The sequence below is a fragment of the Peromyscus californicus genome, unplaced genomic scaffold (assembly GCF_007827085.1).
Source record: "Peromyscus californicus insignis strain IS unplaced genomic scaffold, ASM782708v3 Scaffold_11__1_contigs__length_118956290, whole genome shotgun sequence".
NCBI classification, from domain to species: Eukaryota; Metazoa; Chordata; class Mammalia; order Rodentia; family Cricetidae; genus Peromyscus; species Peromyscus californicus.
The window spans coordinates 94,329,739-94,401,827 of NW_026294402.1; positions in this window are offsets into that span (position 1 = coordinate 94,329,739).

Consider the following 72,089-nt stretch of genomic DNA (forward strand, 5'->3'; position numbering starts at 1 on the left):
ATGAAGAGCTGGATTCTCATCAAAAACAGTGACAAGAAGAAGACACTAGAATGACAGGTCAGAGAACAGGAAGTAAAAATCCTGTCAACCAACGACCACATCCACTGACACTGTCCTTTAAAACTGTAAGCAAAGAAAGGATGTTTTCTTATAAACAAATACTGAAAGAATTTCTTACCAGGAAGCCTATTGTATTAGAAACACAAAAGAATATTCTTCAGGATGGAGGCAGATGATAACAAATGAAAGCAATGAAGAAAAATATATGAGTAGATATAACTGCATTTGTTTATACACACACACACACACACACACACACACACATAGTCTCACACTATAAAATGTATAATAAAACTAGATGTTTTACCCATATGAAGTCTCCATATAGCTATATATATATATATATATATATATATATATATATATATATATATATATATAGCACAATATAGAGGTCTGTATTTAACTTTATATGTAATATTATATAGAGCATATCAAAATATGCAATTACGTAGAGCAAAAAATTATGTTTATAATGTTTATAGTTAAATAAGTTAAAAATGGGGATAAATGAAAAAAACTGTTGTATAGTTCCATACTATAAGAAGCGATTTGATGTTAGTTCTAAATATTTTGGGGTAATATATTTGTTACTTTTGCCTCACTGTGACTCTAATACCCCAAAGAAACAACTTAAGGGAAGAAAGATTCATTTTGGCTCAAGGTTTTGGAGGACTTTAGTCCACTGCTGTCTGGAAGGCATGGCAACTTGGTTCATAGAGTTCTTAGAAATGTGACATAGAGGCTGTCCATATCACAGTAGACCAAGAGGCTCAGGAGCCTCTCACAGTGGCCATGGATAAAGCATCCCCAATGAATTTTCCCGCAGTGACCCCTCTCATTTTAGGCCTCTCTTCCTCAGCCCTCCAGAACCTGTCAAAACAGCGCTATCACCCAGGGACTAAGCTCTCAAAACATGAGCATATGGGAGACATCTTAGTTTCATATTTAACAGAGTCAAACTGCATCATAGTTCAAATAGACTTTGATATCTGTAAAATATTACATCTAATAGCTACAGAAAACACACTTCTCATCAGCCTAAAGAACTTCCTACAAAACAGATTACATTTAGGATAGAAAGCATTTCTTAAATATTTTTAAAGATTGAAATAATTGCTCTCACTTTATTAGATCAGAATGAAATAAAACTATAAATTGATAATAAAAGAGACTACAAAGTGGCACAAATAAATGGAGAGTGACTAATATACTTTTGAATGTTCAATGGATCATAGAATAAATTAGTTGGGCCACTTAAAAAGTCCCTAAAATCAAAGAAAAATAAAATCACAATTCATCAGAACCTCTTAGATCAGTAATTTTTTTTTTTTTTTTTTTTTTTTTGGTTTTTCGAGACAGGGTTTCTCTGTGTAGCTTTGCGCCTTTTCCTGGAACTCACTTGGTAGCCCAGGCTGGCCTCGAACTCACAGAGATCCGCCTGGCTCTGCCTCCCGAGTGCTGGGACTAAAGGCGTGCGCCACCACCGCCCGGCAGATCAGTAATTCTTAACCTGTGGGTCGTGATCCCCTTAAGGGTAGACTAATCCTTTCATAGGAGTTGCCTAAGACCATTGGGAAACACAGATATTTTGTTACAATTTCATAACAGTAGCAAAGTTACAGTTATGAGATAGCAATGAAGATAATTTTATGGTTGGGGGTCACCACAACACAAGGAAGTATATTAAAGGGTTTCAGCATTATGAAGGTTGAAAACCACTGGTTTAGATACAGCAAAGGCTATTCTAAAAGAGCTCATAGTTATGAAGAACTGTACCAAAAATGAGATAGATCTCAAATTAAAAAAATATTGACGCAACCCAAAATCATAGAAGAAAAAAAACAAGTCAAACTCCAAATTAGTAAATGCAAAGAAATAATTAAAATTAGGGTAGAAATGAACAAATTGGAAACTAGAAGAACAATACAAAGTAATGGGAGCAGATGGAGAGACCCACACCCAAACATTAAGCAGAGCCTGGGAACCCACAGAAGAGGGAGAGGAAGGATTGTAGGAGCCAAAGGAGTTGAGGATACCATAGAACACAGACAACAGATTCAACTTAGCTGGACTCATGGGGGCTCACAGGGACCGAAGGGGCAACCACAGAGCCCGCATGGGACTGTGCTAAGTCCTCTGCATACATGCTATGGTTGTTTAGTTTGGGAATCCAAACAGTGGGAACAGAGGGTATCTCTGACTCTTGTGCCTGCTCTTAGAGCCCTCTTTCTCCTACTGGGTTGCCTTGTCTGGTCTTGATATTAGGGTTTGTACCTAGTCAAATATCATCTTGTTATGCTCTATTCAGTTAATATCTCTGGGAGGCCTACTCTCTTCTGAAGTTAAATGGAGGAACGGAATCTGGGGGAGATGGAAAGTTGGGGAGACTTGGAGGAGTAGAGGGAGGAGAAGCTGCAGTTGGGGTGTATTATATGAGAGAATAAAGAAAAAGAGAAAAAAGAGTGAGTGAAGAGTTGGCTCTTTGAAAAGACTGACAAACCCTTAGTCAAACTAACAGAAAGAGAGAAGATACAAATTAACAAAATTAGAGACAAAGAGGTGATGCTGCTACAGATAACAATGAAATCTGAATGATAACTAGGTAATATTTTAAAAACACACATTCAAATATAGTACAAAAATCTAGAAGAAAGGAATAAATCTAGACACAGAAAAATCTACCAAATTGAGCTAATGGGATATAATCAGCTTATCTAGCAAATGAGACTAAAATAGCAATAAAGAATTTTCTAACTAAAAGAATCCCTGGGCTTTGTGAATTCCCTGCTGAATTCTACTAGACCTTAAAGAAATATTGACACCAATGTTCTTTGTTTTTGTTTTTTGTTTGATTTATTTAAATTTTTTTTATTCATTTTACATACCAACCACATCATCCCTCCTCCCACTACCTTACTCCCACCTCCCCCCTTTCCCTCCTCCAAAAGGGTAAGTTCTCCCATGGGGGGACAGCTAAGCCTGGTACATTCAGTTGAGGCAGGACCAAGCCCCTCCACACTGCATCAAGGCTGTTCAAGATGTCCACCATAGGTAATGGGATCCAGAAAGCCAGCTCATACACCAGGGATAGATTTTGATCCAATTTCCAGGGGCCCCTCAAATAGACCAAGCTACACAACTGTCTCCCATATACAGAGGGCCTAGTCCAGTCCGATGTAGGTTCCACATCTGTTGGTCTAAAGTTCATGAGTTCCTTTGAGCTTGGTTCAGTTGTCTCTGTAGATTTCCTCATCATGGTCTTGACCTCCCTTGCTCATATTATCCTTCTTCCCTCACTTCACCTAGACTCCCGGAGCTTGGTTGTGGATCTCTGCATCTGCTTCCATCAGTTACTGGATGAAGGCTCTATGATGACAGTTAGGGTATTCACCAATCTGATTACCATGGTAGGCCAGTTCAGGCACCCTCTCCACTATTGCCAGTAGTCTATTCTGGAGTAGTCCTTGTGGATCCCTGGGAATTTCCCTAGCATCAGGTTTTTCCTTTACCCCATAATGTCTCCCTCTACCAAGATATCTCTTTCATCGCTCTCCCACTCCATCCCTCTCCCAGCTCAACTATCCTGTTCCCTCATGTTCTCATCCCCATCCTCTCCCCTCTACTGCCCCCCATCCCCAGTTTACTTACGTAGATCTCCTCTGTTTCCCTTTCCCAAGGTGATCCATGTTTCCCTCTTAGGGTCCTCTTTGTTTCGTAACTTCTCTGGAGCTGTGGGTTGTAGTCTGATTATCCTTGCTTTACCTCTAGTATCCACTTATGAGTGAGTACATACCATGTTTGTCTTTCTGAGTCTAGGTTACCTCACTCAGGATGATATTTTCTAGTTCCACCCATTTGCTTGCAAATTTTAAATTATTTTATAAAGTTGAAAGGGAAGAGATATTCCCAAACTCATTATCCAAAGCCACTACCCTACAGCAAAACTTTGGTTAAGATAAATGGAAAAATTCTGAACAAAATACTTGCAAAACCAATTCAACAACATATTTAAAAAATCATCCACCATGATCAAGTTGGTTTTATTCCTAAGGTGTAAGGATAGTTCAACATATGGAAATCAATAAACATAGTATGAAAGTTGAATCAAGAGAAAAACCACGTGATTAACTCAGTAGTTGCTCTATAGTTGTTTGATACAAATCAATCCCTTCATAACAAAAGCCCCAGAGAAACAAAAATAGAAGATTAATCATCAACATTATGATGACTGCATACAATGAATCTGTAGTTATCATTACAATGATAGGATGGTGGGTGAGAATTAAATCAATCTGTCTAGAATTAGGAATGAGACAAATATATTCACTCTTTGCACTGTTATTTAATGTGTCAAATTAATTGTCAGAAATACAAATGGAGAGAAAGGAAAAAAGGGTACACGAATAGGAAGGGAAGAAGTCAACTGACTCTGATTTGCTGATAATATAAAGGTATATTTAAAGACCTTCAAGACTTCACCAGATGTTTAGAACTGAATACGACTAATACAAAAACCAGGTTTTTTTCTTTGAAAGTTTATTTTCTATATACCAATATTGAACTTAGAAGAACAGCAGGAAACAATCCCATTTACAATAGTCTCAATAGAAATAAACATAGCTAAGGAGGTAAGAGACCTAGTCACTGAAAACTATAAAATATTGAAAAAGGAAATCTAAGAAGACCCTAGAAAAGGAAAGACCCATGTTCCTTGATTGGCAGAATTAATATTCTGAAAATGGCCACATTACTGAAAATTTGGTCATATATTAAAAATAGCCATGTCTGTTTCATGGTTCTATGTACTTGTAGTAGCTTTTTCGATATTTTAATCCTAAGGTGGTATCTGCTTTTTATGTTGGTGTGTTTCTTATAGGAAGCATAAAATTGGATCCTGTTTTCCTTTTTCAAAATATCATAATTTCTTTGAGAATTTAACACAAGGTATTTTGATCATATTCACTCGCACTCCTCCCCACAACTCCTCCTAGATTCAACCTATCTAACTCTGCAGCTTTGTGCCCTGTTTTAATAATCAAGTCCAATTTGTGCTGCTCACATGCTTCTGAGACTACCAGAGGTCACGCTCTTAAAGAAAACTAACTCTCTCTTCCTCATAAGCCACCAGATGTCCATAGTTCTTCTATTAGGAGTGGAAGCTCATGAACACCTCCTCCCATGGTGCTAGAATGTTGTCTGGTTTGATCTTATGCACATCTTTTACAGGCAATGATAGTTGCTGTGAATTCATAAATGCAGTGGTTTTGTCGCATCTAGAAGATACTGTTTCACTCCAGTCCTCCCTAACCTCTATACCTTGCAATCTTTCTGTCCCTTCTGTGATGGTCCCTGAGCCTTGTGTGTGGCTGAGCACTTAACTGACACTTATTATGTGTACTTTGACCAGCTATGAGTTTCTGAATTAACTATAGTCTACAACACAAAGAAATTTCTCTGGTGAGGCCTGAGAGGTGCATTAATCTGTGGGTAGAGAGATAGAAATTTAGAGACTAGTTTGATTCTCTGTCAATTTCACAGAATCATAGTAGTAGGTTCACCCCCAGGACCTGTTAGAAACCCAACCATGGGTTTTTGTCCAGATTTATAAAGTGTAGGGCAATTCTAATTGGTCTTAATAATAAAAACCCAGAGTCAGATATCAGGGTAAATGCTGAAAGATCAGAGAAGTAAAAGAGCATCCAAAGTCACCCCTTATCTCCACAACTCCTCAGATGGAAAAGGGCTGAGCTCCTGTCTCTGCCCACCTTATATTCCTCTCTCTGCCCAGCCATATTACTTCCTGTCTCCTATCTATACAGACCTCCAGACCTCTATGGTTAACAAATGGCTAGCTCCACCCTCTGATCTTCAGGCAAGTTTCATTTGCTAGAGCACAAACAAAATATCACCACATTTCCCCCTTTTTGTCTAAAACTAAAAAAGGTTATAACTAATATATGAAAAATTATATCCAATAAGAACAATAACTGTATACAATATATACAGTCAAGAACTATGTTGACAATGTCCAGTCCATTATCATTTGACAAATTCAGAGAAAATGCTCCATTATCTCTCCTACCTTGGTGAGTCCAAAAGGTTGTACCTAATTAAGTGTCTATTCTAACATGTATTACCAAAACTATCTTTTTATGTCTCTCAACCCTATACACTTTACATCTCTTTAGTGAATTTCTTTTCTGAATCTGGTAACAAGGAAAACTATAACTATAACTATAAAGTCTTCAACTCCATCAGAGGCCTGAGAAGGAAATAATATTACCTGAGTAAGCAATAAGTGCAAGCAAGCGAATTTGTGAGGAAAAATGTGAGAAATGACAGAAACAGCTGGCTGCCTGGACAGTCACCCAAGGTTTCTCTGCAACATTGGGGCATATCTTTGGCCTACAGGCCTAGAGTATCTAACAGACTTTTTTTGTGAAGCAGAATATTCTGAAGAGCTGCCCTACCTTGTATTGGCAAAGCTCAGCAATCACTCTCTTTTGTGTCCTGCTTGTCCAGTTTGGACAGCATACTGTCAGTAGTTGAGGCAAGAGCACTTTCTTGCCCAGTGGCTAACTTTTGCCACAAAGAAAGAAAGTCCATGTGGAGTTTCTTTGATGCCCATCATCTTCTCATATTTGTATCAATGTACAAAGATCCATATCAATGTTAAATATTTAAAACAAGTAGTTGCTTTTTAAAAGTAGATTCAATAATCTATCCTTTTATCCTATCATTTCTGTATCCCTGCTTTTTCTTTTTCTTTTTTTTTCAAAACAAGAACCTCAAATTTAATCTCCTTTGTTCAGCTGCTGTGCAGCATAAAGCCTGGGTATGGTCATCATATAGAGATTGTCTTTGTACATTAGCATAATCTCCCTCCACAAGAAGTTGGTCTTGGGAGATTTCTATACCTCTAGTCCTATTTCATTGTTCAATGGTCTTAGCTTCACCTTTTCACCAGGTCCTCTACTGTAACTGAGGACCAGGCTCCAACACTGCTGTAGCCAAGTCTCTCCAGTATTGAGGGACGATTCTATTACAAGTTGACCATGAGTTTAACATTTGCTTCACAAAAGATGAATGCATACCATTTGAGACTATCTCTCATAATTGTTTGAATCTATGCTTGCTATTACTTCAGCCTAGCTGGTTATAGACTAGTTAAGTGATACTTGGGATACGTTGTGGTGGCATTGAGTGCTGATGTCACCAGCTATGACCAGGTCTTGAGAGGGGAAGGAGTGTCGGTACAAAGAAATTAAATGTCCGACCACCAGATGAGTTTCACACAAGTGGCCGGCCCCAAATAGCTCCATCTTTATTTATACATCAAAAACAAGCATGCTTTTCCATACTAACAAACAAGTTTTTTCCATCCTCCAAACATTAACCTCTGGCAAAAACAAATATGTCAAATATGTTTTTCCCCCAACTTTTACATCAAAACATCTTTAAACCCAAATCAAAACAGTGTTTTGCTAGCTTGGCCAAGTACTGAGCCAAGTGCATCCTGTCTTTACAAAACTAAAAGTTGATTGACATAAGCACATATTTCCAAGAACAACAATCTCATTCAAAATATTTTTATAGAAATAGGGGTGATCTGCATCCAATCCTGTCAGCACTGAATCAGAACAGCTCCTGGGGTCCACAGTGAGAGCTGGCATCCCCAGACAAGAAACCTGAAAAACATCAGCTCTCAAAGAATTTTAGGGGAAAATATTCAAGTAGAAGTGGAGTTTCCAGGAATGATTGCAGCTGTCCCATGCATGATTGACAGAAGAACACTAAAACTGCCAAGAGAATCATTAATATTATGAGAGAAAAGAGAGCATGTAGGTCGCGTGATCCCAGCAGTATTCTGCGATGTCCTGAAGTTCACTGGTCCTTGCCAAGTGAGACTGTCCTCGTGGGCTTTTGTCTCATCTGGAGGCCCATTGGACAAGCACTCATATATTAGTCCAAAACTAGGCTGTACAGCTTCCAACACAGCTGATCCAGCTCAGCCAGGTGGTGCATGGTGTCTGACTTCATGAGCAGGTGGGGGTGTGGGGAAGAATGGACATCAACCCAGACATGGCCTCCAAAGTATGTTTGTAACTGTTAATTTTGTATGCTTGCTTATGGGTTCTCTATTTTATTTCATTGGCCTGCACAACTGTTCCAGTACTGTACTTTTTGTTGTTGTTGTTTTAACTATGGCTCTACATTATAATTTAAGATCAGGTTTTGCCCAGCATTGCTCTTTCTGCTAAAAATTGTTATTAGATGTTCAAGATCTTTTGTTTTTGTATACATTTTAAGACTGTTTTCTAATTCTGTGAAGGACAAACATCATTGAGATTGTGGGGACTACACTGAATCTGTGAATTGCTTTGGGTGGTATTGAAGTCCTGTGCTGGGAGGAACTGTCCAGACCCAGCACCCTGTAGGGGTAGGTTAGTGATACTGAGCTGTTTGCAGAAGAGCTGGTCCTGAGGTCAGTGTGTTACATTCTGAAGGAGATCAGATTAGTTGTCTGCATACCTGCTGTAGTTCTGTCTTCAAGGGAGACTTGAACAGCTCACCCTCATGCTAGTTTGTTTGTGCCTCCAGTTGCTTATTAACACATTCTCTCCTTCATACTCTTATCCTTTCTTACATATCTTTTATCTTTTTTGTTTTTATTTGTGGCATTCTACTTAATCTTTTTAGATCCATTTTCCCTTCATTTTCTTTTCAGCAGTTTCTGATTTTTTTCAAAACACACATCCAGTAAATTTTTATAGTATTAATGTGATCAAAATTTAAAATTTTATTTGATTCATTTATCAAATCATTTTTGTACTTTTTATTATTTGATCATAAAATGCCTGTCACCTTTTAAAGATATTCCTTATGGGGATATTTTATAACTATACATAAAATTTCAACAATTGAAGTACTTCATACATATGGGAAGAAATCTAAATTTGTGACTTATGCTGAATTTCCTTTGTGATGGCTTATTTTCTGGGGATGTTCTTAATTTTTTTTTTACTGTGATCTCATTGGCTCAGCTCAATCAGTGGGTTCAGAGAGATGGGGAGTCCCAAGGGATGGTGGGTCCTGAGGGATGATGAATCCTGTGAAATGGGGAGCCCTTAGGGGTAGAGAATCCTAAGGGATGGGAGGGTCCTAAGTGATGATGGGTCCTGAGGGATGGTGGGTCTTGAGGGATGAAAAATCCTAAGAAATGATGAATCTTTAGGTATGAAGGGTCCTGAGGTATAGGGGCTCTTGAGGGATGGTGAATCCCTAGGGATAGGGGGTCTTGAGGGATGAGAAGTTCTAAGGAGTGATGAATCTTCAAGGATTAGGGGTCCTGAGGGATGTAGGGATCCTAAGGGATGATGGGTCCTGAGAAATGGGGAGTCCTGATGATGGAGAGACCCTGTCTCAACAAACAAACAATTTGGAATTTATTTTTCTTACTACCTTCTTAAACATTATCCCTTTTTATAGAGAAGATAGATATCTTACTAATACACAAATTGTGGGAGACTTGTCAAGGGAAGCCTTAGCATATGAGAACCTCACCTTGTCAATAAGAGAAATCCTTAGCCTGAGGGTCTTATGTCTGTGACTCTAAGTTGCTTAACTTTATCTATGCTCTTCATAACTCGACCTTCTACGTGCAATCTGACATCGGACTGGTTTGGGAGCTACCTGAAGCTCTCTAGCCTACTTTCTACCTATACTGTTCTCCCCACTGCTAAGCTTTCCCTAATGGCCAGTGTACTTTAATGATGTCCTGACCACCTCTCCAGTTTCCCATGGAGTCATGGGGGCTGCACACTGTGTCTCCTGTTTAGGGTTACAAGGTCTTAAGAGTGGGGTATGGCAGTTGAAACCTCAGGAGTGAAAAATATCATCAATAGACAGTCTGGGGCAGACCCTGTGATGCTGGGTTGTAGAGCCAAAACACTCAAGCCGAGCCTAAGTCCTAAACTCTGAGTTTGGACCCCACACACTGGACTTTGGGTCTAGGCAGTCACAGAGGCAGCTGAACATGAGAGTGACACTTGAATCCTATGGTGATAGAACAGTGAACACAGCAGGGGCTTCCTTGATGTTGTGTGGCCTATGGTGGTATTAAGTTCAAGGTTTTCATCTTCTTCTTCTTCTCTCTAGTTTAAAGCAGTGGCCACACTGGCCACATACGTAAATTGACACGAAGGTGAAGATCATGCTCTCCAGCGACTCTGACCTCATTTTGTCCTTGACATCATCACAGAGTTAGGCTGAGACTCTACTCACTGAGCTACAGAAGAGGGGTCTTGATATAGTGATGGAGGGATCAGGGGCTTGGTTCTGCTGGCAAGGCTCAACACCAGCAAAAGTCAAAGAATAGACCATGTTTCACCCCCTCTGCATTTTCTGCTGTTTATAATAATCATATTCCTTCATGTAGCTTGTATGTCCGGGGGTAAGTGACACATGATCAGACTCATGTCTTTTTAAAATTTTTATTACATTTTTTATTTTACTTGTTTGTGTGTGTGTGTGTGTGTGTGTGTGTGTGTGTGTGTGTGTGTGTGTGTGTGTATGTCAGTCATAGCACACAAGTGGAGGTCAGAAGACAACTTATGAAAGTTATTCTTTCTATTCAACATGTGGGCCCAAGGGACAAACTCAGGTCATCCAAGTTGGTAGCAAGCACCAGTATCTACAGAACCACCTCACTGCCTCCCACTCCATTATCAGTCTTCTTCTTCAATAGGAGGAATGTTATTTTCTTTGTCTTATAATACTGGGTGCCACAAGTATCTGGTGTAGAACCTTGGACATTTCTTAATGCCCAAGTCTTGGTTTTGTCCTCTGTACAATGGGCCCCCATAGTATTGTTTTGAAGCTTATGTGTGGTCATTGGATGAGCAGTGAATGAGATGACCTTCCATTCTCATTCTCTTTCAAGTTCAGGCCTGATACTCTCAATGTTGTCAAACTCCATGAGTTTGTGTCCAACCATCTAAATTGTTCCCTCAGGAACAACCGGAGGGAGAAGCCACTGTCTCATCCTTCCTCGACTTCCTCACCCTCCCCTGTCTCTCCCGAGTCTTCAAGTTGTGCTGGGAGTTGGGTAGGTGTGGGGAAACCCCAAGCTGCTGAAAGAGCTGCCTTGAAAGTCGCCGGAAGCAAAGGCAAGAACCCAGAATCAAAGATTGCCTTGTTTTTTGGAGTGTATCACTGGCTATTGTCCCCATCAAACAAAGCCCTTTCATCAGCGGTTCTTTAAAACACTTTTTTTTACTCCTTTATTTTGCTTTGAAATAAGCTAGGCAACAATTAATTTCGGAGAGAGAGAGAGAGAAAGATAATTCAACAAGGATCTATTACTACTCTCAGCCTCTATTGCTGTAATGAAAATCTATTTCCTCTCCCTTTTGTGTCCCATATAATTTAATGCCCATTTTATTAATGGTCTGAAATAATTACGGAACCCTTTGTGATTCTCAAGTATGTTTCATTTAATTGTGCAATAAATGCCTAATCTCTTCCTCCATCTGAAGCTATTATGGCGTTAAAATTAACAATTATGCAGCAATGCGCCGGGGTCCATAGAAATCACTCCAGATAACTAGACATATATAAATCATTCATGAGAACAATTTCTGAAAAGAGACGGAAGGGAAAAAAATGTGTTGAAAATGACATTGGGAAGCCCAGGGCCCAGCCTGGAAGAAGATAGTAACACCTTTAAAAAAATCTTTTTTCTTTCCTTTTTGTTATTATTATTTTATTAATTGTGTATGTGGCATAGCGTTCCCCCCCCCCCCATTTCTATTAGCCTGACAGATATTTTCAGAATTAATTAACTGTTAGCTCTGAGGATAAATTGTTCATTATCAATCCCCCCTCTCTCTTTCCTTTTATAGTTTTTCTTTTTCTTTCAGGCCAGCAATTACACTCGCGCTGTTCTCCAGAAGCTCCCGTCCTGCACAGCTATCCAAATGGGGAAAGCGCCTTTTCGTTCAGCTATTCACTCCTCCTCTTCTCCCTTTTGTGGGATTTAATAACCACGGCTGATAGGCTCGCACTGGACAGAGAGGTTAAGTTTGTTGTCTCAGCACTTTGCTGACAGGGGACAGGAGCGCAGGAATTCTGTGACTTTTAACCAGCTCCATGAAGCTACTATGGCTGGGCCCACACAGACAGCAGCCCACAAAGAGCAGCCAGAAAACCTTAACTCTAGTATCACGCTTACCCAATAGTATTTTCATTGCTTCTGCCAAAGCTGCTTCTGTCTTTCGAAAACATTCTTGGACGCTACAAGATTCCCAGCAAATGTTCTCTAGTGATACCCACTCATGTACACACGGTTTGGATCAAGCTCAGAAAACCCATATTCCGGGCTAGGCAAGTATAGATGAACAGGTGAGATGTGGATTGGTGTGGCAAATTGGAGGTTCCATACCCTGCCTGAAGGGGGCAGATGTTACCCAGCTTCCAGGGGATCCTTAACTTTGGGAATGTGGGCGTGGTGGCCAACTATCTACTTCAGTGTGAAGCCTGCCGATCAATTGTTGACAGCAGGAATTTGGAAGAAAAATTCAGCACAATGTGGGCTAAATGGGAGCACAAATTCTGGCTAGATACTACACTAAAAGACGGATGCTCAGGTACAGAATGTGGTTCAGCAAATAAATGGTTTCTAACTGACCTTGGCTTTCCTTTGATTTGTAGGCTGTGGGCTTGGATATTTGGAGATGAAAAATGCCCAAGGTTGTTTAGAATGTTGAGTCTATAAAATGTGGAGGGTGTGGGGAAAAGAGGAACACATAGCTTCCTGTTTGTCAAGGGTTACCCATTCCAAATTGACAGCGTAAACCTGGAAGAAACAGGATTACACGTGGAGATCTCCTCTGTTTCCCCTTTCCAAGGTGATCCATTTGTCCCTCTGAGGTGAGGGCAATAGAGGGGAGGGGTTGGGGGATGAGAACTTGAGGGAACAGGATGGTTGAGCTGGGGGAGGGACAAAAGAGATATCTTGATAGAGGGAGACATTATGGGGTAAGGGAGAAACCTGGTGCTAAGGATAATCCCAGGAATCTGGAAGAACGACCCCAGATTAGACTACTAGCAATAGTGGAGAGGATACCTGAACTGGCCTATCCTGGTAATCAGATTGGTGAATACCCTAACCATCATCATAGAGCCTTCATTCAGTAACTGATGAAAGCAGATGCAGAGATTCACAACCAAGCACCAGGCTGAGCTCCAGGAGTCCTGTTGAAGAGAGGGAAGAGGGATCATATAAGCAAGGGAGGTCAAGATCATGATGAGAAAATCTACAGAGACAACTGAACCAAGCTCAAAGGAACTCATGAACTTTAGACTGACAGCTGTGGAACCTGCATGGGACTGGACTAGACCCTCTGCATAAGGGAGACAGTTGTGCAGCTGGGTCTGTTTGAGAGGCTCCTGGCAGTGGGTTCAGGATGTATCCCCGGTACATGAGCTGGCTTTCTGGATCCCATTACCTATGGTGGACACCTTGTACAGCCTTGATGCAGTAGGGAGGGGCTTGGTCCTGCCTCAACTGAATGTACCAGGCTTAGCTGTCCCCCCATGGGAGAACTTAACCTTTTGGAAGAGGGAATGGGGGGGGGAGTGGGGGTAAGGGAGTGGGAGGAGGGATGAGAGGAGGATCTGTGCTTGGTATGTAAAATGAATAAAAACAATTAAAAAATTGTTTTACTCAAAAAAAAAAAAAAAAGAAAAAAAGAAAAGAAACAGGGTCATAGACAACTCCATCCTTGATGTCACTTCTAGTGAGTCCTCAGGTGCTCTACCTAAGTGTTAACTGAGGGCACGTGGGATTTGAAGTCCAGATATGCTTGGTATGATGATGCTGGAAACAGGGGCATAGTGATGATAGTTAATATTCATGAGAACATACTCAATTAGGCCCTACTCTGTATCACTAGTATGAGAGTAATTTGTTTAAATTCTTCATCATGATTGCATTGCTAGGAAAATATTATTATCAGTCCCACTTTGTAGATGAGGAAACTGAGAAACTAAGAAACACGGATGCACGTGATCATTTAACACAATGGCCACATCAAGGTGGCCTCAGGGGGTTAACTTTTAACCTCTGTTCAGCATGCCACCTCACCAGATGTACAGTAGATTGAACAAAGTGAAACACAATGGTAGACTATTCCTGGAGAAAGTTTAGCAAGTGACATCAAAAACACATTCACACAGACCCAAAGAAGTCAAAAGTGTTTCATTGTTCATTGTCTAACTTGGAGACAATTTTTAGTTGTCATGAGCAGCATAATGATAAATATTCTCGGTGCCAGTGCAGTTCTCTATTTCTCCGGGGTCAGAATTTTATACTAAAATTAAAACAAAGATAGAATGCTTTAGTGAGGAACTGCAAATTCCTTAATAAAATGAGAATTTGGAAGGTACAGCGCGGAATGGCACTCAATATACGTTGACTGTCCATCTGTACCAACATCCCTGCTACCAGTTCACTGGTTGCACAATGTTCTGTCACAAGCCGGAATTCCACTCATATCGAACTTGGAAGATTGGCATCTTTTCTTTGAAATTTTCTTCTAAGATAAACTCCAATTCTTTATCCCAGGATTAAAAAGAAAAGCAAATTTGATCCACAAGGAGCCTTCCCCCATGGAATCAAAACACTCATAGGGTTAGTGCTTTGGATCCAAGTCCCTTATATGAATCTTTTACTACTTTTAACATTCTCTCATTACCTACTTATTATGAATAAAAAGCAGAGTATGGTTGTCGGTAAGTGCCACTAGTTACTTGACGATTATCATTTTCTCTTTTTATGGGCATTGTCTCTGTCTTGCTCTTCAGCAGAAGTAAATGCCCAATCTGTGCATGATATATGTAGCTGCAAACACCTGTAGTAACATTTCAATTCAAAATTTTATGGTTTTCTGCTCAGGAAAATCTAAGGAGTTCAACAAGCCCCGCTTGCCTGACTCAGACTTCTAACATTATCAGTTTTGTTTAAAGACATAAATGCCTTTTAAAGAAACACATTCAACTTTTAAGTACAATATACACATTTAAACAATAAATCACATGGGACCTGCTTAAGGTTGCAGAATATCCACCTTGCCCCTGGAGACCTTTAAAAAATAGGATAATAATAAAAGCTGACATTTATTGAGCACTTATGATCTTTGAGGCACTAGCTTTGCAAGCATTAATTTATTTGCTTTCACAGTAATCCTAAGAGGTAAGTATTTTTTTTTAAATCTTATTTAACAGATAAGAAGCCAAAGCTTAGAGAGTTTAAGTAATTTGCCCAAGGTCAGGCAGGTAGAGAACGGAAGAGACTACCCACGACCAGCCTGTCTCTTAATCACTATGTTATGGTCCCTGAAGTCCTGATTGGTGTTGGAAATAGACCTAGGGACAAAAGGCATCTCACCTCCAGGTCATAGAGAATTCAGCATCAAGTGTGCTTATACATAGCCAGGGAATTTTTAGAAGAAGCTATGTGGTTCTGAGATCAGTTCAGCAGTCTGTGGACACCAGAGCCATGGGCTTGCATGCCCCAAGTACCAGCAAGCTTGGGGGCCAGCGGAGCTTCTCTCAGCCTGCTGTGGCCTTGGGAATGGTAATGTATTCCTCTCAGAGGCAGAATTCAGGGACGACCCATTATTACCTTTGCTAGCAATTGTTTTGTTTAATTTCCATTTTAAAATTTATTTCCTGTGAGAATGAACTGACTGGAATTCATTTGTGCTGGGAAGGGAAGGTGAATTTCTTATTAACTCTCCCAGGTAATGGGCAGTTGCAGCTTGGGCGCTGAGGACTGGAATTGCTCAGGGCAGAAAGGCTTGGGTAGACTGGGAGGGCCAGGGAAGGAGCTGGGGGTGGGGATGATTGATGCTGTGTTCTCAGAGCTGGGAGCAGGTGTGCTGTGAGAGAGACTGGAGGGAAACATGACCATGGAAGTTTTATACAAAAGCTAAGACTGAGCCACCCCTGGTATTGGGGAGTATTCTACCCTTACTACGTATTACGACAAAACAAAAACAAAACAAAAGAAAAACCCCAAACCATTAAACAACTATAAGAATTCTTCTTTGAAACACTGATTGCCTCCATTTGTGGGGGTGGTGATATGAAGGTAGTGAGACAGTGTGACAGTGGTACGGAGGGCATACATGTCATCTTATTTATCTGTCAACCCACAGGCACATCTGAATGAGCCTCTTGGTAACTGGGCCTTATTCTGCCAAGGCTCTGGCACCCTTTACATGGTATCCTTATTCTTGGGGAACCTGGATGACTCAAAGCCTCAGAGCCCCTCTCCCCTCGCACTCCCAAGGAGTGGTCAAGTGTTCACCTTCCTCCAGTAATAGACCCAGTGCCCATCCCTTTTTCTCAGTGTCCACCACATGTGCCTTGTGTTAAGCTCCCTTCCCCTCCTTCAGCAGATTTCACTGTACCTCCTATGTCCTTCCAGTGGCCTCTGAGGCTGCCTTACATGCCATCAAACACATCTTTCTTTGCTAGAATCACATTTCTTCAAAAATCTTTGATGACTTCCCATTGGATAAATGAATGTGTCAGTTTTGCCTATAATGATCTGGCTATATTTGACTGTGATCCCAACTCACCTCATCCAAACCAGTTGTTCCGCTTCTCGTGTGCTTTTAATGTCTCTGGCCACCAACCCATAAACCCAGAGAGGGTACAGAAACATCTTCAGAAGCCAAACAGCTCATACAAATGAAATGAAGCTGTCAGTGGTACCCAGCCCTAGGTCTCAGTTTAAAGGAGAGAAAGGAAGGCTATTGTGGATTCTGGCACATTGGACAGTTCACATTCCAAATGTTCCCATAGAACAAGGGGACAGCTGGTACTCAAGCTCAGCTACTGTTTTCACAAAGGATACTGGCATCTCTTAGAAAACGTATATTTCTCCAAATTCTAAATTTCAAGAAGTCAATTAAGAAATCAAAAAAATAAAAAGCACTGCAATTATTAGCAAAAGGTTAAAGTTTAACAATCAACATAGAAATATACAGTTCAAAGGAAAACAAGGCTGAAAACCAGGGAAGGAATGGACATACAGAACTGAAGGGGATACAGACAGGGACATGAAGTGATCAGGATTTAATCAGTTTTTAGGGAATGGATCTTTCTCACCACTGCACCCAGGCTTTAAGTTTGTGCCACGGCATTGTCTGCTCCTTGCAGTGAGTCAATTGTTCAAATAAATGTGTTATTAAGGTTATATAAACACAATCCTGGGGCGAGAGAGATGGCTCAGTGGTTAGAGCACTGGTGGCTCTTGCAGATGATGCAAGTTCTGTTCACAGCACCCACATGGCAGTTCACAACCATCTATAACTCCAGTTCCAGGGGATCTGATGTCCTTTTCTGGTCTCCTTGGGCACCAGGCATGCATGAGGTACACAGACAAATGTGCAGGCAAAACACCCATACACATAAATAAATAAGTAAATAAATATTTAAACACACACAGTCACTCTATATAAACCCACTGGAAGTAATTTCAAGAAGAACAAGTTTGGAAGCAACCTCAGTCCTCAAGGTGGTAATTTTGATACAAATTTTGTGTAGCACAGTTAATTCTATTCTTAGATTTTATTTGGTAATGTCTACTCTGCTGTGGGATAATGCTCTTGTATGCTGTAAAGATTTGTCACTTGAATTGGTTTAATAAAACACTGATTGGTCAGTAGCCAGACAGGAAGTATAGGCAGGGTGACCAGACTAGGAGAATTCTGGGAAGAGGAAGGGTGGAGTCAGGAGTCGCTAGCCAGAGGCAGAGGAACCTTGATGAGAATGCCAGACTGAGAAAAGGTACCAAGTCACATAGATAAGAATTATGGTTAATTTAAGTGTAAGAGCTAGCTAGTTAGTTAGTAAAAGCCGAATTATCAGTTGAGCATTTATAAGTAATATTAAGCCTCCGAGTCAATTATTTGGGAAGTGGCAGCCAGGCATTTGGGAACAGGCAGTTGGGAAAGAAACTTCTGCCTACACTAGTCCCTGGTGGTTATCCTGGTCTTATCTTGTGTCTGCTATGCTCTACACTTACTTGTAAACATTATTTTTTATTTACTAGAAAATCATTTTGAAAAAACAATAATAAATTATGAGTCTCCTTGCACAAATCAACTCCAAATGACTGAAAAAACATGGCATACAACCTGAAACTCAAACTACTAGAGGAAAAAGTAGGGGAAATACTTCAATATATAGGCATAAGAAAGGACTTTCTGAATCAATCTCACACTGCTTGGGAAACATGGCCAATAATTAATAAAGGAGGCTTTATGGAAGTAAAAACACTATGCACAGCAAAAGAAATCGTTAATGTGGAGATAGAGCCTATAGGATGGGAGAAATATTTGCCAACTATACATCTGACAGTGGATTGATACCTACAATATATAAAGATCTCAAAACACAAAATGAGAAAACAACAAACAAATAAAAAAATGGACTAAAGGACCGAGCAGAGCGTTTTCTAAAGAAAAACGCAAATGATCAGCAAACATTTAAAAAAATCATTGTCATCTTTAGCTACCAAGGACCTGCATATTAAAGTTACTTTGAGATTCCATTTCACCCCGATCAGAAGAACCATCATCAGGAAATGTAATCAAGGGTGTGGGGATAGGAGAACTCTTCTGCACTGTTTATGGGAGGGTGAACACATGCTGTCAGGTACCCCTACTTCACCAGGGATATTAGAATGTAGATGTTTGTGTAAAAGTCTCCCAGTTTTAACAGTTTGTTGTGGAGTATTTTGATTGCACTCTGACACTCCCGAGACTGTCAATAAAGTTAAACCTTGAATCCGAGGGAGGAGTAACATTCAGCTGGCCAGAATTAATCATAGAGTTTTTTTGGGACCCAGATTAGGATAGAGAGACACAGGAAGGAATAGGGAGAGGCTTAGAAAGATTCACAGGCCTTTTCGATCTTCAAGTGCGGAGAGGCAGGGTCAGCTGATTGTTCCTCTATTGCTCTTTGGATCTATCAAGTTTTTACCCTAATATCTGACCCCTGAGTTTTATTTAATAATAGAACAATATAAGTAAATCACTTCAAAAGTTGGACTATTTTGGTGTAATGCTCTAGGTAGATCTCACTCTTCTGCTCATAATGTCTTTTCCTGCTGCTCCCAGCCCTGATGGCCGTTACTAATATCCAGGAACACATCTAATAGCAGCACTAAAAATTTAATTGGATGGCTGGGTGCTGCATTCACACTTTTCTCACCCATGAATCTTGCAGGACTTGGTAAAATAGTTAAGCAAATAAGTGAACAAAAGTTTGAGGACTTCTGGATTGTAAATGCCCACATCATAGATTGTGACCTGCCAGCCAGAACTCATCATGGCATGACATGACATTTCTATCAGTGGCTACTTCCTGGGAATGAAGGTTGGCCAAAGGCCAAACAGGGAATTATAATTAGCAAATTCATGAATATCCTGTTTACATTTCAAACAAGCTCATAGCTTAGCTTCTGTACCTAAAGGATTGCTTGTTATTGATAGCCCACTAATGACTATTAATAAGTGGAATTGTGGCTGAATTTCAAACATGTTACAACTGGAAAAAAACCCTTAACACACACTCTTATGGAAATTACTCTGATTAGAGCATCATGACTCGCTAATGAACTATTTGGCTATTCAATTATAAGGAAGGTAATGTGTTCACTTGCTCAGGCTCAGTTTTGTGAGATAGTAGGAGGATCTTTCTGGCTTTTACCACAACAGTCAAGTTCTTGAGAAGTCTCAGGTGAGTTCCCAAGAACACACTACTCTGGGCTCTCCAGGGAGAACAGAGGGTTAGTCATTTCGTGTTTCCCTACTATTCATAGATATTTGATGTTAGTAAGTATCTCATAAACATTGCAAAGATTTCTTCTAGTTTATATTCTCTATCCCATTTATTTGTATTAAACACGATTTGTATATTGTGTATTAGTGTTAATGTCTCATGAATATTGCAAAGATTTCTCCTAGTTTATATTCTCTCTCTCATTTACCTGCATTGAACATAATTTGTATATTGTGTTTTAAGTGCTAGAAGTCCCAATAAAAGTGGAAGATAGACTATTCCATTACAAAGTTCTCATTCTCAAAAGGGAATAGACAGGTGAATGTATGATGACAAGTAACTCAATGTGGTAATGTATAGAACAGGCCAGGGCCCATTGTGTTGGGCATTCCCTACTGAATCTTGGACTTCAGCAAGGCCTTTGGTGGCTCAATTAGAGTTCCTTATTGTTTCATCAGTTATTATTCCACCTACACACACATTGTAAACAACATGGAGGGCAGAGAATGTGCCTTTATCAATTCTGTGTCCTGGTACCAGCTCAGCCCAGTTTTCCATAATAGTTAAATGAAGAAGAAGAAAGAACATCATGACTTTTCAGAGCTCTGACACCACAAGCTCACTCTGTCCTTCAAAAAAGAAGGAACAGAGTCACCCACCTAGAAGACTGTTAGGAATTGGGTTTGCCAAAAACACATGAACCCTACTTTTAAGTCAAAAAAGTGGATGTGTTCTTCAGCTTGTTGTAAGGCATGTGCCTGGAGACCACAAGTACAGAGCTAAGATGCTTAGGTGGAAATCAATACAACAGCATCCTAGTGTCCCTGTGAAGGTCACATCATTGGGAGATATTGGCTTCTCCTAGGCGCATCCATTTCTGGTCTGGCCAGATCATCTTTTCCATTTCTGGAAAGCTGAAGACCAAGACTTGTGATCTTGTGAGCTAAAGCTAAGTGCTTCCTCTTCCTTTCCTGCCTACAGAGCCATTTGCATTGGAAGAGATAAGGTAAACAAATGAAGGTAAGTAGAATCAAGACCTGGCTTGCCAGGTCTAGCTGTTTTGAAGAGAGTTGTCCTCCAGATTCCTTAGTTATGACAAGCAATGCCTTCTTTTACTACTCTCAAAAATAAAATGACAGTTAGGTTTCTAAAACTTTCATCTAAAATATCCAGAAAATCTCCCAATGTGCAGCTTTAGGAATTCTTTAATTGCATAGAAAACACCAGTAGAGCATAAGGACTTGGTTTCAGAATAAGACATGTCTAGTTTTACAGTCTGGCCACTGTATCATTTAATCTTCTCTCTTACAATAGTTCACTAATGCATCAAGTAAAAACTGGCTTAGATTTAAATTAAGTAGTGGCAATGAGGATAGAAAGGACCATATTGTGTGTTTTTTAGGGTGTTAGAATGAGCACAGTGGTAACATGTGTAAGAGTAAGGGGGCAGGTGGTGGTAGCTGAGAAATCTGTTTTCTGACTACAGTGACTGTTGAGAAGTGGCATCCTGGGCCAGTTTTGTGGGTGCACTTCATGCACAGCTGATAGTCACCCCCATCTCATCAACCCTCCAGGATGACAATTTCTGCTCTGTCCTTTTCTCAGAAGTCAGAGTAAACTTAGAGTGTCAGAACTCAAGAGGGATAGTCTTACTCTCTTAATATTCATTTACTCACTGATGGCTTGAGTTAGCACCAGGATGCAACATTGATTACCATTTACTGTTTTCAAATTTGCCACAGTACACATTGGTGAGAAAACAATAAATTCCAATATAGAACCTATACAGCTTTTATTAAAACCTCACAGTATCCCATGAATGGTTTAATGCTCTGTTATTGGTGTCTTGAATCCTGAGCTATTTCGGAATACAGAGCCCTACATTTCCCCTGTGAACCAACGCCTACAAATTATGTAGCCAGTTCTGGTGTACTCTTCACTTAGAATGATGGCAGAAGACCAGTTTGGGAGTAGAAGATATTTGATTTGACTGGGAAGTTTAAAGGTTCACCCTTGATAGGCAGTGTGAGATTAATGGATGAGGAGAGGGAAGTTGTGGATTGGCCAGACTTCTGAGTTTGTGGGGCAAGATAATATTGTTTTATTGTGAAACATGAGGATGTTCCTCCTCCCCATACTCTACAATAGATGTCCAAGGGTTACCATTTCCTGGATCCTGGGAAAGGCTTCTTTCTGAAGCCCAGCTCATAACCAGACAGGTTTATGGGAGGCAGAGACAGAAAGCAAGGTGAAAAAAGGCAACTTTTCAGATGGAGGCTTGCAGGATGAAGGTTAATATTCTCAATATCTTGCTCACACAGACTATGTGAAAAGAACAGAAATGACTGCCCTTCATCTGCTGCTGTATTCCTTGGCAGATAATATTTTGTTTGTTTGTTTTTATTCTAGCAATTTGACAGTTTGACTGTGGATACTGTATCTCTCTGACAACAGGACTCAAAGCAGTTCTGTGCAGCAAATTGGGTGAATATTCAATACTTTTATCTTGAGAATAAGAACAAACAAAAAGTCCAGCAAAACAACAACAAAAAACCACCCAGATTTTTGATTGATTTAATTTGTGAGCCAAAACATTTTGGGCTTTAAGGTTAGGAAATTCAGGTTCTAATGCAAGACCCACAGGCGGAATGATCTTGGGCAAGTCTCTGAGCATGTTTCCTTACCTATAAGAAGCATGTACCTTATTTTGAATGGTAAGGATTAGAAGTGATGTGAGAGCCCCAGGAGACAGAACCAGACATTTCTCTTTGACCTGGATGACAAATGTGGAGAAATGAGATATTGAGAGAGGGTACTGTTGGAATTGATAAGAGTGTGGTTTGAGAGAGACCTTGGAAGACCCTGACATGCCACTTGGAGTTTAAGGGGCCTGGAAACTGCTGCCAAGGGACATAAATGCAGACTGAAGACAGGGAATGACCTTCTGTTTGTGGCCAAGGTCTAGTGAGCTTCCTTATAGACCATGATGGCCCCTCAGGAAGTAATGAGCCATTTTTTTGGCTGTAGTCATCATGCTATGCATTGGATTTCCAGAAATTACTCATCCTGAACAATGGGATGTTTCACATCCTTTGACCAAACCTCCCCCTTTCCCTCTGCCCCTTCAGCCTTCTTGTTCTTTACTTCTGTGAATAAGATTATTTCAGCAGAACACGGGAACTTCAGAAAATCAGCACTGTACATACAGACATTTGAAAGAGGGGAAAAAAGGAAGAAGTGGAAGAGGGAGGAGAGACAGTGGGAAAACCCTGTCCTCTCTGTGGTCAGTTAGAGGAGTGGTGAGATGCCATTAAAAACAAAAACCCGCCGGGCGGTGGTGGCGCACGCCTTTAATCCCAGCACTTGGGAGGCAGAGCCAGGCGGATCTCTGTGAGTTCGAGGCCAGCCTAGGCTACCAAGTGAGTTCCAGGAAAGGCGCAAAGCTACACAGAGAAACCCTGTCTCGAAAAACCAAAAAAAAACCAACAAAAAAACAAAAACCCTGCTCAGTGGTCAGCTTGGTAGCACCAGGCCATCTATGAACCACATTCCTAGGCATTTCAGAACAAGGGTTATAAGACCATCTGTTGAAACCTGGCCATATCCAATGAGGTAGAAACACGGTTGGAGGCAGAGTGTGCAGGGAACACAGGCACAGGTTTCAGGGGGCAGCTCAACACCAAGAAGGACCTCCCAGAGCCCAGGCCAGCATTTACAACCATTCCCCTGAAGAACTACACAGAGGAGTGACCAGCGTCTGTGACTGGATCTCACCAAGAGTCATTCAGGGTGTGACAGGCCTCAGGGAGCCCAGGAAAGAAGCCAAGAGTTAGGAATAGAACAAGTAAACGGAGGTTAAAAGGCATCCCACACCCCCATCCACCTATCTTCCTGCACACCAAAGGACATAGCTAACTGGTGAAGGAATAGCCTACAGAATGAAAGACATCTCTGCTAGATATACATCTAACAGAGGATTAATATACAAATAATTTTTAAAAACTAAAAAAGAATCAAACAACTCAGTCAATAAATGGATTAAGAAGCTGAACAGATGCATCTCAAAAGATGAAAAGCAAATGACCAATAAACTCTTGAAAAATGTCCACCCTCACTAGACATCAGACAAATTAAAATTAAAAACTACATTGAGATTCCACCTCACCCCAGTTAGAATGGCAGGTCTTTAAGAAACAAAACAACAAAAAATAATAATGCTGGCAAGGATGAGGGTGAAAGAGATCCCATACATTATGTAAATGCCAACTAGTCTAGTCAGTATGGAAATCAGCATGGAGAGTCCTCAAAACCTATAAGTAAACCTATCACATAACTATTCTTGGCTATTTACCTGAAGGACTCTAAGTCAACATCTCAAAGATACCTGCACATCCATGTTTACTGCAATGATAATAAATAAATAAATAAATAAATAAATAGATTTGTGACTAACCCAGGTGTCCCAAAACAGAAGAATAGATAAAGAAAAGATAATGTAAAGGAACAGTGAAATTCTTTTCAGTCATAAAGAAGAACAAAGCTAAATGTTATTTTTATAAACCGTGTATAAATATATTATATTATGAAATAGATATGGAGGTGTCTAGTGGAACAAAGAAAATCAACAAGAAATAGAGGAAAGGGAGAACTGTAGGATTTGAGGACAAATATAGTCAATGTATATAATGTATAGTTGTGCACAAATATCCATATGAATACATTACCATATATAAGGAATGTCAACAACAAAATTTTTATAAACTGAAGAAAACTAAAAGCAATCAGTCCTGTAACTACTTGCCACTTTCTATGTATTTCTCCTGTGTCTAATTATGGAGAGTCTGGATAAACTCTGTCTTGGGTTTCAAAGGCAGCAGACCATAGAAGATCAGATCTGTCCCAGGGGCTCTCTACTGGAGAGAAGATTATGATATTGTTTCACTTTGACTGTTTCTCCATCCCACCCTTTCTAGTTACTGGTTGTCATATTAACCACCCTGACCCCTAAACAGGACGCCCTCAAATAGCAGGTCTCTTTCAGTGGTAAAGTGATAAATTCTGTCTTCTTGAGTCTGCTGTTCCTACTGCAGGGCTGTGAGATCACATTGGGTTTTCTTCTTTCCTGCAGTGCTGTGCTGAAGAACCAGTATGTTGAGCTCAACTGTGGCTTCTTAACACATTTCCCCTTCTACATCCTTGTCTGGCCCAAATCAGAGGTCAGTAGGAGGTCAGGGCTCATGCCAAAACATCATGAGATGAAAACACATTAGAGGTGGCATTCTCGCTGTTACCTGTAGTTGAAATTTTTCTATTCCTACCTGGCTCTCATGGCCCTGTGGTCAGGACAAATCTCTCTCACCCACTGGTCTCCCAGCTGCTCAGACCCAAGCAAACACACAGAAGCTTTTATTAATTAAAACAGCTCAGCCATTAGCTCAGGCCTACAAATGACTAGCTCCTACACTTAAACTCTGCCCATTTCTGTTAACTTATATGTCACCATATTTTCCATGACTTTATCTGTGTGCCATTGCATGCTGCTCCCTGGACTGTGGGCTGGCGTCTGCTGACTCAGCCTTTCTCTTCCCAGAATTCTCCTTGCCTGTTTATCCTACCTATACTGCCTGCCTGGATACTGGCCAATCAGCATTTTATTTATCAACCAATCAGAGCAATATATTCACAGCATACAGAACATCCCACAGTAGTTACCATCAGAAACAAGAATTTAGTCATCATTCCCAAGGTCTTTACTGCTCTGGGAACAGGATTTCAAGCATTTTAAAATAATTTCCTGTCTCTTTGAATGACAGAGGATTTATTCACTATAGCAAAGAACTGAAATCAATCTACTTGTCATCAACTGATGAATGGATAATGAAAAAAATATGAATACTATTCAGCTGTAAAGAAAAACCTCATCACAGAATTTTCAGGGAAATGGGTGGGAAAGAAAAGGCTATATCTTCTCCCTCATATGTGGAACCTATCCAATAATATGTGTATGTGTGTAAGCAAATGTGCATTGGGTACAGTATAACATATATAAAGGATAACAAGAAGGACCAAATATAAGGAGACGAGGAAGGACTGAGTGCAGAACCAAGAATAATCAACTCCAAGAGATTGGTCCCTTCATTGTATTAAACCAACACCTAATGACTTAACGTTACACACATAGGTGAACACATCTCCCAACTCTCATCAGAAAAGCCTCTATTTGTAGTAAATAATGATTAACACAGAGATCCACAACTGGCCAAGGTACAGAAAATAAGAAACTATAGAATGTTCAGCTGTAGATGAAACATCTATGTCTCACCTCTCCTCCAAGGGCTCAGGGATCATTTTGAAAGAAGGAACAAACAGAGCCTAAGATCTGGAAGTGGTGGAAGACTATAGTTGGCTCTCTCGCTCTCTCTCTCTCTCTCTCTCTCTCTCTCTCTCTCTCTCTCTCTCTCTCTCTCTCCACTCTTTACTTTTTTGGGGGCCCACCACCCAGCTCCCAATAGACAGACTTATTCTTACTTATGAATGTCGGCCTTAGCTTGGCTTGTTTCTAGTCAACTTTTCTTAAATTATCCCATCTACCTTTTGTCTCTGGGCTTTTACCATTCTCTATTCTATATACCTCTCTTTCCTTCTTACTCTGTGGCTAGCTGTGTGACTGTGTGACTGTGTGGCTGGCCCCTGGTGTCCTCTTCTCCTTTTCTCACTCCTCCCTCTTCTTTCTCCTTATAGCTCTTCTCCTATTTATTCTCTCTGCATGCCAGCCCTTCCTATTTCTCTTTCCTGCCTAGCTATTGGCCATTCAACTCTTTATTAGACTAATCAGGTGTTTACAGAGTTAAACAAATGCAACATAAAAGAATGCAACTCAACTTTGCACCATGAACAAATGTTCCACAGCATAAACAAATGTAACACATCTTAAACTAATATTCCGCAACAGATGGCTACAAGGAAAAAGCGTTTTTGGGACACTACTGGTCAGTTACACATATGAACTCACAGGAAGCCAGATGAAATCCCAGAAGGGGAAGAGGAGTTGGACATGAAGTCCCACCCCTAGCTGAGGAGCTATTAGCAATAGTTAGCTGATGGAAGAGGAAGGGTTGGTTTTCTTTAAGAGTGTAGCCCCTTGAGGTCCTGCTGCAGCTGGGATCTGTATTGATGTCTGTGGCCCATGTTACCACTGAAGGCCATGTGGCTATCTATGGTCTGGGCTGCCACCTGAGGCCATGTTATGTCCAAGGGCCATGCTGTCACAGGGGGGTGGCATGTCTAAGTCCATGGTCCTACTGCAGCCAGGGTCTGTGTTGATAACTGTGGCCTATTTTATGTGGATGTCTGTGGTCTAAGCTGCCACTGGAGGCCATATTGATGTAAGTGGCTACACTGCCACCTGAGGCCAAGTTGATGTCTGTGGTCTAGGCTGTCTCTGAGGGCCTTGTCTGGCTCCGTGGTCCTACTGCAGCCGGAGGCTGTGTTCATGGTCTGTGCTGTCACCAGAAAACACATGGGAACCCATGATTCATGCTCCATCCGACTGTAAAGAGCAAAGAAACTACTTTTACAGTGATATCAATGACTGCAGATGCACAACTGATAAAGAGGGACATGGAAAGCTTCTGTGAACACCCCTATCTCTACCCCAACTCTCACTCCTCAAAAGTAGCAGCCCAAACAGGAAATCACTGAAGAGAACTCTTTGAAAGTATGATAAAGAGGCTGAAGTTAGCTCTCCACAATTGATGGCTTCTGGCAGGGGTATGGGAGGGGGAAGGACTCACTTCTATTTAAGCGACAGACCACTGAGAGTTTGACCATGCTCCAATGAGTATATGGATAATACAACTTGGACTTGTTCTTTTTTTTTCTTGTTTTTTTAATTTTAATTTTTTATGTTTTGGGGAAAGAGAGGTCACAAGGGAGGGGCAGACATGGAAGGACCAGAAAATGAGCGTGATGGGGTGCATGATGTGAAATTCCCAAAGAATCAATAATAATTTTTAAAAAGGAGTGTAGCCCCTGATAAGTTCATCACACACATCCAAGAATATTTGGGCAATACAAGTTGGCACTGATAGGAACAAAATAAAGCAACAAAGTTGGACGGGAAGGGGAGCTGGAAGATGGCAGTGAATCTGGGAAGAGTTGAGGGAAGGAGGGTGAATGTAATTAAAGCATGCAGTATAAAATTCTCAAAGAACTAATACAAAAATTTTAAAAGAAATTAGTCCCTTGTCATCTCTCCCAGCAGGACTTCAGGACTACTGCACACCTGCTCCCACTGTGTCCCCAGTTGTCCCCTCACTGAATGACAGTTTGTGTTTGGTTATCCCATTTTCATCCCACCATTGTTTCTATAGAAAAGAGCAATTTTGTCTTTTTAGCTCATGGGTCTCTGAATTGGAGAAGTAAATTTCTAAACAATTGTTGGGGCATAATTATTTGTTTTCACCTCAATTCTAGGAGCACCCTTTGTCTTCGAGCTTGGTGGTCATTGCACTGAATGCTCATCTTATTTTATTGCCTCCTCTTTACAAGGCTAGCCCACTACTTGGGCCATCAGAATTCATTATTTAAAATGGCAGTGATATTAACAATATTGATATCTTAATGTTTTAAAGTTATATTCTTAGAGTCTATGGACAGGGCACGGATTTGCTTATGATTACAGGACAAAATGCAGATGTTAACAATCTTGGCAATGAAAAAGACAGAGTTGATAGAAGAAGGCAGATCGAGAAGCAAATGTAAAAAGAAGTGTACAGTTGTTATTGTCCTTATTTTATCAAGTAGATAATAAAATGATTGTGTCAAATATCAGCAGGTATGATGTGACAGTTTGTGTATATCATTTAAGAATCATTATTAAAAATAAGAATGGAACTAAAAATTATTGGGAGGTATAAAGGAGAGAATTGCATGTGTGATTCAAATCTTTTATTCATAGTGAAAAATCTATATACCTTATTTAAAGTATATTTATCAAGAAATCAAGGCATAAACATTGTTTAGAGTTATAGCAGAAGGATTAAAAGAATACATTGTTGGACAACTCAAATATCATGATTGGTATTCAAAATAAGAAGGGGTGGGACAAGAGACTGCCTAATTCATCAGGAGTTTTTATAACCCATTGTAATCACTGCCATATGAATATATTTAATGTGAACCAAACAAAGCACTTGTCATTTTTATGGAAAGTCTTTTTAAAAGTTCTTATTGGAGTGAGCCAAACATACAAAGGGCACAGGCTCAATTGTACAGCTAACAACTAAGACACAGAGCCTTCCCATCTCTACCCTGGAGAATTCCTGGCCTCTATTTTGGCAAACATCCCCAAAGGTTCTACTTTCATCTTCATTGACTCAGATTGGTCTCATTTGATCTGAAAATCACAGAACTAAAAATATACAGTGGTCACTTTCTGGTTTCTGGGTGTTTTAGTTCTACTACAGTTATGAGATCAATTCACATCATGTGTGTAGCTGTTATCAGGGGGTATTCCAACTTATAGGGCAAAACTCATTCTTTGGATTTGTAAATACCAAGTTCCTCATTTGGAAGCTAACAGAATAAGGCACCTATGGCTCTTGTTAATCAGAGGATGTCCACACACACTGGCAGGATCTCTAAGGGTAAAGTGCTGAATTATAAGATGTAGCTATATGTTTGCAGATTCAGCCAATATATTTTGCAACACAGAGATACTAATCTCATCAGCAGTGTTTAAATGCTCAGTGTCTCAGCATCCTCACAGCACTTACTTCTGCCAGTCTGCATCATCTTAGCCATTCTAGTTTGGATAGTGTGTTACCTCTCTGTGGCTTGAGCTGGCATCCCTCTGATGATTAATAAAGTGGAGCACTCTTTTATACGTTATTATTATTGGCCATTCAGTTGTCCTCCTTTGTGTATTACCTGTTCAATCTTTGTCCATTCAAAAAATTAGTTTGTGTCTCCTCTTTATATATGTGTGTCACGTACACACTCCATATATGCATCACATTTAAAAAAAGTTCTCTTTATATGTGACAGTACCTTACTTCTATAATGCAGCTAATCTTTTCAATTCTATTATAATGTCTACCAGGAAACAGATGTTCCTGCTTTTATTAAAGTCTTACTTCTAAAATCTATGCCATGATTTCTGCAATACCCTATTTAGAACTTATCTATCTCATGGCCATGAAGATGCTTTTACAGGTTGTCTTCTAAAACACTTATCGTCAGGGTGGGGAAATGGGAAGAGGGACTTGCTCTAAGCCTGACAAGCTGAGTTCAATCCCAAGGACTAACATGGTGGGAGGAGAAATCAGTGTCCCACAAACTGTCCTCTGACATCCTTCCATACATAGGCACCATGGCATACACATGCATGTTCATGTAAATAAATAAACAAACAAACAAACAAACAAATAAATAAATAAAATGTCTCTCCCTCTCTCCTCCTCCTTCCCTCCCCCATTCTTCATTTTTGTTTCCTTTTGGTTTTTATTAGCACATATTACTTACACAGAACAATGGGTTTCCTTTTGACTTTTAAAAAATGTGCATCCACACAGCCTTCCTTGGGGAGGGGGTGGAATCTCAAAAAGATCGGAGATATACCCCAAGGAAAGGAAGTTCCTTTGCTAACTGGCCTGCAGCTGCATGAGCAACCCCAGGCCCAGCTAATCAGATGGCCCCACCTGAGCTGAGTTGCTAGTAAGAGCCAAAGGCACAGTAGGGCCATGCAGGAGTCAAATGTCCAGAACACAAGGCTGAGTTTCTGGTCAAGGCAAGGCAGTAGCAGAGAGGTAGCTGCCTATGGGCAGTGGTGTTGATGGTATGGGATAGCAGACCACACTGTGACCTTGATTTCCAATTCTTCAGATGCAGCCTTACTCCAAACTATGTGACCCATCCAATATCTTCCCAATGAATTCCTTTTATTTTCTCAAGTTAGCCCAACTCTTATATGAGATTAAGAACTCTGTCTGATTAAGACCAACAAATTCAAAACTCCACTGAATGCCATAGTCAGGAAAACTACTGTTCTTCAAACCTAGGGAGTTGAATATACCCTCCCTTGACCTGACATAAAGCATTCCAAAACTATTTCCCTAAGCTTCCTCAGGGCCTGAGAAGGAGTCTAAGGGGCAGTGTGGAAACCATTGAGCTAACCAATGACTGACACACCAGCCCATGGGTCCTAGCAGAATGTGAGATGATGGCTCACTTGGACAGAGTCCCAAACTCTACTCAGTGTCCCATCCATCACTGATAGACTCTCACTGCACCTAGACCTATGGAAGAGAAAAATCAGCCAAGTGAATTTCCTTCAGTGATAAACTACATCTTCAAATTAACAGAAACTCCCAAATGGGGTGGAAAGTATGCCCTAATTGGAAAAGCATTTTTAACCTTCTATCTGTGATAGTGTTCTGAGCCACTGATATCCAGCAGTAAGGAAATGGGTGTAATGAAACAAACACCTCTGGAGTATGGGCCTTTTTTCCCCCCTCTGCTAAGAAATTTTCCGAAGCTTGAGGTATCATATAAGCAGAGGACATTCTTTAAATATGTCCATATTATTTTTCCTTTTCTTCTGCATAAAGCCCTACCCTAAGCTGTCAGTCTCATCATGGAAGTGTTGGATCTTCTTCTAAAGACCCTCAGCTCCTTTTCTGATCCAGCCACACACTTCCAGTCATCACATGTGCCTCAGATATATCCCTCCCTTGTAATCTCAATATAGCTGTCTGTCTGTCTGTCTGTTTATCTATCTATCTATCTATCTATCTATCTATCTATCTATCTCTATCTCTCTGTGTGTCTCCCTCTCTTTCTTGTCTATCTCTGTCTCTCTCCATCCCCATCCCCTTTCTCTATGTATCTTCCTCCCAATGTTGTCTGTCTTCTGTCTCTCCACATCTCTCTTTCCTTCTGTGTATGTGTGTCTCCCCCTCCTTTCTCTCTCTGTCTCTTTCTTTCTTCTTTGTCTGTCTGTCTGTCTCCCCCTCTCAGTCTCTCTCTCTCTCTTCATACTCTCTCTATCCCCTTTCTCTATGTGTCTCACTCTCCTTCCTCCTCTTCTTCTCTCCCCCCTCTCTCCCCCACTCCCTTCCCCCTGCATTCTGATGTCATCCTAGATTCACCTCATCATAACACAGATGGCTCTGTTCTGCAGTCTCTGACTGTAAAGCCTTCTACCCTGACTTTTCTTAAATGAGGATCTATACTATCCAGCATCTACTCTCATGGTTTGGCCCAGAAGAGATATTTATTGAGTAAAAGACCTAGTGAATAAAGAAGTAAGCGGAGTGCTGTGCCAGCCCCCAGTGCTCAAACACGAGCTTTAATTTAGGGGGTCACGTGATTTATTATCCTAACTATGAGCTCATCCTGAGTGAAAGGGTACTCACTGGACAGGACCCTGGGACAATGTGCATTATTCAGGACTGGTTGGCAGTTGGGGCAGTCACCACAAGTGCCATCCTATCCAGCTTGGTCTTCCTCCTTTAATATTGTACAATGGGTGTGAGTTGCTCAGACTTTATTATGACAAATACTTGAGCTAATCAACTCACAAAGAAAAAAGTTTGCTTGGCTCAGTTTCTGGGGTTTCAGTACATAAACAGTCATCCAAGTTGTTCCACGAGGATTACCTCTCCAAGGCTCCATCTCTCCTAGTAGTACCATGGGTCAGATCAAGACTTTAATATGTTTATCATTGTGAGGAAGCTTAGTATCCAACCAGAGCAAGGGTGAACCTCTACACTACCTGTATTGGGTACTTTTCTGTTGCTGTGAAAAATCAGCATGACCAAGGCAACTTATAGAAGGAAGGGTTCATTAGACTTATGGTCCCCGAAGGATAAAGTTCATCACCATCATGACTGGGAAGCATAGCAACAGGTAGGCACCATGGCTGGAGCAGCAAGCTAAGAGCTCACAACCTTAAATGATAAGCAGGAAACAGAGAAAACTGTTTTTCAAACCCCAGTCCCTCTTCCAGTAACATCCTTTCTCCAGCGAGGCCACACTTTCTAAACCTACCCAAACAGCACCACCAGCTACAGATCAAGTGGCCAAACATCTGAGCTTACGAGGCACATTCTCATTCAAACCATCACATATTAATGGTGGTTGAGTCCTCATCTTGAATGGCCTGGGTAGTGAGATGGGGCTGACAGAAGTTAGAGATCAGCACTGCAGATAATGAGTGAACAGTCATTTACCTATGGTCGAAAATGAATCCAAAAGGAAGAATGAGATCCAAAAAGAGGGTGTTGGCTGAGATGACAGGGCTTAATTTAGGAAACTGTACCAAGGACAGACTAGCAAAACTTGTGTGTGTGTGTGTGTGTGTGTGTGTGTGTGTGTGTGTGTGTGTGTGTGTGTGTGTGTTTGTGTGTAGTAAGCCAGAGGGTTCACTATGTTGTTTCACATATCCTACCTCTTTGAATCCTTATCCTATGAAACCATGTGAGATGGGGTGAAATATTCTGAGGTACAAAACTGAACTAGCTGCTTCATACTAAGTCACAAAGTTAGAAAATTAGAGATCAGGGATTCAAATGAGTCTGATAGGATTGTGAAGCCCACAGGCCTAACTATGATAGTGAAGTTCAAGGAAGGGAAAAGAATGGCCTAAAAAGAAGGGAATGCTCAACATTGTCAAATGCTCTGAGGGATGAACAGAGCATGGTGAGAGGTGGTGTCTGACAACTGCTACACCAGACATCACTTATTAATCATTAATTATTAATTATTAATGGGGAGAAAATGAGAACAGAAAGTCAACAAAATAATCACAGGGTTATGACTTCATAAAGGGCAATATATTTAAAATATGTATGCAACTATATGTGCATATGTAATACTTTAGTTGAATTGCCTAATCCAATGGTAGGGTATTTGTAAACAATTCTTAAATATTTTTTTCTACCTTCCAGGTACAAACAGAAACAACGAGAAGGTGCAGGCTCTGAAATTCAGGGGGACAGGAACCATGTCCCCTTCATTATTATTTTCTGAATGGAGTATCATCCAAACGCCTGATATGTGAGAAATTAATAAATGATAGGGCCTGGAGAGATGGCTCAGAGGTTAAGAATGAGTCCTGCTCTTGCAGATCCGGGTTCTGTTCCCAGCACCTACATGGCAGCTCACATCTGTCTGCAACTCCAGTTTCAGGGGATCTGATACTTTCTTCTGGTCTCCACAGGCACCAGACATGCATATGATGTGCACAGATACATGTAGGAAAGCACTGATACACATACAACAAAAATTAAAAATAAATTAAAAACAAAATAAATGAAAAAAAAGAGTAAAGGCATGAGCAATGTCAGAGCCAGAGGCAAGGCTTGTGTTTGCAGCCTGCTCATGATTTACAAATAGTATAGATTATCACCACTCTCATTTACCCAAAGACAAGGGACTGTTTCATCATTTTTCTTAGGGTTCCCTCACTTGTTCCAGTGAATACAGTTTTTGATCTTTTCAATTTCGGCCCTTAGAGCTGTTTCCTTATTTCAGTAGACTACATTCCCCAGAGATTGTTTTCCCCAAATCTGGATTCCCTTTTGTGGTCTCTCAAGCTAAACCTTACTTTGTTTTGCATCCTTTGATTCCAGGCCTCTACACATTGACAGTCCTCTTTCTGCCTATTAACACGCTTGTTTTGAAACACTTTCAAAACAAAATAAGGGTAAATGAAGGGCCCTCAAAGCTGCTGTGGTGAGCCTCCCTGATTCACCTTTCCCTGCCTTTGAGACAGTGAACATTTACTTTCCTGTGTTGAGCACTTAGATGGGAGAAGACACAGAAGGGATAATTTCCCTATGAATCCTGTGGCAGGTCCCCAAAGAGGCCCACAGGAATAAAGGATCTGAGGTACAGTCCCAGTAATGATGTGTGTGAGGAAATTGACAGACGTCTTCTCTTACTGAGATAGCACGTGCCCCCAGATCAATACAAGGGCAACAGGAATTAACAGCCAAGAGATAAAGAGCAGATCACCGAGGAATCAGGTTTAAAAAAATCGCCAGGGAAGGTAGTCTGTTGAAACATACTCAGTGGATCTATTTTTCCTATGAATAAACAATTCATTATACTTGTGCTTGGTGGTTTTAAGACCTTGGTGAGAACTCCAGCCTCAATGCAGGCTAGTTCTAGACTCTGAACCGAATCCAGTCACCTTCAAGCTTCCTTTTTTTCCACCAGTGAAGTGTAGGTAGTGATAGACAGCCATCTCCTAAGGATGCTGTGTTTGTGACGTAAGAGATGCAAAGGTCTTGGTGCAATGCCTAGGACAGAGTAAATGGGGAGTGAGTGCCAGATGCTGTGAGCAATGTAAGGGGCCCTTGGTGATGTAAGTGTGAGATGCAGACAGTTTGGGGCACTTCTCAATAGCTTAAGGTGCTGTCTATAGTCGTGCCACTGGAACAGCCTTCTCCCATTCTTCTCTCCCATCCTTCTACTCCGTAGGTGAAACGGGAAAGGACATTTTCTGGCACTTTCTGGGGTTGTGACACCATTGGAGGTCGGAACTGGGTGAAAGGTTGAAGGAGAGGTTAAGAACTGAGGGTGTGTGGGAAAGATCAAATGCCCCAAGGATGGGATTTGTGAGTGTTCCTTCATATCTGAAAGAAGATGTCTGTAGAGAATATCTGGGCCTGTGAAAGGCATCCTACTGCAGCCAGAAACAGTATTCAGAGGAAAAGCACTCAGCTACCAGCTGTCTCTCCAGGGAAGTACTCAGGATTCTGTCACCTGAGATTTTAGAATGCAGTGGGTTGTACAACATGTAACTGAAGCAGATCAGTATTATTTCACGCCTATGGCTATCATACGGGTACTTGGTATGATCTAGAGTTGGTAGATGCTTTTCCTCCCCAGGTTCCTCTGACTACCTACAAAAAGTTTTCTTGGAGTGAAGACAGGGTGAGTTACAAAGAACACGATCCAGAGGTTGATAGAATATCAAATCCATTGTTGGATGTGCGGCCACTTCCTTCTACAATGAGAAGGGCACTTATGAAATCAACACAGAAAAGGTGTAATTGAGAGGACTTAACAGTGAACAGGGACAAAGGATGGAATCCAGAGAGAAAGAAGGACAGGTTATAGTCACTGCGATGGGGCAGAGGCAGGAAAAGGGAGAGTGAAATGGTGAGCGAGCTGATGGACATTCCCATCTTCATGGGAATGCAGGGGCCTAAGCCCTCTGTGAGTTCCTTGCCTAAGTTTGGCAGCTAAGCTGTCCACGGCCTCCTTAAAACCACTGTTGCTATTTATTCTCTCAGAGCCCTGAGTTTAGGGCGTGATGAAAAACAACCCTCCTGGCCCAAGCACAGCTATCCTATATGAGAGACCATTAAGATAAAGTCCCACGTAAGTGGCCCTAATAAAAGAAATTTATCACCAGACATGGAGAGGAAGGTGTCTTTATTCACTAGGTGAATAGCACCAGGCATTGTCAATGTAGCTTTTCAAGGCTCAGAAATTATCATTCATTTTCCAAATTACCAACCACACAAAAATTACTAAATGGTGCGTTATCACTCCCTCTCAGCGAGAGAATGTCTTTGTTTAATGTTTGATTACAAATGGCTTTGCTACGATTATCATCAATAAATCACAGGTAAATGCATCCATGACTGGGACCAAAGCAGAAAGAGTATGAGCTACTGGGAAAAGGAAGAACAAAAGGCATTCGATAGCTAACACTTGAGTGCTGGACTTTTCGTACTCATTTTCTTGGGGCCTTTGGATAGCTCAGATGCAAAGCATTTACAGTGTCCTTTTTATAGACAGCGGGAGATCTGCAGTGGCTTGGTAATGAGTCTTCAGTCTTACATGTGTATGAGAAAGAGTAAACAAAGGGGGAGCAAGGTATCCACATGTGCAAGAAGGGAGGGACTTGTCAGTATGAGACAAGTGGAAGGAGGAAGGTATTGTGAGCGACTGTCCTCCAAGTCAAGCAACTGCCATCTTGGGGAGTTCAGCTGTGTCCCCCTTCAAAAGGATTATTCCAGCTGGGCCTGTTGACTATTTACACCCTTCAAGGAGGGATAAGGAGAGTCTAGAGACCCTCACCTGAGTATCCAGTTGCTTCCTACTACCTGTTGTATGTAACTCTACCTTAATTGTATATGGCCTTGGGAGGGCCTAGAGTATATAGGCTGGAGAGAAGAGGGGAGGGGCCTCCACTGTGCACCAGTGGGGAAGTCTTTATCCCTACTGGGTAAAGGCTTTCTAGATAAGGCCAACTGAGGAGCACCCACGCCTTAGTAAGTGACCCTTCGCCTATGCTCTGTAAGGAAGCCCTATAAACTTGTTGGTTCCTCAGAGTGAACTTTGGTAGAATCATGCCTCAGTTCGTCACTGGGACCTTGGGAGAGGGATAGACGTCTTTGTCTTCCTCCAGGAAAAGCATTTTAGCAGCAGAAGGGGAGTGGAAGAAAGGGTGGGGGAGAGAAAGGAGCAGATAAGACAAAGGGAGGAGACAGGCAGGCAATGAGAAGGGAAGGAAAGAGAAAAGGGATGAACACGGCATCTACCCTGCCATGGTACTGGGCCGCAGGCTGCTCATTACACCCATCATAGGCCTCCTGACAAGCCTCATGCTCATCCCCTATTGGCAACCTGTGGCTGCTTCTGCTTGTCCTGGGCCTGAGAGTCTCCCTTCATCACTGGATCCACATCAGGGATGTGTGCATGCCCCTTCCTCTTAGAGTCTCCTTTTTTCCCCTTTTCTATTTGCAATGATCTCCTTTCCATTCCTTAGCCTCTCATATTATAACACATTTGCCTTAACTCTTCAAACAGCTCAAGAGATTCAAGTGGTAAACAGTCTGGTGTAAAGAAATCCCAGAGGTCCAGTGAACAGGAATTTGCCCAGTGGAACTGGACACAAGGTAAAATCAGTTGTAAATTTAAAGTAACTGTAAACACCTGCAGCTGAGACAATACAGTACTGTCAAGCCATCTGTACAGACTCAGGTAACCAGCCACATCTCAGCCTGTCTTCTGTGGGTCTAAGGACACAGGGAGAGAGAAAGCATGCTGCTTTCAGTATTCTGGCACCCTAAGGGGAATAGGAAAAGTTTGAGCAAAGGCAAAGGAGACATCATAGAAGGAGCACTGGGTTCTCCACGGGAAGTTAGGAGAACTAAACCAGCGAGGTTTGTGGCAGAGCCTAGGACAAAAATTTAGGGAGCAATCAAGGAGACATTCCGAAGTTTGGATTTTATTACTTTTGTTCCTAAGAATCTTTGAGAAAAGCAAGAATTAAAGGAACGGAAATATCATCAGTGGAGTTAGGAAAGAGACACTAAGGCTCCATGATGTCATCCAGCCCTCATTCATCCGTTCATCCACTTAGCAAACATTTCCTGAAGCCCTACTCTACTATGTGCAAGACACAGTGATAGGATTTCATGGTGACAAGACGGCTCCTCTCCTCATAAGATTCACTCTCTGGGTAGAAAACAAACAAGTGAAGTGATTACAACTCGTAGTAAGTGATGCAGAGAAAGTACCGAGGTCAGGGTATGGAGTAACAGATGAGTGAAGAGCCACGAGGGTGGCCAGGACTTTACCTTCTCACACGGTGTAGAGAATGCTTGAAGAGAGACCCAAAGGAGAAAAACCAACACCTAGAGAGGATGCTCCAAAGAGGGTGTGGGAAGGACAGGAAGAGGAGGAGGTTTTCGGCAAAAAGGCAGGCAAATAATGGTATTTTAGAGTCAGGGTGGACATGGTGTCGCAAGTTCCAAAAGGATGCTTCAGAGGCAAAATAGAAAAAGGACTGAATGGAAATGGGTTTGAATGAATTCTTTACTTCTTGCCGGATTTGGGCGCAGCACTTCCTCTGAAGTGCACACTCAGCCATTGGTTTCTACCCAGGCATCTCCAGATCTTTCTGGAACATTCTCTACATAGTCTCACTGTGTAGCTATTCAACGGCAGGACACCACAAAGATGCTGCCATGTTGCTGCAGTGTGTGATGGGTTCTGCATCTTGCACATGCTGCTCTGGGGCGCCTTCCAACTGTGTTGCCAATACACCACCCAGGACACTGGCTGAGAGGTACTTTGCCAAATTAGGAAATTATAAGCAACAAAGAGAATTTTAAAAAAATCACATTCCTTCTATCTGAGGCAAACATGTACATGTATATCTTCTATTTCTAAATGTGAAAATAGACCAAAACAGAATTTTACCTTCTTTATCTGAGATTTTTTGACCAAGGAGTTATTAAATACCTACATTTCGAAGTCAAATGTAGCCTCTCTGGGAACTTTTGAGGAGACAAGGAAAGGAAGAGAGAGAGAGAGAGAGAGACAGAGACAGAGACAGAGACAGAGACAGAGAGACAGAGAGAGATCCAAGATCCAGGTTGTTAAAGAGAAACAAAGGCAAGGTCAATTGAGAAGTGAACAGTACCCAAAGGGGTGGGGGTGGAGGAGGAAAGAGACTCAGAGAGAGAGGGACTGAACCAAGAATGGAGGCAGAGGGGGTGGACAGCCTCCTACCCTGGGAAGGGGACACAGTATACAGATTAAGATCTCTATCGAGCTTGTGGCTGGAGCGATTACAGTGTATTAGAGTCCTGTCAGTGTTGACAAACACTGCTCCAGTTAGGAATTAGTTCCACAAGGCATCAGATAACAGAGCTGTTGTTGACCTGCAAATAGATTGCCCCCACCTTCCTACTTGCTCATTCAAATAGACACCAGCTATTTCCTGGGCCATTCCAGAAAGCCCAGCACTCAAAGTCTCTTGCTACAGCAGCCCCTAGGGAGTAAAAGTGAATATCCAATGCCAGTATTCTGCTAAATACAAGTATTTATCCTAAGAATATGAGTCAAAGTTGTGAGAGTCTGATCCCTCTATACTTTGTCCAGCATCAATCCCATGACTTATCTTTCTTTTATTGTCCCAAGGCTGTGTATGTACTGTCTAGGGAAGGTGCCCAGCCTGTGTCTAACAACTGGTAAGCAATTCAAAGTTAATTTCTAGTGCCTGGATCCAAAAATCTGGCTGAGCACATGCTGCAGACTCGCTTCTTTACGTAGAAAAGACGGTTAGTTGGTGTGGGGTGTTGAGTAAGAAATAAGTGTTGTTGATACATTCAAAAATATAAAACCCAAGCCAGGCGGTGGTGGCGCACGCCTTTAATCCCAGCACTCGGGAGGCAGAGCCAGGCGGATCTCTGTGAGTTCGAGGCCAGCCTGGGCTACCAAGTGAGTTCCAGGAAAGGCGCAAAGCTACACAGAGAAACCCTGTCTCGAAAAAAAAAAAAAAAAAACCAAAAAAAAAAAAATATATATAAAACCCAGCTGGATGAAAGGCAGACAGATGGAAGTGGGGAGAAGCAATTGTTAGGAAGGAAGCTTTGACTGCTGAAGAACAGTAAGAATCAGGTCCCCCGAGCAGGAAGAGGGACTGCTGGCCAGTAGACAGAATGGTTGACTGGGGTCTGTAGTGGGTCCTTTACCTGGCGCAAGAACAAGCCAGCTCCCTAAACTTTCAAGGCAGAAGGCATGCTACAGGAGGGGAAGGGTGGGCTTAACTGGAGAGGACATGTTAACAAAATCTGAGGTTCATACTGCTTGTTGCTCTATTGAAAAACTGAATTAGAAGTTGGTATGAAGGAAGACTGTTCAAGAACAGGCCTGAAGCTGATGGAGATGATCTCTCCATTTCAAATCATCTTGAAAAGGCTCAGGGAATGTGAGCGGCTTTTACGAGATTCAGAGGGACACAGTGAAACAGTAAGCAGAGGACCCCTGGGTTGAGTGGGGTCTTTCTCTACAGCACCACCTCTCTCACATCCTCTTGAAAGTCCATCTGGATCTGGACTTGGACCTGCTCAAGAGGACCTGTAGCTTCTTTCTAGATGATCGGGTTCGTCTGAACACAAGGAAAGGAGGAAGCATTAGGCTCACAACCACCTGTGACTCCAGCTCCAGGGAATTTGGCACCATCTTCTGGACTCCGTAAGTACCTGCACTCACATGAGCACATGCCTACCTCATGTGCATAAACATAATTTAAAGTAAAAATGATTTTTTTAAAAAAAGATTGGGAGTTGAGGCAAAAATCTAAAACCTCCCAGTTCAACTCATATCTTAATTCTGTTCCTAAGTAGCCCAATAGTGGTTGTTCTGGAATTTCCATGCTTTTATATTTACATTACAAATATGGTTTCTCTCTGTACTGTTACAGTAGGTATACTGTTAATCCATGTCATTTCTTCTATAGGATGTGGTAGATGTCTCTGTTCTGGCTGCTTCGTGCTGATAAAGGACATAGCTATGGATTCTTTTGGAATTATATCCAGACAGGATCTGAAAAATAGGGCCAGAAGGTCTTCCTCTGGTGGGTAACTGAAGTCTAAGGAGAGATTTCTTTTTAACTTACATACACAAAGAGGGTGGGAAGACTGAGACTAGAGAGGAGCAGAAGGCAAAGAGAAGGAAATAAGGGGCAGTTTCAAAGGCAACCCTCTCACAGAAGGACAGTCAGAGCCCTGGAAGCTGGTCCACCCGTAGAAGCTCCAATGCAATATTCAGGAATCCAGCTCCTGGATCAGAGGCAAGCTTATGGGAGGTCCATATCTCTCCAACAGTCATAGAAGGATGCATACATCATGTAGGAACTTGCATGCTTCTACAACAATCTTCAGAGTTGGGAGTTACAAATACAGGGGACATATGACAGAAAGTCACAGCACATCTGAGGAGAGCAAAACTATGAAAGATATGTGCAAAACTCAGTGAATTCATGTGCTGACTCCAGGAAATTACATCAACTAAAAGCAAAAACAAGATATTAAAATAAGCATAACTAAATTATTAAAGATACTGGAAATTAGAAGTGTTTTTGAAATAAAATTCAATTGATATTCAAAAGCAGAATGGAAATGCTAGGGAGGGAGGGAGTATGATGGAAGCCCAAGCTGAGAATTCCTCCTAGGAAGAAGAGTATGAAGGAAAATGAGGACACTTTGGTGTCCAGACACACATCTGATAGAAACGGGGGGCAGGGCATGAGACAGAGTAGTTATGACACACTAAAAGGAAAAGAGAACCACAAAATTCAATAAATAAACCCCAAAACAAAGTGAGAAACTTTAACTTACTATGCTTAAAATTTTTAGGAATGGCAGAAGAAATTGAAATTAACTTAAAATGATTAAAAAGATGAAGAGTTGACTAACAAAATTAGCATACTATTAAACCATTAAATACCTTGTTTTTAAATCCAAACAGGCTTTTCACAGGAATTGGCCCTGCTGTTTTAGGTTACAAAATAAAAATAATTTAAAAAAACCACTGAGCCATGTGGGTAAGCCCCCAAAACAAATCTTTTAAGAATAAATTGGGAAGGGAGATAAAACTCAAAATCTGCTGTTAATCAACTTGTATCCTGTAGCTGCAAGTTTCTCCAATCCTGCTCAGCCCCAAGGTGTTAGGATGAATCTCTCCCACCCATGTCCCTCGGCCGCTTAGTCCCAAGTAAACACACAGAGGCTTATATTATTTACAAACTGTATGGTCTAATGACTCAGGCTCCCCACTAACTAGCTCTTACAGCTTAACTCAACCCATTTCTACTAATCTATTTGTTGCCATATGGCCTTGGAGTTACCTGTCTGCTGGCATCTTTTTGCTCCATGGGTGGTGGGCTGGTGTCTCCTCTCACTCTCCTTTCTTCTCCTGTCTCTTCAGTTTGAATATCCTGCTTAACCTTATTCTGCCTCACTTCTGCCTCACCATTGGCCAAACAGCTTTATTTATCAACTAATCAGAACAACACATATTCCCAGGGTACAGAAAGATATCCCACAGCAGCATCCTACTTCTGTCTCTCTAAAATAACCAACTTAATAAACATCAGAAACAAATATATCATTTGAACTTATTAATCACAAAGCAATAGAAACACAAATTAACACCCAAGAAAAGAAAGTCTCTCAGTCTGCCTCCAGGAGCATGTCCATGTGTGGGCAGAGTTTTCTTGTCCTGTAACTACTCTCAAATAATCACTCAGAGGCTTAATATTACAAATGTTCAGCCAATAGCTTGGGCTTGTTACTAACTAGCTCTTACATTTTAAGTTAACCCATATTCTTTATTTGTACTCTGCCACATAATGGTACTTTTATTAGCATGGCATGTTCATCTCCTGCTCCTTCTACATCTGGTTGGTGATTCCTCTGACTTGTCCTTCTTCCTCTCAGCATCCTCTTAGTCTGGTTTTCCTGCCTAACCTCCTCCTGCCCAGCTATAGGCCAGTGAGCTCTTTATTAGCCAATAAGAATAATACATATTCATAGTGTACAAAAATACTGTCCCATGGCATACATGGACCTGGTGTGTCCAACCTGGGCCTTCCAGAATAGATGCATTTCAGGACAGCTATGAATAGAGCCCAAAATGTTGGTAGATGACAATATAACAAGATGTATTTTAAGATGACAATATCATATTATAGGATCAAGAGGTTGGTCATCCCATACCTGGGGTCATGAGAGTCCTAATCTAATAAATGAATAGCTTAATCCATTAGTGGCCTTGAAATTTGAATGGGTGATATGATAAAACTGTGAAGAGTATGGCCTGTTTGAAAGAAGTAGGTCACCATGGACATGTCCTTGGGATAACATAGATTGGCATGGCTGCTTCCTGTTCTTACTCTGATTTGCTTCCTGTCTACCATAATGTAAGCAGCTCAGTCATGCCCTCTCACTTCCTGTCTGCCATGATGTAAACTGCTCAATCATGGCCTCTCTCTCAACCACAGTGGACTGAAAACTCTGAAATTATGAGCAAAATGAATCCTCTCTTCCTTAGCTTTCCTTAGGTTGTTTAGTCCGGCATTTGGTTGCAACAATGACAAGACTAACTAACAGCAATCATGTTGCTGAATAATTTTACCCCAGAAAAGGAAGGTAAAAACGACCATCACAGATTTGAGAAATGCCAAAGTTTGTCATATTTTACTTATCAATTATTTCTCACCAAAGATTAATAAAGACAAAGGAGGAGTGGCATTTGTGTATTCAATAGAGTACAAGACATCCTAAAATAAATTAACCAAGCTTTCCACTTAGGAAGCTAGAAATGCAGCAACAAAAGTATTCTAAATAAAATGGAAAAGAGAATTATGCAAAAATGAAATCAGAAATAGTTAAATTACAGCATTAAAAGTAGAGTGAATAAATACAAACAAAAGTAGTCTCTCTGAAAAGATTCTAGAATGTACCAATATTTGGGAAGCATAATAAAGGAGAAAAAGATAAAGAAAAAAATAACATTCTTATATAAGACATGAATATAGACAGTAGAGATGATATCATGAAGTGAAAGTTTGAATAATAAAGACACTGCAAAACTTAAAAACACTAACAAAAACATAAATCACAAACATTTACTTAGGAAAGAGAAAACCTGACTAAAATAATAATGACAGAGGTTGAAGGAATAACAAAACAATCATCTCAAAGAGTACAAGAACCCAATAATCAGAATGAGTTTTGCAGAACTTTCAAAGAGCAGATACTTTTTGTGTCAAATAAACTGTTATGAAAGAGAAAAAGAAAAAAAGCAAGATTGAGAGAAGCTATTTGGTCACTCTATGAGGCCAGCAAACTCAACAACAGCATGCAATTGTCTTTTAACTAAAGCAAGCAAATAGCATATATGAATTTGGTCAATGATGCATATGAGTTTAGATACAAAATACAAGTATCTTTCCAGTAACCCTTCTATGCTGTTATGTCACATGTCCAAGACACTGTTCAACAAAATAGTTTCAGAAACATGTGCTTGATGTCATCCAACTTTGCCTAATTATGGAAACTACATTTGAATTGCTGGAAAATAACTCAAGGAATTGTAACTATTTGGAAAAACAGAGATGCTATTTGGAGAAACAGAGCTGGAGGCGTGGGAGGGAGGGTGGTCAGAGCTGGAGGTATGGGTAGGGAAGGTAGATGGTGCCTTCATGTATCACTTTGCACCTCTGTTCAATCTGAACCTTTATTTTTAATCAACAGTGAGTGTATTTACTTTTAAACACTGGAAGAAATCCTGAGGAAGAACTGGAGTGCTTCTGATTGCCCTCAGTCTCAGATCTTATTTTCAGAACTTCCTCAGTCTTGAAATTGAGGGTCTGTCGACTTGAAGACATCCGTTCTCTGGAACCTCAATGGGTAGAGCGGACCCTGGCCAGTGAGTAGAGCACTGAGTGAGTGGTCAATCCTTACTCCTTGTAAGGAAAGTTGCTCTCAATATAGAGATGCCTAAAGAATCCAAATCTCAGAAGAAGCTTTTTCTGTTCAGACAGAAGTGGGATCGAAGCCAGGAGCAGGTATAGTTTAATCCAGGGTCCTATTTTCTTTCAACCTTAAAAAAGAATTAATCTTTGTAAATCTGAAATTCTTTCTTACAGACATTCATATATGTGAACTCTGACAAATTTAAAATGCTGCAAAACCCAGGTACACCACCGTTACACATATTAATCAATAAAAACCTTAGTTCCTCATTTAGATAGGCAGTCACCAGTTTTCAAAAGCATATTTACATATTTATCATTACTTAAAAGCCCTTATAACTATCTTATTGGGGAAACAGGGCAAATGCCTCTATCCCTAGAGGAACAAAACACAAGTTCACTCAGCTGGTTATCCCTTGTTTAAGGGATCTCACTTTGGGGACATCATTGTGCCTCTCAGTACAGAATCTCCATCAGCTCTTGTGTCAGAAGTTTAACAAGAGAAGTCTGGAAGTCTGGGGTACTCAGAGGCAAGGAAAAACACTTTATTTATTTATTTATTTATTTATTTATTTATTTATTTATTTATTTATTTATTTATTTATTTATTTATTTATTTATTTATTTATTGTGCCCCGCTCTCATCCTGAAGAGTTTCCAGGGTAGACAGAGAAGGTTGACGTTGACATCATCTATTGGTTTGTTTTGCTTTGTTTTCCAACATAACCGCTCTCTTTGCAGGGGTCCCTGCGATCTGCTCTTGTGGGTCTTGGCAGTGTCAGGCAATTCCCCAGCCAGGCTTTGTTACCAGCAGATGAATCACTCATTTGGCAAAGGTGCTAATAGCCTGGGAAACAGCAGTGGGACCGGGGTAAAGAGCCCAGTGGTGTTATTTGCCAGTTGTTTGCACTAGACGCTAGAATAACTCCAGGACCAACTGGCCTTAAGTGAATTATTGACACAGTGTGCGCCAGGCCTGAGGGAGCTGCAATTAATGGATTAATCACAGGCAGCCACGCAGCCCCGCGTGTTAACACAGGGGATTTAGTGGCACTTCACTAAGTTGTTGATGAGGCCTGCGGCGGGATGAAAACCCTTAGAATACAAATGTGACATCCCATGCCCCTTTATTTGTTAGTCAATAATCTGAATAACCCCAGTTTCACAGCTTCTGTGTTGGATTTGCCGGTCCTTTCTCTCCTCCGCTAATCGTCAGCAAGGCGCGATAGGGTAGGGACTTTAACTTTGATTTGAGGCCCCTTCCCCCTCCCCCCAAATAAAAGCATAGGTTTTTATCCACATGCGTATATTGCACAGACATCAAAGAAAAAAAAAAGCCTCATGCATTTCCATTAAAGCCGCGCGGACCAGGGGGAGGCACCAAGCTGGGTGCCGGCTTTTGAGGCGGTGGAAATTGATAAGGTTCATCTGCATACAAAAGGCTGAATGGAGAGGCGGCAGGGTGAGCGAGGTCGGACACCCAGATGGATTTTTTAATTCTGGGGAAAATAACACCACGCTCACAAGTGATAACTGAGCCTTTCTTCCCAACTCAGACCAAAATATGATTTCCATTTGTGCATTGGAGGAGAAGAAAATTATACAGAATTTCATTCTGCAATATAATAAGGCTTCACACTGAATAATGCTACCATAAGGCAGTGTAATTACTGAAGGGCAGAAAATACACTTTCAGTTTATATCTAATCACAATACCACATTGTCTGCTTTTGGGGAAAAAAATCTGGGGTGGGGGTGCAGCATGGTGCTGGACTGGGCAGGGCCTGGGCAGGGGCATAGAGGGGAGTACCTGGGTCTCTGGGTCATACCTGGATCTGGAGGCTGGTGGCAGGTTGTTGACCCTGGTCCTCTGTAGGACAAGGCGTGTCTCAGAGGAAGTGGCTTTCTCAGCTCTTTGAGGATCTCAGGTTTCTGACAGAAGCCCCTGCTCCCTCTTCCACTGACCTGGGCAACTGTGGCTACTGCTCACAATGGTCAAGTCAAGAAGTTTGAAGACCGAAAAGCCAAGCCTCTTCAGGGACAGGAAAGATGATCCAGCTGAACGATGATTGCTCCTAGCTTGGCTGACTATAGATATGGCCAGGGAGAGGCTTGGGTAGACAGTGAATGATGGTACCTTGAGAACTGTAACCTTCCCTTTTCCTTTTACCATCTCTTTCTCATCCATTTTAATATCTAGAAACATAAAAATCCAGTGGAAAAACAATTATTCTAACAACTGTTAATATTTTGATGGCTTTTCCTTTGTGTACCTCTGGGGTTTTTGTTAGTTTGTTTTTATTTATTTTTAAAATTTCTTTTGTAGTATTGGGTATTGAACCCTGGGGCCTACTGTATGCTAGGCAAGTGCTCTTCCACCGAGCTATACTCCCAACACACACACACACACACACACACACACACACACACACACACACACACACACACACACGTCCTCTCTCTCCCTCTCTCCCTCCCTCTCTTCTTTTCTTTTGTCTTATTCCATTCATTTCTGTGTAGCATAACTCAGTTCCCACAGCATCAGGATTTGTTCTCACACTCAACATGGCAGTTAGTTCCCTTGATCCCTGAGAATATATTCTAAGCCCAGCATGTACCAGAAACCATGGATTATGCAGGATTCCACTGCATTTTTCCCATACTTGTGATAAAGTTTAGTTTATAAACTTTATGCAACTAGAGATGAAAAAGTGATACTAAAATAAAGCAATTGCATACAGACTGTCAGAAAGCTCAGTGTGTGTGTATTCTCTCTTAAAATAGCTTACTGTACTGTAGGCCTTTGGGGTCTCAGCAAGCGGCTTTTTTTTTTCCTTTGCTAAGTCATTTTACTTTTTCACATAAAGAAAACTCTCTCTGGTTTCTCTTTGGCATATCCAAATTGCCAGTCTCACCACTCTTGTGCTTGGGAACCATTATTCAGTCATTAAAGTGCTACTTGGTGTGGTATTGTGCTCCCCCAAATATTGTGCATGCTAATAAACTTATCTGGGGTCAGAGATAGAGCAGCCACAATATTAAACATAAGGGATAGGCAGTGGTAGCACACGTCTTTAATCCTAGCATTCCAGAGGCAGAAATCCATGTGTTCAAGGATACAGACAGGCATGGTGACTCATCACGCCTTTAATCCCAGAAAGCAAGCCTTTAATCCCAGGGAGTGGTGGTAGAAAGCAGAAAGGTATATAAGGCGTGAGGACCAGAAACTAGAAGCATTTTGGCCTGGTTAAGCATTTGGCTGGTTAAGCTTTCAGGCTTTGGAGCAACACAGTTCAGCTGAGATTTATTCTGGACTCAGAGGCTTCCAGTCTGAGGAAACAGAACCAGTTGAGGAATTGGCAAGGTGAGATAGCTGTGGCTTGTTCTGCATCTCTGATCTTCCAGCTTCACCCCAATACCTGACTCACAGGTTTGATTTTATTAATAAGAATTTTTAAGATTCCTGCTATAACTTGGGGCTGGGGAGATGGCTCAGTTGGTAAAGTGGATGCTGAACAAGCTGGAGGATCTGAGTTCAGGTCCAAAGCCTGGCAGGGTTGCTCGAATCTATAACCCTAGCACAATGCAGGCAGAGACAGGCAGATCTCTAGAACACACTGGCTCACCAGTTGCAAAAGGAAACCAAGGCCTCCTTTCGGGTTCTCAGACTCGTTAATAAAAGAATTTAAAAATGAACTCCAAAGGAAGCCTGGGGACAATTTTATTACACTTTGAGAGAAAAACAGCAGAGCAGGCAAGCTGTAAATCTCAGCAGCTGCCAGGAGAAGAAAGAAAAGGAAAAGCTATGCCCTTCTAACTTCAGGTCAGAGAAAAACGATGTTTAGCAATGGAGATCAGCAAGCTGTTGTATGGAGGAAGGGAAAGGAGGCTTCTGAGAAAGAGTAAGAAAGCCCATAGTTTCAGAGAAAGAATGCTTGGGCTTCTAGTCAGTGCCTAAAAAAAAAGAGAAAGATAAATATGCTTAGAGTTGGACTGGGTATCTGAGCCCTATTTCAAGCTCTAAGGCACCAGGCACACAGGGTTAGAAGAACGGAGAGAACTGAGAATAAGAATGGACCACAATGGGTACAGCCCTGTATAGGGCATTTACATGGTAGCATCTCTCCCACGTTTGAGCTTTTCTCATCCATGCTCTGTTTATTCCATTATGCCTAGCGGGAGGAAAGGCCTCCAGTCTTTTTCTGCAAACCACTTTCTTCTAGATCTTAATCTTGATGCTCTATTCTCTGATCTTTACTCTGCTGAGCACCAGGGAGAGAGTGGGGTGAGGTGAGGTCCCAAAACTAAGGTGGAGAGCAATCCTGAAGACACCTGATGTAGAGATGTGCAAACTAACACTCTCACACACACGAGCAAACCCGAAAGACACTCAATGTAGACCATGTGCACACATACATAATGCTACACACATACACAAAGAAGCAGTACAGGAAGACCTGGTGTAGACATGTGTACACACATATGTTATATTCATATATACACACACACAGACACAGTTCTTTTTTTTTAAGAAAAGGACTTGGATGCAAGTACAGCAATACTGTCACAGTCCTTTTGATAACTTGAGAACCTTGTGGCAATGCCAACAGGCAGGTGGCATATATGGTGTGAATACACTGGACAGAGGGATAATGCAGACTTCGGTCAGAGTGTGAAGGCACAAGAAAGCATACCCTTGAAAGCTTATGAATTTTTCCTGGGATTTTCTACTCAATATTTTACTATCATAGATAACTAAAATTTGGGAAACATGAGAGAGGGATGCTACTGTATTTAAAACAATCATGGCTTAAAAAGCAAAATATTTTAGATCACATTTCATATACAGCATCAAGTAGCCTCAGACTTACTAGGGCTCTAACTCAATGGTTCCCACACACAAAAGTGCACAGATTCACACTATGGGTGTGGTAAAACACAAATGACTAGGTCCCACCCTCAGAGCTTCTGAATTGTCAGGGTCCCAATTCTGCATTATTCAGCCCCATGAGATGCTAACGTTGGCTTGAAAATCATGTCTTTGAGTACTGTGGGTAAAACTGAGGCTAGCACATTAAGTGAAAACTTGCAAGGTAGCTCAAGAGGGTATTTCAAAACAAACACATCTCTTGCATCTATGGCTCAAGGATCATCACAGAAGAGGCTGTGGAAAGATTGTAAGAGTCAGGATACCAAGAAGTCTGCTGTGAAACAGGCTCTCCTAGAACTGGCTGCATAATGCGATGTCAATGGATGGACATGTTAACATGGAAAGGGGAAGATTTCATGGGACCCCACTCCTAGACAAAGAACTAAGCCATAAATGACTGCTAGGAATAGAATTAGCATCTCTCATTGATGAACCACTTCATTGATTGTCCAATAGAGAGTGGTCAGACTTGAAATAATATACACATAAATAACACAGATGGACTCAGCAGGTTGTATTTACATATATATTTATGGATACACTTACATACGTATATGTAGGTATGAATAATAACAATAGGAACAACAATAATAATAGTAGTAGCAGAAAAAGAGGCTGTCAACTTAGGAGCTGGACAGGGCATGTCGAAGTGGTTAGAGGAATGGTAACTGGGAGGGATTTGAGGGAGGAAAAGGAAAGGAAAGCAATTCTATCTCAATTAAAAATATTAAAAAATAAATAGATATATAGTAAAAACTTAAAAGATATATATAGATTTTGAGACCTATGAGTATAGTTCAGTGGAAGAGGCCTTGCTTGCCTAGCATTCATGAGGTTTTGGGTTTACAACAGCACTACAAAATAAACCCCAAACAAGCACATACTAAAGGGAGGGGATATTATTTGGGAAGCTCTTGAAATTAACTGCATAACTTTTCTTCAGTCGTTACTCCTTTACTGAAAGACCTGATATTGGGTTTCTTCACATCCCTGGCCCATTGCAGGGTGTAGCTTGGTCATTTCTAAATCTTGGTATTCATAAAACACTTCATAAATGGAGGAAATCTTCTGAGTGATGACCATGGGATGCATCTCTAGCCACCAGTTGGTGTGGATGACATGGTAACAAGGCTAATCTCTCTCTGCAGAAGCCAGAAGAGTCCTGAGTGCTACAGCCATGCCACTTAAAGAAAGGGAAAAACATCAACTTTGTGTCTTGGAGTGGCATCTTTTCCACTTCACACAAGTGGAAAAGAGACCTAAGAAGAATTAGCTCTCTCCATAACTTTTATGGCTAGCTATTCTCTCAGTTATCACAAAGAGAGTAGAAAATAAACACATACATATTCCCAGTGTCTGAGGCTACAACAATGAAGTGAGATTCCTTTGCAGTGCGTTTGCATTCACAGCGTTGAACAATCAAGAACATTCCTCAGAGTGAGTATGCCAAAAAATATCATTAAAGTTATGAAAAGACTTAGAATTGCAGGGAAAAAAAGAGGACCAGAGCAGAAATATAATTTGGACTGATGTAGCAGTAAATATAACACAAAATGATATTGAAGTAAGATTTGAAAGCTTATTACGTTTAATAACAATCCAAGTTTTCCTCTTAATTAGAATTCCAAAGTCCCAGTACAAATTTTAAATTCCATGAATAAAGAAATCCATCCTTCAAGTATACAATCAGAAGAATAGACATAGAAAAGCAAATCTTGTTAGCACTGGGCTGTTTGTGTGAAATACCAAACACCAAGAAGCAAACCAGAGCCTGGAATGCTTTGAGAGGAAGTTTGTGACTAGAGGGATTTCTAAATCCTTCAAATGAGAAGGCAACAGGAAAGGATTCTTAAACTCCCTCCTAAAGAAGAGTCTTCAGCTGTGCCTAGGGAGGTACCCTAGTGGTTAAAGCACTTGCTGAGCAACTGGCAGGACTAGAGTTGGATTGTCTGTAATTCCAGCACTTAGAACTCAGAGACAGGGGACCTCCAGAACAAGATGGCTGGCAAGATGAGCTTTGTCAGTGAGCTTTGGTTCAATGGAGAGACCTTGCTTGACAAATAAAGTAGAGAGCAATTGAAGATCAGCAATTGAACCCCAGACTTTCACATGAATGTGTCCATGTGTGCACACTCACATACATGTGACATCACACATCATGCCATCATGGGTGTGCACGCACACACACACACACACACACACACACACACACACACACACACACACACAGATTCTCCAACTAGATACTTACATATCCTGTAAAGAAGTGTCATGTAAGAAGTGAGGTAAGAGTTCGGGGTCTTAAATATGGCTAAAATATTTATAATATAGAGTGATAGTGATTTGTTTAACTTTCTCCCTCTCTCCCTATTCCAACTCCCAAACTCATAATATTTTCTAGAAGCCTAGTGTTGAACAATTAGCAAAGACGTAAGTAGTTAGAGGTAATTCTCTAAGTCAGCTTTTATTAATCTGAGTAGACCTTTATGACTTTAGGAATTTATCATCATACAAAAATCCATCCTAATAATCTAAAATATTTCAGAGACCTGCTGTTCTCTCATTAGTCTAAAAAGGAGATACAATGATAAGCAGATTGCTCAGTAGGACTAAGAAGTTTTGTAATTGTTGCTTTATATGATGTGCTCATCTTAACCAAGATGGTGGTGAAGGTACATGGCATGTACCGGTTAACCTTAGTAAAGATGGCTGCCAATCACGTGGTTGCGCTTCCATCCTGATGAGGTCATTAGTCAAGATGGAGAAGAACCACACAGTTGCTATTTAAAAACATTTATTTTCCTAAACAAGAGTTGAATTCAACTTACATACACAGTAAGGAGATCTATTTTTTCTAAATAAGAATTGAACCACATGTAGCAAATTAAGATTCAACCTTTTGTTACAAGTTTTAAGCTAACTTTTGCTATAGACTTTACAGATATTTTAACCACACCCAATGAACTTATAAATCCTGAGACAAAGACTGTTCACACAGTAGTCTTAGAAGATTTCTTGAGAGCAGAGCACAGAGAAATTGTAGAGATAAAAGATTTTCAAGAGTAAAAGTTGAAAAACTTTAGAGATAAGAGACTAGGGTCATTTGTTTGTGCAGTGGTAGAAGTCATCTGGAACTCAAGGGGGCCATCTTTGGCCATTGAACTGTACCAAGGCCAAGTTATTTGCAGCAAGATATCGGGGCTTTAAGAAAATCTCAGTGTCCAAGAAAGGAATTGAGTCTAAGGAGGAAAGGAAGATGTGTCATGAAAAGAACTCCATTGGAGGGAGTGTTCCAGTAAGCTCCAAGAGGGAGGAGAGAGAAAGAGAGAGAACAATGTATCCATGAGAGACAAGGAGGAACACACAGGAATTCCACCTGAGGGAGGGTTCCAATATCATAGAGGCTTCCAGGGCATAGAGAAGATTCAGGACTTCCAGGAGGGAGCTGAGAGACAGGAGGGATACCAGATGAATGAAAAAATGAAATAAAAGGAGGTCATAACTACTCTTAATTATGGAGGGTTTTGTTTTGTTTTGTTTTGTTTTTGTAGATATAAGGGAGAAAGTGGACAGAGGTAAGAGTCCAGGCTGAACATGGCCAGTGGACTAAACTGGACCATGGGAGGAGAGAGGGGGAGGTAGAGCAAGAGAGGAGCCAAAGACCAAGAGAGACAGCCTGGGCCAAGCGACCAAGAGACTGGTGTAGCCAAAATGGCTGAGTTCTGTAAGGATCAGGCTAGGGGAAGAGAGGCAGAAGCCCAAACCCTGGGAGTGAGAGTTTTAGGGTGGGGGGCAGGATGAGAAGTGTTGGGAGGGGCCACAGGTACTAAGTGCTGTTGGGAGAGCTGGAGGGAGCCACCAGAGTGATGCTGGTAGAGCTGGCCGGCATCTGCTTTAATATGTTAATAGGTACCTCAACCATTTTTCCCCAGGTTTCTGAGACCTAAAAGTATCCACAGTACTTTAACTTTCTTGCCCTAAGATTTTTCAAGCATTTTCTTGTTAGTTTTATTTACATAGGAATTAACAGTGCATTTAGAAACTCTTTTTGAGAACATTACAACCCCAAATCCATAGGATATGGACAACTAATTTTAGTATGAAAAAGGCCAAGATGATTCTAAAAAAAAAATTTCAACACACTTGTAAGAAACCACAGTCCCTTCTTTGTTATTTACATTGCTTCCATAAAAGGAAAAAGGGTGAAACTTCCAATTACGTTCACAAGGTTAGAGTGTCAAAGCCTAATGCTAAAAGTAGATTGCCTATGTCCAAAACACAAAGCAAAAGTAGTGTGTAGTGCATAGATAAACAAATTACTGGCAAATAAGTTCTGGAGATTAATAAAGGGAAATGTATCTTGTAGGGGTTGGGCTTCTTCAAAAAGTGGAACCAGAATACTGTTATTATAAGGAGTTAGCTCAAGAGGTTATGGAGTCCCAAGACGAGTAGATTGCAAGCTAGAGAACCAGGAGAGTTTGTGGTGTAGTTCCAGACTAAGTTCAAAGGTTTGGCCAGCAGAGAAACAGCAACCCAAGTTCCAATCAAAGCCAAGGCAGCCTCCAGATCCAAAGCCATGATGCTTCAGTTTGAATCCAAGGACAGGAAAGTAACAATGTGCACCTCCAGAGCAGGGAGGCTCAAGGAACGCCATCTCAGTGAACTCATGATGATGTAAGAAAACGCCATAGACTAGGTGTCTTAAATAATAGAAATGTATTTCCTCACAGTTTTGAGGATTGTCGAGCCAAGGTTTAGTTGTCACTGTGGTTAATTTCTGCTGAAAGGTCTCTTCTGTCTTCTTCTGCATCCTTACAAAGTAGGGACAGAAAGAAAGAGCAAGTTCTCTGGGATGTTTTTGTTTGAAAGAACACTAACTTCCATTGTGAGAGCCCCACCTAATGACCTCATCTGAACCTATTTCCTGGAGTCCCCACCTTCAAAAACCATCATGTTGAGGCTGGGGCTTCAACACAGGAATATGGAAGGCACATAATTCAGAACAAAGCACACTTTAACTGGCAGAACTTACACCATAAACATAAAGATGATTCAGTGCTTTGGAATAGATTTTTTAAAAAATAATTTGGATTATATTTATTAGTCTATTTTGCGCTAAGAGGCCAGGCTCTCACAGGCAACAGTATGCATGTGAAAGCCAGTGTATAAATGTGGAGGTTGATTTTCTGCTTTCACTGTGTGGTTCCACAGGATCAAAATCAGGTTGTCGAGTTTGGTGGCAAGAACCTACATTCTCTATCCATCTTGCTGGCTCGGAATAATTTTTTAAATTAAGTTCATCAAATTAAGAGGTTAAATTAGATCATTTCAATTAATGAAAGTAATATGTCCAATCTTCAACATCTATGTCTGTTACAAAATGATAGAGGCTTTTGGACCAAAAGCACTTACATTGGGAGTGCAATACTGTAGAAAGAAATGGAAAAGACTCACTATCATCGCTATTAATCAGTATTTTTTTTTAATGTTCCAACCAGGGCAGTGAGAACAACAACAAGAGATCTAAGAAAGACAAAGTTATTAGCAGTGTAGATCAAGTAATTGCATAACAGGGCAACACTCCAGATGGAACGACAAGCCATTAGGCATAATGACTTTAGTAAGTGGCCAGTATCTGGATCAACTGGTACAGAAGTCGGTGACTTTAGTACACTGGTGGCACCTGGAAAATGTGAGAAAAGTCGTATAGCTTACAGTGGCAACAGTCACGTAAGCCACCCAGGAATAAGCTGAGCAGAAAACATGCAACAGCTTCAAGAGAACGCTTCAGAACTTCTGAAGGTGCGCAGGGATGGCGTCTTTTAGAGGAAAAGAGGACGCAGACGCTGAGTTGTTCCGAGAGATGGCTCTTCAGGGTGAGGCACTCTAGAGAGAGCACTCCTGCCTGGGCCTTAAGATCTGCTTTCACCTGGGCACTGAGACTTCACACGGCAGGATCGGCTTCCTCTTCTCCTTCATCTTGCTCAGACTGAGTGGGCTCTTGTCATTTTAAGATTGTCTCTGCAGCGTTGAGAAGCCCTCCTTTTCGATAATTCCTTGCAGCATTCTGGTCTATTTTGAAGACTGGCATTTTATTGCTGAGTCACTCGGAGCTGATACTTTTGCTTCACCATTTACAAGAACAACAAATATGTAATCAGCCCAGGAATAAACCTTACAGAAAACAATTAATGCTAAGGCCAGGGAGGAACAACACAGACCCTTTCTACCACTGCAACTTTCCTATGAATCTAAATTCATTCCCCCGAAGAAGCTTTCTTTAAAAAGATGTAGCAAAACTGTAATGATAACATGTAATACTTTGTCAGAAGACATTAAGGAAGGCTGAAATGGAGGGACAGATACTTATATTTACAAACCAAGGGAGTTAATAATATAGCAGTGCCAGTCTCTTCCCAGCTGTCTACAGACTCAGGGCAATTTCAATAAAAATTTCAACAAGAGTTTTAAAAGAAATTTGAAAACTCATCCTTAAGTCCATAAAAACTGGTAGTCATAGCCGAAACACCCTGGAGGAAGGAGGAGGAGGAGGAGGAGGAGGAGGAGGAGGAGGGGAGGAGGAGGAAGAGATACTTGTGCTTCAAATATCAATTATTATTATAAAGAGCCATTGTTAAAAGATGTGGCTCCATAATAGAAAAACAGGCAAATGAAACAGAACAGAGAATCAGAATCCAGCTGCTTCACAATGTTGAGATTTGACATTGGCCCATTACAACCCCAGCTAGGGTTGTCTGGTTCCTCTACCCCAAAGTTCATTCCTCATGGCTCCTCAGAACATAACCTTGTTGCTAGAGTTTTCCTGCCTGGCCCACGGTCAGGGCAAATCTCTCTCACCCGCCAGTCCCACAGCCACTCAGACCCAACCAAGTAAACACAGAGACTTATATTGGTTACAAACTGTATGGCCATGGCAGGCTTCTTGCTAACTGTTCTTACAGCTTAAATTAATCCATTTCTATTAATCTATACCTTGCCACATGGCTCATGGCTTACCGGCATCTTTACATGCTGTTTCTCATCATGGCGGCTGGCAGTGTCTCCCTCACTCAGCCTTCCACTTCCCAGCTTTATTCTCCTCCTTGTCCCGCCTACACTTCCTGCCTGGCCACTGGCCAATCAGTGATTTATTTATTGACCAATCAGCAACACATTTGACATACAGACCATCCCACAGCACTTCCCCTTTTCTTTTCTTAAAAAGGAAGGTTTTAACCTTTACACATCTCTAAAGTCAGCTTGGTATATTTGGGAATTTGGGCGTAGCTTCTCTTACTACTTCCTGCTGGAGGGGGGCGCTGTATCTTCTGTGGAAACAAAGAAAATTTTAGGATCATGGAGTAGTCCGTGAGGCTGTATCGTCTGAGCCAGTTGCCTTGAAACAGTTCTGGATGTTGGATCATCTGGACCATGGTGTCATCGGAGACCTTTCAGGGGGTCTTGGCTGGTCAAACCTGATGTGTCTTAATCTGGAACAAATCCATAGCCTCTGGCTTTCTGTGGAAACAAAAGCAGAGCCTCCTTTCCAAAGCAACATAACCTTATTTGGAAATAGGGCCTTCACAGATGAAACTAATTGGAGATCTAGCTATTAAACCATCTTAGATTTAGAGTGGGACCTAAGTCCTGTGACTTGTGCTCTTATAAAAAAGCAAGGACAGAGAGACAGAGAGAGGAAAGTGGTATGAGACAGAGGTGTAATTAGAAAAGATGTGTCTATAAGATAAAGATCATGAGTCCTAAGGTCTGAGTGCTTGTGCCCCTCCCCAGATTCAAATGTGAAATGCTTAACTCCCCAAATGATGGTATCAGGAGATAGAGCCTTTGGGAGATGCCTGGGTCATGAGTGCAGACCGCATGTGAATGTGATTAGTGTCTTCATTAAAATGGTCCCAGTATCCTGTCTAGCATGGTCCATCAAATGAGGGCAGAGCCAGAGGATGCCATCTACGAGGCAGGAAACAAGCTGGCACCAGACACTGAATTTGGCCTTTCCTTAAATCTCAGACTTACTTTATAGATTCCACAGCTGTAGAAATAACTGTTCTTCAGCCCAATGGTGGTGACGCACACCTTTAATCCCTGCGTTGAGAGGCAGAGGCAAGAACAAGAAGTTGTTCTTTGTGGTGTTTCTACTTTGCAGTTCAGGATAAACAGTGGATGAACTCTACTTACACACATTCTCACATGAACACACATGTATGAAAACCAGAAGCTAGGGTTTTTATATGAGAGAGAACATGCCGCTTTTGTCTTCTGAGCCTGAGTTACCTCACTTCCTATATTCCCTAGTTCCATCTACTTCCTTATAAATTACATAATTTTATTGCTCTTCATTCCTGAATAAAACTCTACTCTGTACATTTTGTATCACATTTTCATTGTCCATTCATCATGTCCATTAATGGACATCCAGGCTCACTCCATTTCCTCGATATTATAAATAGAACAGCAATAAACATGCATCTGCAAGTATCTCTTGGTACCATCTAGAGTCCTTAAGTTATATGGCCAGGATGGCACATCTGGATCATATGGTGGTTCCATTTTTAGTTTTTTTGAGGCCTCTCATGCTGACTACTACAGTGGCCACACAAGGCTACATCTCGACCCACACTGAATAGAGATTTCCCTTTCCCACGTCTTCACCAGCATTTCTTGTCATTTGTTTTCCTGATCTCTTTTTGACTGAGGTGAACCTGGAAGCAGCTTTTATTTGCATTTTCCCCCATGGCTAGGGTTGCTGAACACCTTTAAAAACATTTATTGGCCATTTGTGTTTCTTCATTTAAGAATTTTCTTCAGTCCACTGGCCCATTTATTTGTTGGCAGGGTTGAGTTTGGTGTTTAAGCTTTTCAGCTCTCTCTCCCCACCTCTCCCTCCCCTCTCACTCTTCTTTCTGTGTGTGGTATGTGTCTGTGTGTTATATGATTGTGTGTGCAGGAGCATGGACCCGTGTGTGCACAGGTGGAGGCCAGACATCAATATCAGGTGACCTTTTCTATCACTCTTTACTGAACAAAGCTCCTTATTTTTAACTGGAATGGGTGACCAGGAAGCCCTCAGGAGCCATCTGTCTCCCCACACATCTGCACTATGGTTGCAGGTGCCTGTCACCATGCCTGGCTTGGTACATAGTTGTAGAGCCTCAGGATTACATAGTAACCACTATATTCATGGAGACATCAGTTCCTCATATGTTTTAGAGGTTAACTTCCTGTCTGAACTACAGCTAGCAATGATTTTCTGCCATTTTGTGGACTGTCTGTTCACTCTACTGATTTGGCTTTGCAGCAACTTTATGATTTTATGTAATCTCATTTTTCAATTATTGGGGTTATTTCCTGTGTTGTGGTGTACGCTCATAGGCAAATGCTAAAGATAATGATGAGGGGGTGATCACAACTTTGACGCCAGCCGGGGCCACACCTGTCTTGTTTTCTGCTGAGGGAATGCTTCTGTCACTGCTATGGCTACTGCCACCGTTCCCTGCTGATGTCAGCCAGATTCCAGTCTTCAGCTTTCCAATGTAGATGGAATACCAGTTAGTCTTCAGGAAGATTCCAGTCTTCAGCTTTCCAATGTAGATGGAACACCAGTGAGTCTTCAGGAAGATTCCAGTCTTCAGCTTTCCAATGTAGATGGAACACCAGTGAGTCTTCAGGAAGATTCCAGTCTTCAGCTTTCCAATGTAGATGGAACACCAGTGAGTCTTCAGGAAGATTCCAGTCTTCAGTTTTCCAATGTAGATGGAATACCAGTGAGTCTTCAGGAAGATTCCAAGCTGCAGTGTCAGATTGAGACTGCCAAGACACCCAGAGTCATAGGCTGGGAATTCAGAGTTTGGGGTTCTCAGCCTCTCCAGCATGTAGGTAGCTACTGCTGGACGACCCAGTCCCTATTTTGTAAGCCAGTGTAGTAGATTTTGGCTGGAATATAGTGTGATTTCTATCACCCCTTTAAGGAAATACTTCTACTTGGTTGACTTTAGTCTACCTCCATGCACAAGGATCTTAGTTCATTTTGTGTTACTATAACAGAATGCTGCAGTCTGGGAAGGATAGTTTATAAAGGGCAATGATTGAGTTCTTATAGTTATGGAGGGTATAAAGTTTAAGGTCAAAGAGACTGAGTCTAGTGAGGGCCTGCTGTATCATCTTGTGGTAGAATATTGCGTGTGTGTGTGTGTGTGTGTGTGTGTGTGTGTGTGTGTGTGTGTGTATTGCATGAAAACAGAGCATTCATGATATAGTGATTTAATCACCTCTTAACAGCTTTCTTGCATTGGAGATAAAGTTTTCAATATACCAATTTCGGGGCATATTCAAACCATAATCTATGGTCAGGGGATGTATCAGACAGAACATGAACTGCACTAGATCCTTTGGTTTTGAATCCCAGAGTTATATACCAACCAGAAGCCATCTTTCTTTCTTCTTCCCTAAGCAGCCTTTTACCACAAAGAAAGTGTCTTGACTGCCTCTTGGCTCACATCCTAAATCGTGGGGCTGTTTCATGTTTAGGTCTGTGGGTAAACTGAGTGTATACAGTGTGTCACTGCTCTCGTCATGGCTGGTGTGGCAGCTGCCTGGCCCCACTACCTGGGTATGGCCATTTTATAATGCCCACCGTGGCAATACCTCCACAGGCCTCTGAGTTGGTATTTCAGCTCCTCTACCTTGGGCTCTGTCTTCTTTGGTACTTTGTGTATTTTTTCAGGATATGCTTTGGACTAGGTTGTGTGTTCCTTGTATCACAGTTCCTGAACAGATTGCTTTTGAAAACTCATCAGCTTTTATCTTTACTTATTCAAAGATGATTCACAAATCAATACCCCCTGCTTAGCCTATCGGATCTCTCCACTAGGCTATAGAAAACACCATCATAATCAACATGTCAAAACAGAAGAATAATCCTTTCCCAAGCACGTCTTCCTTTTAGTATTCACTTTATAATCATCAAATTCATACAATTCAGAAATGCAGGAAGCATCATAACCATCCTTTATGCAAGTTTCACATCTAAGCAATCAGGACCCTCTCAGCATAAATCCTACATATTTCTCAATCTGTCCCTTTCTTTCTGTATTTTCTATCACAACCTTTGCTGAGATCTGTCATTATGATAGAAATATAATCACAGCTCCTCTTTCTTAAACCTAAGAACTTCCTAATGCCTGCAGGTCAACGCTTGAGCTCCCTGTGGTGGAGTGAGTGGTGACTTCCTCCAAAATAAAAGAGTCTCTTTTTGGATGCAAGTTAGTTACAGATCTTTGAATGAGAGCATCCTGGATTATGCAAGTCTTGAATCCTATGAAAAATGTCAAGAAAAGAAAAATGAGAGGAGAGGGGGAGGGACTGGAGAGGAGCGGGGCAGGGGCGGGGAGAAGGAGGAAGGAAGGGAGAAGAGGAAAGAAGGAGGAGGGGAGGGAAAGGATATGCATAGAGAAGGTGACTTGAAGACAAGGCAGAGACAAGATTGTGTGTCCACAAACCAAGGACTGCCCAGGTTTTCCAGAAGTCACTAGAAGCTAGGAGATAGAGGGAACTGACTCTTCCCCGATTTTCTAGAAGAATTAACTTTGTGAATGCCTCATTTTTATATCTTCAGGCTCCAAATTATAAAAGAATAAGTTTGTTGTTTTAAGCAATTTTATTATACTTTATTATAACAGTAGGTAACTTGTCTTAGTCAATAAATACACTCCTATTAACTATCAGTTTGACAATCTAGACCAGTGGTTCTCAACCTGTGGATTATGACGCCTTTGTCAAACCTTTATCTCTGAAAATATTTATGTTATGATTCATAAGAGTAGCAAAATTATAGTTATGAAGTAACAGTGAAAATAATTTTATGGTTGGGTGTCACCACAACATGAGGAACTGTATTAAAGGGTTGCAGCTTTGGGAAGGCTGAGAACCACTGAACTAGAGTCACTAGGGAGATGGGCCTCTGAGCATGGCTGTTAGGGATCATCTTAATTGTGTTAATTGAGGTGGGAGGACCCAGCCTAAAAGTGGACAAGGGCTCCTGGACTATATAAGAAAGGGAGCAAGCAGCATGCACACTTTCATTGCCCTCTGCTTTCTGACTGGGACTGTAGTGTGTTCATCTGCTTCAAGCCCTTGCTGCCTGAACTTCCTCACCATGATGGACTGTATCCCTGAACTGTGAGCTGGAATGATGACTGAGTTGTTTTTGTCAAGCTATTTTATCATAACAACATGTAAAGAAACTAAGATGCCTGATAAAATGAACACAGCCTTCTGGTTTAATCGTGTCCATTCTCCTGCCTCGGCTCTCTGGTTTCATATTTTAATTGAATTGCATGGCCACACTCTTCCTTTATACAGAATTTTCTGGCTTGCTTCCATGATTTTATTCTCTTCTCCACTTCTTCTGAAGCTCCTCTGCTCTGCCTAGACTCGGTACTATTATAGTCCTCATACTTCTTAGGGCTTAGTTTAGACATTTTCTCCAGGAATCTTGTTGTAATCCCTTCAGGAGAGTCTGCCACCCTTAGTTCTCTATACAGGCCACTCATCTACCTAGAGAAAACTCATGATGAGCTCGAAGAAGCCGTTGTTGGCTGTATCATTCTAGTCTTCACATTCATCTCTGGAGCTGATTCTCAATTGCATGCTAATTGTGAGAAGTCCTGAGGCAAAGGGTGTGCTACTTTTTAACTCTTTTGGAATCTTTCGGTTGTGTAAAAGGCAAATGCGGATTTCTAAAAAGAAAAAAATCATCAGTTTACTCTGGCTTGGATGTACATAGTTCTCTTCAAATGTCAAACATTGGTCTTAACCCTCAAGGCAAAGTTATTAGGAGGTGGGGCCCTTAGGAGATGGTAGGTCAGGAGGACTGAACCCTCATGGAAGGTTTTGGTACCTCTTTGAGAGGTTCAGAGGTGTGCTTGACCTCTCGTCCATCCATCCTACCTCATGAGGACACACAGAAGGGGTTATCTTTGAAGACCATCTTCACTAGATACAAAACCACCTGGAAACTTCATCTTGGACTTCCTAGCCTCCAGAATTGTGAAAAATAAATTTCTGTCATCAATTATTTCATATTATTTTGTTACAATGGCATAAAAGGATGTCATTTGTCTAAGTTTAAAAGCATCCAATTCTTTCTAGGTATTGTTTACACATGTTGCTTTGGGTTGGATTGCATCTCTCAGAAAGGTTTATTGAGATCTTAACTTCCAGTACTTAGAATACAACCACACTGGGAAATAATGAAGTCATTATTGGGCCCAAATTCAATATTACTGATGCATTTAGAAGAGAAGACACACAAAGAGAATCTCACCTGAACATAGAGGCAACATCTCAGGATGCTGGCACAAACCAAGTTACACAGGGAGTTCCCTGTAATTAGGAGAGATGAAGAAGGGCCTGATATCAGAACCTTTGGAGGGAGCCAGACCTTCAATGCTAAGTTCTAGGCCCCAGAACTGTGGCTGTAAGAAAGTAAATCTGTTGTTTTAAGCTACCAAATTTGTTGTAGTTTCTTATGACAGCTCAAAGAAATTTTTAGATATGTCTGTGTCTATAAAAGAACAAAAGACAGGTAGCACATCAGAGATGTTGAGGGTGATGAGGAGCAAGATCTGGATGGTGTCTAGCTCTGGGGAAGGAAGGAGAACAAGAGAAGGTTTACAGGAGGCTTTCATTGTGTTTAAAAACACATATGGCAAAATAAGATTTGACAGCACTTGGCAGTGGGCATAAGGACACTTGTAATGTTTTCCCAAGTGTATAAAGTAATTTACAATACAAAGAAGAAAATTATAAATCTCTCCTGGGGTCCAAACATGAGGGGTGATGCCCGCTTGGATGAAATAACTATTGGAAAGCTGTCGGGGAATCAGTTGATAGATGCAGTTTGATGGGCATGGTTGGAGGCCGGGCAGTGAATGACAAGAGTTAATGATGTGGGTTACTTTTCAATACCACTCCTGCCTTCAAGAAACACACAGCTGAAGTATATGAAGGTAGATCTCCCTCAAAAGAATTATCAGAAATTAATTTTTATTCATTTCCTCAGGAGAGAGGCTACTCATTGTCAAGAAGTTCTTGTTAATAATAATAACTTTAAATTGTATAGTTCTTAAAAGTTTAAAATATAATTAGAATCCAGTTAAAACATATGAACTGAAATTTTCTTGCCTGCAACTTCTCATGAGTCCAACTTCTGTCTTTGTGAGTGGCATAGACCAAGTCCTCCTTTACCATCCCCCAGTCTTTCCTAAGCTATCCTGGAAACCTTGTGTGTACCTTCTCTTGACTGTGGTCTCTTAGTAACCTAGGCAGACTCCCTAGCAAGTCTCCTAGTATCCCAGGTCAGCAGTTATGGGCAAAGAGTCTTGGTTAGTATACTCCAGACTTTTAAATAGTGTGAGACTTCAAGGCTGAAAGGCATGATGCCATTCTGTGGTGTTCTGTGGAGTTCTATGTAGATTTATGTGGTTCTATGTTGTTCTTTTGCTGTTTCTTTCCTTTGAAAGACTTTGTCAGGTGTCAGTTCAGGACACAGATAGCCACAAGGGCCACTGTGGGTTCACTGGGGGAAAGTTTATCATCTGTGTTTTACAGAGCTTTTCTTGGGAGTGCATCTTCTTCCTGCTAACAATTTTGAAAACAACAATAACAACAACAACAAAAACCACACCAAACTTCAAGATCTTGGATAAAATCTCCCCATTTTACTTACATTTTTTTTTTCAGATGAGAAACAGTGGCGGCAGGGTGGTGTTGAAATGAGTCATCTTATATGTTGCCGGTGGGGTGTGAGCTGGAAGAATCTGCCTGTGATTTTATAACGTGTACCAAATGTCTCAAAAATATCTTCACCGTCTGGCCTAGCAACTTTTCTTCCAGGAATTTGTCCTAGGCAAAGATAATAAAATACCAGGAATGATCAATGGATACTTATGATTATAGTTATGACATGTCATCAAACACATTTATAAGAAATGTTTAAAGATATAAAAATCTTTGATTGTAAAATGTTTAACTAAAAAGAATATAAGCTACATTCACAATGAAGTTTCTGTGGTGTAAATAACATACCTAAGGATGGCTGGCAACATGTGACACTAGAGTGGTAATTTTAAGTTTTATTTTATGAATTATAGATATTTTGCAAATTGTAAATGAGCCTGAATTACAATATTAAAAAGTTCAAAATATATTCATGACCTCAAATTTAAGTTTTATGTAATATAGCAGCATTATTTATTAGACTGTTACTTGACATTAAATATATTTCTCAATAGTGCTAAAAAGGCTTATGACGCCGGGCAGTGGTGGCGCACGCCTTTAATCCCAGCACTCGGGAGGCAGAGCCAGGCGAATCTCTGTGAGTTCGAGGCCAGCCTGGGCTACCAAGTGAGTTCCAGGAAAGGCGCAAAGCTACACAGAGAAACCCTGTCTCGAAAAACCAAAAAAAAAAAAAAAAAAAAAAAAAAAAAAGGCTTATGACAAAAGGCAGCAGTCATGTCCCTGTCTGCCATCCTCCTCCTCCTCCATCCTAAGAAAGGCAACAGCTTTAAAAATTGCTTCTTTTGCTCCTATTCACCTCACAAATCTATGGAGACACCTGCTTAACCATGTTTATGCGAAGTTTATATTGCAGCAAACGAAGATTTTAACATTTGTAAATGTCCCCGTTACTAACTCTTTTTACTGTTTATATATGTACCACAGTTTTTAGTGAAATATTCATTTCTTATTATTACTAATACTGTGAAAATTCTCCTTGCTACAGTAAGCGTGGTTTCAGAATCTGGTGATGTATTTCAGCATTCACCTGAGCGACTTCTGGCATTCTTGGAATTACTTGTATTGTTGTTTAATATACTTTTATGGCTTTTTTTCTCATACACCCCAACTGCTCAATAAACAACCTTTCAATTCAACTTTCCATATAACAGAAAACTCTTGTTCATCTCTTTGCTCTGAGATAGCCCCATAAGACCTCCTGCTTTTCAGTTCCACATAACCAGTTTTCCTCTAGTCATGTGGACATACTTATAAATTTGGCTACAGTCATGGATTTTCATGCATCTATATCAGATCTCATGTTTCCCAAACCCTTATCTTTCCTTCATTTTGTGAGATTTATCTGAGAAAGAGTTCATGAACTTTTGATACTCTGCAGGTATTTAAGTCAATACTCATACACTTTTGATTGATAGCTTGAGTAGGAATAGAATTCATACCCATTCAATTGCTGTTGAAAATGCCCATGGTGTTATCATCTTGGCAACACATATATAAAAGGCTGGGATGACACAGAGATTAGCATGGCTCCTGTGCAATGACGGTATGCAAGCTCATGAGGTGTTCTGTGTATGTTTAGGACATGAAAGTATAAAGTGGACCATGAGATGGGAGGAGGAGGTCTAAGAGGAGAAAGGAGGGGGAACAAGAGAGAGTAATGGAATAGATGTAAAAATGTCACAGTGAAACCCACTATTTGTATGATAACTATATTAGTTACTTAGAGCATTCCTTTGATCAAAATACCTAAAGCAATTTAAGGGATGAAGGGTTTAATTGGACTCATAGCTTTCAGGTACACGGAAAGGAAGGTAGGTAGAGTGGTGAGAGTGGCCTTATGTGTGGCAGCAGGGGCATGATGCAAATGGTCACATAGCAACCACAATCAGGAAACAAGGAGGTGTGTTGGTGGTAGTCATCTGGCTTCCTCCTCTCCTTTTCATTTAGTCTGAGTCTAGAGCTGATAGGATGAGCTGCCAGCACTCAGGTGTGCCTTCCTTCACTTAAGCGTCACTGTAAACACCTTTACAGATATGCCTGGAGGGGTGTGTCCTAGGTGATTCCTATCTGGTCAAGTTGAAAATAAAGATTAACAATCACGGTTCCACTCTTTGTCATCTTGACACCCAAATTAACACTTTTAAACCATACCATTACACCCTTGATCCTCTAAAACTCATCGCTATTTTCTAGTGTAAATATGCTCAGTTCCTATGTCAGAGTCCTAAAAGTCTTAAAAGTCCCAACACCACTTCAAAGTCCATAGTCCAAAGTCCCTTCTGAGATTCAAGGCATTCTCTTAGCTACAAACCCATGAAAAGTCAATAAAAAAGGCTACCTATTTATACTAATGGCACAGAATAAATATTCTCATTACAAAAAGGAGGCATGGGGACATAACAAGGGAAGATCAGACCAAAGCAAGACTGAAACCCACTATCAAAGCAACAAATCCTGGTCCCTTCTTCCCAGGCTCTGGACTTCAGTGGAATCATTTGGGCACCGGTGCTGTCAGCTCTGCTACTTGAAGCATGCCCAGCCTCTCTCTTGGCCTGACTCTGCTTCATGTCTTCATCTTTTCCTAGTGGAATCTACAATCCTGGCATCTCCAAACTTCCTAGGGTCTCCATTGCCATTGAGGTTTCCCCTTCACAGCTTCAGTCAATGACCTTTCAGGGCCTTCTTGTAGGGAGGGTGACCCTGCCAAACACTGCCTGGTTTCAGCCGTTTTCTGAAACTTTGGTGTAAATCTCCATAACCATTTTCTTTACAATGCATTTAACAGGTAAGATTTACCCATGGTTCTGAAGCAAAGGGTGTTCAATGTGTGTCTGTGTCATGTGCCAGATCTTCCTCAGGCAGTTCTTCCCAGTGACAGCTCTTTTTGGATGTTACAGTTCAGAATATTCTACCTAAACTTAACCTGTGGAGATTCAATAGTAGTTCAGTTTTTCTCTATACCACTGTGCTCTATCTCCCCTCTCTTGAAAGGCTCCCCTCATGGTTCCTTACTAAATCCCTGACCTCTGTGGGTATCTCAAATGAAGCATACATATCTGAAAATTAAAAGCTTACCCCAAGAAATGAGAAAAAAATTTTACTGAATCTGTGTGGCCTCATTCAGAACAATTGTTTCTAGGTCTGTCTAACTGTGAACCTCACAATTTCATTTTTCTTAACAGTTGGGAAATATTTTATTGCATAAGTGTACCACATTTTCATTATCCATTCATCAGTGATGAGCATCTAGGGTGTTTCCATTTCTTGACGATTGTGAATAGAGCAGCAGTGAACATGGATGAACAATTATCAGTAGTTACATGAAGAGTCCTTTGGGTATATGCTAAAGAGTGTTATAGTTAGCTGCATCATGTGGTAGGTCTACTTTCAGCTTTTGGAGAAAACTCCACACTTATTTCCACAGTGGTTTGTATCAGTTTGCATTCCCACCATCAGTGAGTAAGTGTTCCTTTTCCCCCACATCTACACCAGCATCTATTATCAATTGTTTCTTTTATTTTGGCCATTATGACTGGGGAAAGATAAAATCTTGAAATAGTCTTAATTTGCATGTTCTCTGGTGGTTGAACATTTAGAACAATATTTCTCAGCCATTTGTATTCCATCTTTTTAGAACTCTCTGTTTAGATCCATGACCCACTTTCTAATTGAGTTATTTGTTTTCTTTTTTTTAATTCTTTGTATATTCTAGAGACTAACCCTCTATCAGACATGTAGCTAGTAAAGGTTTTTCCCAGCCTGTATGCTGCCTCTTTACTCAAACAATGATGCCATTAGATGTACAGAACATTTCAGCTTCATGTGGTCCCACTTGTCAATTGTCGGTCTTAATGCCTGTGATACCAAGGTTCTGTTCAGAGAGTCCTTTCCTGTGCCTGTAAGTTCAAACACATTAATTGTTTTCTTTTCTATCAGATTCAGGGTATCAGGTCCCATGTAAGGTCCTTGAAGTTGAGGTTTGTGCAGAGGGAAAGATAAAGCTCTAGTTTCATTGTTCTGCAGGTAGCTGTCCAGTTTGACTGGCACTATTTGTTGAAGATGCTGTCTTTTCTCTAATGTGTGCTCTTGGCCTCTTTTTCAAACCTCAGAAGGAGGGTTGGCTTATTTCCAGGCCCTCAATTCTATTCCATCGATCGACATGGCTTTCTATGTCAGTATTATGCTGCTTTTATTACTGTAGCTCTGTAGTATAATTTGAAATCAGTGATGATGATACCTCTCACTATTCTTTTATTATTCAGGATTTTTTGCTATCCTATTTTTTGTGTGTTTCTAAATGAAATTTAAGGTTGTTGTTGCAATTTTTGTGAAGAATTGAATAGGAATTTTAATTATTGCTTCTGGCAGGAAGGCCCATTTTAAAAATATTAATCCTGCCAATCCATGAACACAGGAGGTCTTCTCATTCTCTGATATCTTCTTCAATTTCTTTTTTCAGTGTCTCAGAGTTTTCATTATATAAGTTTCTCACTTCCTTGGTTAGATTCAATCCAAGCTATTTTTTGAGGCCGTTGTGTATTGTTTCCCTGATGTCTTTCTTGGTGTGTTTGCCATTTGTATATAGGAGGGCTACTGCTTTTGTGTGTTAATTTTGTATCCCACTCCTTTACTAAATGTATTTATCAGCTGTAGGGGTTTTCTGGTGGAGTTTTTAGTGGTTTTCATATATAGAAGCATCGTCTGCAAATAAGGATAATTTGACCTCCTTCCTATTTGTGTTCTCTTTATCTCTCTCAGTTGGCTGAATGCTCTAGCTAAGACTTCAAGCACTATATTGAGCAGGGAAGGAGAGAGTATAAATCCTTGTCTTGTCTTGTTACTGATTTCAGTGGAAATGCTTTGAGGTTGTTTTTCTCTTTCATTTGTCATGAGGCTGGCCATGACCATTTTTGTATGCTGCCTTTATTATGCTGAGATTTGCCTCCTGTATCCCTAGATTCTCTAGGACTTTTATCTTGAGGAATGTTGGATTTTGCCAAAGGATGTTGGACTTTGTATCAAATAAGATTATTGTGTGGCTTCTTTTAGAATGTTATGTAGTAGAAAGCGTTTATTGATTTACATAAGTTAAGCCATCTCTGCATCTCTGAGATGAAGATAATTTAACGACAGTGGATAACCTTTTATTTGATGTGTTCTTGAATTCAGTTTACAAATACTTTATTGAGAATTTTTGCATTTTTTGTTCATTAGAGAGGCTGGCCAATAATGTTCTTTGTTTTCGTTGAAACTTTGTCTGATATTGCTATCAGGGCAATCGCAGTTTCATAAAGAGAATTTGGAAGTTTTCCTTCCTTTTCTGTTTTATAGAATAATACGATGAGTACTGGTGTTTGTTCTTTGAATGTCAGCTCTTCGAGCTGCTTTGACTTGGATGAGGACCCTTTCAGCTCTATCTCTTCTGTTGTTTTCACACTCGATGTAGTGTCTTCATTTCTGCTCATTCTGATAAGACTCTGTCACTTGAATCTCCTGCTCACTCACTAACTGTTCTTCTGCTAAGGACATTTGTTCTGTGGACTATATATTCAGTTTATCATTTAAACAGTCTTATTTTTAATATCCATTTCCAGTACCAGATTATTTCACATGCAAATGTGTATACATAAGCACACTATATTTTCCCCATATTTTGAGGGCAGTAATTGAAGTCTGATTACTGTTCTACCATGTCTACTATGTTTTCTTGGAAACATGTCTTGTACAATATTCTAATAATTGAACTAGAAGATGTAGATGATTCTTTGGTACACTAGAAGCTGTGAGAGATTCTTAGAAGATGCAAAAAGTATAAAACCAAAGACCATGAAACCAACCCTCAAAACACCTACAAGAGTATCAGCTGCAAAAGCTAGGATTGGGTTTTTTTGTGTGTGTGTGTGGTTGTTTGTTTCGATTTTTTTATGTTTTGAGAGAAAGAAGTGGGCAGGTTATAGCAATTTGGGTGGGAAAGATGGTAAGGAAGATCTCGGAGGAGTTGGGGAGGGAAAAGAAATATGGTCAAATATACTGTACGGAAAACTTTTAACTAAAAAAATAGTTTGACAGGCCTGCCTGGGTCCTCATGGCCTGGGCTGGTTGAAGACACTCACAGGTCCACCTGGATCCTCATGGCCCAGGCTGGCTGAAGACATCCACAGGCTTCCATGGCACCTTGCCTCACTGGGTGGGTAGTCACCATTATGAAGAGTAAATACATGATGGAGTATTGGAAGAGAAAGAGAAAGAGGCTGGTTCATGTGTTGTGGAAGGAAGCAGAACTGAAGACGCAAAGGTGGTAAGGAACAGACTGATGTAGGTGGCCTACTTGCTACCTGGGGCCATGGTAATGTCCGGGCACAGTTGCATCACCCTTCACTACAGGCATGGGAGAGCTGGCTCTGTCTCTCACCCAAGGAGGGAAGTCCCAGTAGCCCTGACTAACTTAATCAGCTACCACCCTGTCCCATATCCAGAGCTTTGAGTTGGCCCACCCCAAAGTCTACCCCATCTATGACCTACTGGAGCTTGGGGAGGGACTGGTCCTGTGGAACGATAGCGAGGATCTGCATGACTCAGGACAACAGCAGGATATTTAAGAAGAGTTTCAGTGAGGGTTGAGTATTGATGGTGTACCAGAAGCCAGAGGCTTTGAAAAAGACCAGCAACTCATTGCAATGGATATTTGCAAGTAAAGCTGAGTGGACCAAAGCGTATACTGTGTGACACACTACAGCTCCCAGTGCCACTAAGCAGAGTAAAGAGATGTTGGAGAGGCAGGAAAGGTGTAGGAGTGAAGGAGTTTTTTTGTTTTATTTTGTTTTTAATATTTAAAAATTTTTTTTGGTGGGATTCTATGGGGGTGAGATATAGAGGGACTGGGAAATGAACAGGATTGGAGTGCATGATGTGAAATTCCTAAAGACTCAATAAAAAATTATGTTATAAAAAGACATAATTTTGGCAACTCTATTTTACCAAAAGGAAAGAGGAGTATTTATTTTTAATGACACAATTTACTGATTACGTCAGCAGTCTCTCGAATCTTACTGTTAGATTCTGACTCCATCATTGATAATGTCATTTGCTTCTTCATTCCAAAGCTGCTGCTTTAAAGGTCTCTTGCTTTTC